General features: G+C 30.9%; 1 protein-coding gene and 1 long non-coding RNA gene across 2 annotated transcripts; both read left to right on the forward strand.

Annotated features, from left to right (window-relative positions):
* Positions 1–22,682: 22,682 nt before the first annotated feature.
* LOC139907232 (uncharacterized) lies at positions 22,683–53,280 on the forward strand. Its single transcript, XR_011783683.1, has 3 exons — positions 22,683–24,135; positions 30,309–30,363; positions 52,935–53,280. It is a non-coding gene; the product is annotated as an uncharacterized lncRNA (long non-coding RNA).
* LOC139907216 (zinc finger MYM-type protein 1-like) lies at positions 36,497–38,432 on the forward strand. Its single transcript, XM_071893476.1, has 2 exons — positions 36,497–37,902; positions 37,959–38,432. The coding sequence occupies exons 1-2, from the start codon at positions 36,691–36,693 to the stop codon at positions 38,283–38,285; spliced, it is 1,539 nt and encodes a 512-aa protein (XP_071749577.1). The 5' UTR covers positions 36,497–36,690; the 3' UTR covers positions 38,286–38,432.
* Positions 53,281–72,089: the final 18,809 nt, after the last annotated feature.

Genomic DNA, 72,089 nt, shown 5'->3' on the forward strand with positions numbered 1-72,089 from the left:
AAAATATACGAAATCCACAAAAATGACATAAATTATTTTTAACGACGTGGATAGTTGTGGTATCGTCGGTTTTCATTAATGACACAATGGAAAGTTCTACAAGATGCTTTCAGCGATCGTATTTATAGATTGGCCTTAATTCTTCTAAATTTTTATTTTTTTTATTTTCAAAGCAGGACTTTGAACGGTTTTTTTTGCCGCACCCGAGTCACAAAAATCAATATTTTTTAATATTGGTCTTCACTATTTTTTGTTTTAATTATATTTTAATACTTTTGTGGAAAAAATTAAGTATTTATATGCTTGAGAACATTATGATATAGTCTATTGCTTAGTTTTAACTAAACACAAAGAAAATCTATTTATAGGTTTAATTAAGTGATTTTTTTCACCCACATATTTGATTTCCTTATTTTGGTGATTGGTGGAACTAGCTCTTTTTAAATATCTACTAAAAATTCACAACAATAATATGCTCTATTTTTAGCGAGAATTAACTAAGTACCAACTTATTTTGGACCTTTTCTCCCACTTTCTTTTTGGGAAAAGGTTGAATGATACAATGAATGTAGGACGTGTTAAAGAAATTAAAATAGACCCCTTGTGACGTCATTGAGGATAACTTAGTAAAAGTATAATTTACTTATCTCATTTTCAGGACGTTATACTCAAATCGGCACTTACATGCGCCAGCCATTTTGTTATGATATAGCTGTCTGATTCAGTTTATTTTATTAACAGCAGAAAAGTTGTTGTATTAACATATGTAGATTGGTTTTGGTTTTGGGTAACACGGTGACAACTGCTCTAGATATTTAAAAAATGAATTTTTAGAGGAAGAACGGTGTCGTGCCGTGGCGATGATTTTTGTCCCTTCATGAATACTTCAAATCGGGAGGGAGCAAATTGAACTATTGTCCCTATTCAGACCCTGCAAAATATTAATAAGGCTTTTCTAAGGACTGATGTTTCAGTCAGGTCACTGAAGTGACTGAGTGAACACGGCTATGACTTCATTGGAAAGGAAATAGAGATCAAAGGTTTTTATAATCCATTGTGCAGATTTATAAGTATTAGTAACAATGAAAATTCGGTTTATTTTTTAGCCATCCCGTTTTTTTATTTTGAATTGGTAATCTATTATTTAATTCCTAAGTAGTGAACATTTTTTCCTAAATATATGCAATGATCTTCAAACCCGATTGAATATTCGTGTCTGCTCATAAAAGACGGAGCGTAACCCCGAAGATTTGTTGCGGAGATATAATTGTAAGTCCTTGTTGTACTTAGAGTAGAATTGGGAATTGTAATAGGAGTAATTCCGGCAAATGTCCTAGTTTATATCCTTTTCGCATTTCACAGTTGATAGTAGCTGATCTAATGAAACATCATGAGCATTATTCCTTCTCTCCTCCTAAACATTTTTAAAATTGTCAGGGTTACCATGTTTACTTTCTGGTCCTTTTTTTTAACATACCCAATGGCCATTCTACATTGTACTTTTATCATTGTCATATTAAATCAGTCAGAGTCAACATATATATTAAAGCAGCGCAATTCACTGGACTGCCATTGTTCTGAGAAATTATTCGCCTTAAATCTATGTATGCCCTTTAGTTTGATACCCAGTTGCTCCTACAAAAGGATATACCCATAATATATGTAAAATGACTTCAATTTACTAGGTCAAATGGATTATTTTTTATTCTAAAATATCGCTTTGTGTTGGTTCTTGTTTATTTGGTCCAGTCCAGTCTTAGAAACAATTCTTAGAACTGTCCGAAATATAACTAGTCAAAGAAATAAAGTTGAGTGACGGTATCAAGAACTGAACTTGAAAAGTTTTTAGGACTGATATGATAGAATAAACAGGACCGGACTGCAGTCGTCAGTCCTAAATATTGACCGACACAACATTAATAAAATGTCTTCTCATGCTAATTGGTGCAACTTCCTCTGACCAATAGGGAGGGGGATTACATAGTATATTCGTTTATTTAAAAAAAAAAAAGTTCTGCTTTGAACTATTTTTGAATTAGTTATTTAGAGATTCAAAACTTTACTAAACATAAATTAATTTCAAAGGAAAAACAATCAATACACTAATGAAAAATATTTATAAATTAAATAGGTTCGTGATAGATTTGTTACCCTTTTAGATAATCATCGACGACATAACGATGTGGATTGACATAATTTTACTTTATATTATCATTAAGTAAATCCATTAATTTTTGTCACGTGCATTTCCCATAGGGAATTATTATTTCTTATTATTTTATACTCAATTCGCGTGCATAAACACATGTAATACGTATATGTATACAATTTACTAGATTTAACCATTAGTATTTTAGTTCCAAATATATGTACAGTGTCTTATAGATAATTCCGGGCATGAGGGCATAATTCAACACTGATCTCACCTTTTTTCTGGGTTTTGAAATTATAGTAATTCGGGTCTACTATCGTTCAAAGACATTTTTTATCTTTAAAACCATCACCAAATTGAAGTACGACAAATTAAATTGCTATAAAAATGTCCTTTATGATTATAAAAGTGTTTTTGTTGATCCTGTATCCTCTTTTGAACTCGAAATATTTCCCTTTTTAGCCTGAAAAGTGTTGAAAAATTACACTTTTCTTGAGACAATTTTAACTTGTTCATTATTCATAGTGATAAGGAACATCATAGCTCATATTGTAGAAAAAAAGGCCCTTGTAAATAATATACATCTCCAAGGACTTTAATTAGATTTGGTATTTATTGAATGATCCTATTATTTAGAAGACCTGAAGAAGTGTACTTTTATGTTCTTCAATAATTAGGACCAAAGGAGGATACTTCTAACTTTAACATCCATTTCAAGAGATTCTCTTAATCTTATTCAGAACTCCGTATTCCACGAGGACGACAGGATTAAATTTAACATAGGAAAACTACCAACCTTCATAAGAGAGTAGTGTAAATTCCTTCATTAGGAAGGAGATTCCAGGATAGAAAAAAAATAAAGATTCATGATGATGAGAGTGTTTTAATATTTAAAATATACCTAATTAATAATTATTTTATTTGTATTTGTGAAAAGCGTGGTATTAAAATTATGACATTAATTATTAAGGGTTATGAAGTCATTATGGGAGCATTCAAAACGTTTATAATATTAAGATTATGTAGTCTATTTGCTAGCATATGGAACTAAAGTCCTTGGAGATGCATATTCTTGATTGATTTTTTTAAATCAAAGATGGAATATTTTTGATTTAATATTAACTTTGATATTCCTTATTACTATGAATGATGAATAAGTTATAATTGCCTCAAGAAAAGTGTCGTTTTTCAACATTTGCACCCTAAAAATGGAAATATGTCGAGTTCAGAAGACGATACAGAATCAATAAAAAACACTTTTATAATCATAAAGGACCTTTTTAAATCAATTGAATTCATTGTACTTCAATTTGGTGATGGTTTTAATGTCTTTCAGCTATTATTATATTCCTGAAATAGTATAATCTCAAATATTTCTTAAACATGACGACCCACAAAAAAACTAAAATCAGTATTAGATTATGCGCTCAAAGATAAATTATATTTTTGGCTTTATTCCAATGGTAAAAATTTTAGCCCTAAAACTGTCTTATTAAAAATATTTTTTGTATAATCATCTAACATTGAAAAAAATTATTCGTGATAGTGCTTCAAAATTTATATTGTTGTAATATTTGTTGGGATAAAGTTGGAATTCCTGTTTGTCCTTAACATCATGTCAATATACAACTAAAAAAGTTTCACTGTGAGTGCCAAAAGCAAAAAGCATTCAAATAGAATATGTAAGACTCATTAATAAGATAGAAATGCCTTTGAGTGTAAAATAAAAGATTGGCTCGACACTGCACATAAAAATGCATTCATTTTCATTTAAAATTACTCCTTTTATATTAACAATATTTAATTTTGTCATTTTTTTGCTTCATTTTTCGAGAAAGAAATATAAAATATATATTTTGAATTTTTTGAAGTAAATCGATTATTTACTATAAAAAAGAAACTAAAAAATAACGTGTAATAATGTATAACGAAATATTTAAGTCGCTCTGAAAATATTGTGTATTTTTTACGATCAAGATTTTGCAATATTGCTGTTTGATTAAAAAAAAAGTATATAGATATTCCGCACTCTGAGTAAAAGGTTAAACAATATCTTTCACTGTTATTTCGTTTCAAACCAAAGAAAATAATATAAGAACAAAGTAATATCCAAACTTTTTAAAGATTATTTACTTATAAAAAAATTTAATAATATATATTTAATCATTTCTGGTTGTGGATGGAAGATATCAAAAGAAGAAGAATTTTTTTTCGAAAAAAAAAAGAAAATTGGGCGACCTCTAAAACGTTTTTAAAAATGTATGTCATTGTTTTGTTACCCAAATTCATAATTTAAACCTATGTTAGCCCCCCCCAACCCCCCAAAAAAAACTGAATAAGTTTAATATCGGCCTTTCATATTATCTGAATATTTGGTAGCCATTGTCTGTAGCTTAACACTATAGCAATGGTCGCTTAGTACCTCTTTTGAAGAATGTTGTCATCAAAAATGAACCCATCTGTTATTAAGCAACGCGAATTAGTCAATTTACTAACAAAATCATTTTGAAATTTATAAGGTCTAATGAACATTTTAACTTATTTCAAGCTAATATATTTTAATTATCTTTATAAAAATTATAACATTTTGTAAAATTTGAATATGAACTCTTCATGTTTGCCTTATCCTTTGATTAGAAATATAAAAATAAGTAACTTGAAGTTTATAAAGATTATTTCGGAGGTACATATGAGTAGTTTGTAATGAAAAAAAAGACCATAAGGAGAATGCGAGATATATGGTACACCTGAATTAAGACTCTTGCTAATATCAGCTGCCTGTTATATGATTTTAGGGGTAGAATATGAATTACTGCTTTAAAGAGGAGAACCGTCTATATTTAAAATAGCTTTAGTGCAGGGAAAATACTGTAATGATATTTCAAGTCATGTATATTTACTTTATTATGTATTTTTTGAACAATTTACACTAAAGATAGGTAATAATGGATACATCAGAGAGAAAAGTTAACACCCGCACGACCTGTTTAATAAATAAAAAAAAATAAAAAAGAGCCCACTCAACATCCGATTTTTATTTTGTAAATTTTAAAGGTGTTTTTCTTATTCCAAACTACTCATCACTAATCATGACTCAGAGGAGGAGTAGATTATTTTTGTAACACGATATGCCCCAGTTTGACGATTGAGTAAATATTTTTATATGTCCATACATATAACATATTTCGGACACGTAAATAGTGAGTTGATAATTATAATTAATTGTTTAATAAACTTGCACTTTGAGTGAATGATAGCCATTTTTTAAAAGATAAATGTAGGAGTGTTCTTGGATTGTCTCAAAACTACAAAACAAACACCATCAAGGGTTATCAAATAATTCCTTAGCATAATATTCTTCAAGATGTGTAAGAAGAATATCCTAGACCTAGAACAATTGGTTGGCCAGAGGGGGCATAATTCTTAAAATAGATGGTTCATACTTTCATGATGGCTCAGTGCCTTAGAGGAAGAGTAAATTGAGATGGATACATCTCATTTGGAGACGTGGTCCTCCGAATAGAAAGTATCAAATAGACATTTAACATAGACCTGCATTGGATTTACGACATGGTACTCCATATGAATATTATAGAATCTATTGTCAAAAAAAGATTCTCTGTGTTTGGAGCATGTTAGCCTGGAGCTCTCTGTAGGCAATAATTATTATAACAACGTTGAATCAACAGTCTTCTTTCATCTGCATGATGCATTAAAAAAAAATTAATGTAGGAGTATTTGTTAATATTTCACTTTCCACAGAGATGACAAAGGAAACTGAACCAGCAAATTAAAAAACAATATGCGTAGGTTTATTACTCGGGCGTTCCTAAAGAAGGAAATATACTACATGTAAATCAAAGTGGTGGAAGGGGAAGGTACGTTGCTTAGATTATGCATTTTGATTTCCAAAAATGAGTGATGTCATAAATATATTAGTCACTTAGAAATTAAAACAATAATATAACAACGTGAATTGAGAATTTATAGACCCCTTTCCCTCGGCAAAATCAACAGCAAAATTTGGCCTGTTACATGGGAAAGTCATCAGTGTATTCATCATCATCCGAATGTGCAGTGTCTTTTGGTTCCACTTTTGTGATCTCCTTTACGTTCCACCACATTGTCTCCATTGAGGTCCTCATTTGCTCCTACAATTGACTTCTCGTGTGAAACTCCATGTTTGTCGAGCAGAAAATTGGCTATTTGCGTAGGTTAGTTAATACCAAAAAATAGTTTTAAAAATATTATTGATTGACTAGTTAGGTTTTTTTTCTGGAAATATCAAAGGGATTAAATGCATCAGAAATGTGATTTTCTTATTATCCTGCATCCTGTGGACTCGAAGAAAAAAAATTGCTAAATTCACATCGGTAGAGTTTCTGTCCATGAGTAATTGTGTTTTTATGTCCCAAAAGTCCAATACGAGACATATACCTTTTATTACCGTAGGAGCAACAATACTCCTTGGAATATTTTTCTATTGTAGTTCGCCCCATATCCAAAAATTAGAACTCCAAATTCAATCCAGAGTAAAAAATTATCAGTGCCAGTTCTACGACTTCACTCGAATTCGAAATGTATTAAATTTCAAAAATGGACAACATATTATTCTGAATTTAATCACTTTTGTATTTAAAGGGATTTATTTTCCAAGAATGAAAATCTTGGTTTTTGCTTCATGAGTTCGTGTTAAAATTCAGTAATTAAATTTTTACTAGGCTGAATTCTAAGATAATGATTCTAAGAATATCCTCCCTTAAAATTCGGACTATTTAGGGAACATTTTTAAAAGGAAGACTAATAGAAGAATACTTGTTTTGTTTTTTGAAACTGGTAAAATAAACAATAAAAGAGATATTACGATGATTGTTTGGATATAAGTTTACATTGGAGTTCCCTTTAAGACACTGTAAAAAAGTTTGTTTGTTTTTAGTTTTGTTTTTTTTTAAACTAAAAAAAAAAAATTCACTTAATCACAAAAGAAAACAAACAAATAATAAATATTGTAACAGGATTCAGATAAAGTTACTATAAAAAAACTATAAAAATTGTTTAAAAAATAGACTAATTAATTACCACCAATTATTAATTACATTAATTAACCCACTATAAAAGTATTAACTTACTGCTAAACATCAAAAAAATGATTTCCAGTGTATTTGAGATCATGTTTGAACATGTAAAAATTGATGGTTATAAAAAATACATAGGTATTATGAATTGTTTTAGAGATTATAAACAGTTTATGACTCTAAAACATTGTCTGGACGTAGTAGCGTTCACATACCTAATATAATAAAAACTTTACTGCAAGACTATAATTTGAATAACATATGATAATTTACGGCAAAGTCAAAACGGTAACAAAAATGATACGATCATCAATCTAGTGTTAAAGATAGATTTTGATGCAATTTGTTTGTCATAGTTGAATCGTGCAAAACATGCAGCTCTTCGTCTGTTCTTTACTTCCGACTTATAATGACTTCAAACCCCTCATCCATCGCTTCCCAGATCTGCCTCAATTCCTAGTAGTCTTTGAATTTATTGATACGCGCTTTTCTTTGATGGCATGCATCACAGTAGAGTTATAAAGATATGACCTTAGACGAGTGTGAGGCTTATTGTAGCTACAACCTAAACTAGTACTAGATACAGAGTAGATTTTGTTCCCTTTATTTCTTGCATAGTTCATGGCAGATTATATATAATAAAACATCATCACAGCTAAGCATTTTTTAAATTGTCAGGGTTACCACGTTACTTTTTAATTTATTTTTCTTTATTTAACATACCGGGAGGCTATATAACTCTAATCACGGATTTGCTTTCTATGAAGTAAAGTCCAACAGGGAATTTGAAATGATTGTATTAGGTAGGATGAAGAGTTCAAAGCGTCACACATAGAACGCACTACTAAAATTAAATTGTATATTGGTTTTATTGTTAATATCAACATTCAAATGATAAGTGTGCCAGTTTGTCGGCTGTCAAACAATTGATTCATGAGATATTGCATTGTAAGTGAAGAAACTTTTGTTTATGTCAAAAAAATGTAGAAAAAAAATTTGATGTGTGAAATAAGCATTGCCTTTTGGTAAAAAAATACTGTTGAGGTCAATACTTGGCTTGATAAACATTATTTGAGCTCTACAATATCCAAATCAACGGTTAAAAAGGGGATAATCAAGTTTAAATGAGGTAAAATGTGTGTCGAAGACAATGCTTGCAGTGGACGTCCGAAAAAGGCCCTTAACGACCAAAAAGTAAAAAAAGTACACTGAAATATTTTGAATAATCGTAAAATGATAGCAAAGACTTTAGAGATATCAATATATCAGTATTTTCATTTGAGCATGCTATACTCTGCATTAGGGTTTTTGAAAAATGCTATATTTATTATTAAACCTGTGCTGGTTTATTGTGTTGCTTACTTAAACCTAAAATTTATATGAATACATGTAAAACTAAGTCAACCCTCAGCCCATGAAGGACTAATACAGTCTGTTTTCTCACATTTTGTTGATAAAAAGTATATTTGGATGAATAAACCACACCATGGTCGATTGCTTCTCTAAAGTTTTTTTTTTTTTTTTTTTTTTTGTGTCAATATATATATATCTTTTTTTACTCTTATTATTTTATTTTTTTTACTTTCTGGTATATATTTATATTTCTTTTAATGTTTTTCTTCCTTTTTTCTTATTTGGTTTGTTTCAATAAATCCTTTTATATGTTTGACCTAAATAAGTATTGAAAAGACTATAATTGTTAGAAAAGTAAAGCCTTTCAACAAGAGCTCTTTACTTTTTGACGATGTTTTTCAACCAATTGAATTGTTGCATGAAGGTGGTTTTCATTGTGAACAGCAGGAGCTTAGACAGTTATTAATTTAGTTGATCTTTCGGCATTGTCATTAGTAATATGGAGATTTGAAATAAATTCTTTTATATGATTAAAATTTAAATTTTTCCACTGAATTTTCTTTTAGCAACTATACTCCATACCCGATATTTTAATATTTCCCTTGACAGTGGACCTATCCAATCGGATAATTCAACATTTTCCCTCAGTTCGGAAAAGTTGGGTTTACTATATTGAAACCTCTCTTCAATTACAAAAGAAAACAGTTTTGAAGTCATTGATTTCTTGGTAGCATTGTCTACTTCAATACTGAATAAATTTAATACAACCAGCTCTTCTGTAAGGTATCATTTGTGTCTTAGAAATGCATAAGCAGTAGCAAAAGCGTCTTCCTGATCCAATTTTTTATAGTTTAATAACTGTGTGTAAAACAGTAAGGGGAGCTTCAGTTGGTAAAGGTGTTTTAGACCTTTAAGGTCAATAAACAACACTAGTGAAACAGACAAATCTTTATTAAGCTTCTTTTTTTTGGGTGGGGCACAACTTCTAAATCCCTTTGAAATTTACTTCTTGGCTTCATCGTAGGATTCTTCATTTGAAAATTCATTATTGTGTACTTAATCAAGACGAAGTTTTCCTTTTTCGAAACGTTGTTTTTCTTCTTTTCTTCTGTTTATTTTTCTTTTAATTATCTTTTCGGAGGCCTTATCTTTTGCTCCCAAATGTACATTTCCTCCTCCTCAGAGCATTTTTTTTCAAACTCAATATCTTCTTGATCTTCGTCTATTCATAGCATTTTTCAAAAATTTCCCACCATTTTGTTGAGTAACTTCTGATTTACTTTCCTTGTGTTTATTTAAAGCTTGCCATTCTTTGTAGCACTTGATAAGTTGCCTCTTGGCACAACCTTTTCTAACTCTCGGTATGTTGCACCTTTTCCAAAACAATTCGACTTCATCAATAACAATTCCAGGTTGTTTCACATCTTCACTTCTCTTGCCTGGTATTTGATAATAGTGTATGGAAACATATTTATATAATGAAAATATTACAAAAACTTGAACAACTTTTGGTATGTTGATGATTCCCTTACAGAAATAGGTTGGCCTAAATAAAGAATTTACTTATAGTTTTTAGTAGCAGGATTAACTTTTGTTTTAATGTACTTTAAAGTTTATATAAATAACTCAAACTAGTATATGTATGCAGAAAAAGCATAAACTAAATAAAAAGGAAATATAAAATATAAAGGAAAAGTTATTTAAAAACATTACAAAGTAAAATATTAATTTCTAGTTTTATCATAATGAAAATATAGGTCAAACAAAATAATAGTATGCATTATTCACTTAAATATAAAGCTTTATGTAGTGAAACGATACAATTTATAGGTATTTTCTCCTTCAAAATCAAGTAAATCTTTCAACCTCCAGGGCTGGGTGAATTTTTTAAGATATCTGCATGATTTTTGTTATGTTAGGTATGCATTGAAAAATCTTATGATCAAACAGAACAGATTTCATGATACCAAACCATTTTGTTTTTTGGGACATCTTAATATGCATTGATTACTCGAAAAGGGTCAAACCATCAATAGCGTTTATTACATAGCATTGTTGGAGCGTTCGAAGGATGATCTTAGGAAAAAATTACCCATGTTGATGAAGAAAACTATTATAGATTATACCACAAATTGCTTCCCGAGTCACCTTATTATCCAAACATTGCCCATGGTAACTTTTTCTTATTTGCAGATCTCAAAAGAATATGTACCTGAAACAAATTCAGAAGTAATGAAGAGATAATCGACGAAACTGAGCTCTATTTTGAGAATAAAGGTCATTCCCACTATAAAAATGGTCTCGGAAAATAATATGATCACTATAATTTTTGTATCGCCCTCGAAGGTAATGAATAAATAAATCAAACTTTTCAAAATAAATGTGTTTTACTATGGTTGTCTAAGAACTTTTCAGCCAACCTGTTTTATAGTTACTTGTTGAAGAGGCTAAAAAACTGATGTCAATTATAATAATTTATGTATTTTAATTTATTATTAGGTATCATGTTAAAATACTATTTAGTGATCCACATAGGCTTCTTTTGAATGTAAGTGTCAGACTTTTATACCATTTTCTTTATTGATTATTTAGGACTCACTTTTTTATCAATACTAATCCAATCCCCTAAAACAGGAATGTGCAACATTTGTTAATATAATGCGCTACATTACTACTTGAAATATTTTAATCGGCCACAGAAACTATGAAATTATATTTCATGAAAAATTATAAATTTATAAAAAAAAACTATTAAATACTGGCCAATATGGCAACCATATCATGAGCGTCTGCAAGGGGGGGGGAGGTCTAGATTTAAAGGGTTTGAAAAAATTAAATCTGTGCTAAAAACTTCTCAATTTTCTCATTCATATTTGTTCATCGAGCGATGATTGTTCAAAAATTCCTTAATTTTGGAAATATTTTTTTAATGTTTGTATGTATTATGCGCGATTTGCACGTTTTATAATATTGTGATAATTTTGCTAAGAAAATACTACTTGAAGTGCAAATCAGAAGTGGTTCGGACTTTAACCTTAAACAGGCCTTAATGTAGCCCGTATACCAGAGTTGGGCCATCCCTACTTTATAAGAATAACGTATTTAAAAAGGTATCGTTCATTTAAATCGGCTTTATGGTGCATTGTCGAACAGATTCCAGTTTATACTTTTGTACCTCCTTGGCAATCCTTCTTTTTATAGCTTGTTTGTTTCTAAAGATTGTAATACCTTTTTTGCCTTGATTGAGATGTAAATCTACTATGCGTTTGTTTTGCAAAACTGAATTATGATTTTTTTTCCTAAGTGATCATGAATTTAATCTTAAAGATGTTTTCAAAGTTGTTATTATATTAAAAAGGTCACATTTTATACAACTCCTGTTATATTATGCTATGAACTAAATGATTTATGTGTATTCATAAAAAATTGAAAAATATGACAAAAGTACGTGGTATGGATAAGTACCCATACCATGAATGGTAATGAATCTGATGAAAGATAAAATCTTTAAATGAATGATTTTGTGTAAAGTATTAACAATGAAACAGTCTACTTAAACACTTATCCCACTTTTATGTCTATAAAATGAACAAACACTCCAAACTTAAAAATATCCTTGTAATTTATTGTTTGTGTATAATTTTTTTTTTCCTACACCTTCTTAGGTAGTTATTATTTCATCAAATACTTCCTGCATTCCATGTATACCTATATATTTTGGTATGGAACATCATTAGATAGTGTTTTGAGTTATCTAACACAGTGGTTCTAAAATAGGGGTACCGCTTGGGGTACATGTGGGCATTCCAAGGGGTACTTGATCTCAGATCTGACTCTATCACAATTTATCGGGGAAAAAGAGAATGAATAGAAGAAGAATAAGTAATGTTGAAAATTCTGTGTATTTTTTAGCCTTCCCCTTTTTTGGAATTGGCAATCTGAAAAATGAATTTTTGCCTATTACTCAGCTGTTGTCATTATTATTTAACTTTAAAATTTAAAGGAACTTTATTTCTGTTATTTTTAAAACCTGAATGAACATTCGTGTGTCCTCATAAAAGTCGGAGAGTAACCTCGAAGATTTGTTGTGGAGTTATAATGGTATGTCCTTGTTGGACAATTAAAGATCAACATCGGGGAAGTTTTTCCCAATATCGTTGTTTATTTGCTTATCACCCACCTCTCTTGTAAGAGCAAATTGTAGCTGATTTAATAAAACATCATGACGTCTATCCTGCTTTCCTCCAAACATTATTTAAATTGTCAGGGGTATTATATTGATTTTTGTATATATATATGACTAAAACATGTATTTCATTACTTGTTGTGAGTATCACTCATATTTACGTGTTCAAAGTTTAATCAAACAAACAGTGTTGACATAGTATTTTACGTCATTTTTTATTCAATCAGAAATACTTGGCTCTGATTGGGGGATACTTTGATGAAAAATTATTGTATATGTGATACATCAATGAAAAACGCTTGAGAATCCCTGATCTAATCTAACGATGAATAGGAATAAGGGAATAGGAGATCTCGCTGTCTTAGAATATCAATGATCACGTTTAGTATGTAGTGCAGTCCACACCACACACTTGTGGTGTAGAACATAGTACCACAAGTTTTTTCTAATGTAGACATTTTAGAAGTTTTTATATTACAATATTATTTGTAAAATAACATAATACTACCAAGTCCTCTGTATTCCCCATATCAAACACCATGTGAACGGCCGTGAAATGCAAATCTTATCTTATGCAAAGACACATTAATTAGTTTTTAGTTATTCTGCACTTTTAAAAAATTAATAAAAAATGCCAGTATATAATCTTTCACGGCCCAATAGTTGATACCCCTGATCTAGAATAATAATTATAAAAGCAAATGTTTTTGTTTTGTATCCCTAAATATTCCACTTTTAGTGGTCATTTTAAAATTGGGACCGGTAATTCCATTCATAGTAAGATGAGCTCGATATAGACTGAATTTTGTCCTTATAATCGATATATGTAGACTGAATTTTGTCCTTATAATCGATATATGTAGACTGAATTTTGTCCTTATAATTGATATAGACCAAATTAATTTGTTCCACTAAGAACAATAACTGTCTTATACCGTTGTTAGACTTTCAGACCGAAAACCGAGTTTAAACATAAATTTTAAGTATAATTACCAAATGATGATACAAAAAAAATGTAAAACTGTTTTTTAAGGGTATATATGATGATAAATAACACCTTATTTTTTTTTTTAATATCTTTAAAAGTGAAGGTCTTAATACTGAATAAGTAGAATGAATGTTAACTATTATTTCCAAAATAAATAAAAAATCTTGCCAAATGTTGAACGTGTTATATTATTGTTCTGATATTTCGTTGTTAATGTTTTTGAAATCAAGATATCGATGACTATGTTTTATTTTTGCTAGGAAGATTTTACTAAAACCAATATGCACTAATAACTCCTCACTCGACCTTGTTTGCGATATGTAACTACTACAGTTTTTCACTCTGGATCCTGTTTTTCTAGAATTTCTGGCGGTTTCTCTGAGTATTATAACGAGTTTTCATATCCAGCATTTAATTATGTCATGGCTTCCTTTAATTCTATGTGACTAATTAAACTTAGTGTTAAATACTATTTATTTTAAAATAACTTTTCTACGATTAACGCTTTGCTAAAGATGCAGTTTCAGTGAACGTCCACAGGATTCTATTTTTGGAGGGAAAGGGATTGATTTTTAAATTTTTGTAAAAAATTAAAAATTAGCTTAATATTTAATTTGAAGCAATTACCTTTTTCTTTTGAGAATGGAATCCTTAAAAAAAATGTATCCTCAATTTGTCATAAAAAACTTTAGTTCATGGCAATAATTTTTCAAATTCCTTAATTGGGAGGGGGCTCCAGGACCTGCGACCCCCCCTCCCCCAAACTCTGCCGACACCCGTGGGTATATGTAGGAACATATGTAGGGTATAACATATTTTCTTAAATATATGTTGCAAGTCGGAGCAGGTTAGATATTCAAAAATTGAAACTTGCTGGCCATAAACAAACATCTCGGCGCACAATTAGGGATAATGTCAAAAATGAAAATTTAGAATATTGTGTCATTTTCATTCTTAAAATATTGCATTTTTTTTGTGGACTATTGGTCGAAATTTTTGGTTCAAACTGACATTTCGCCAGAAAATCAAATCGTTGGTTTGGGCGAAAAATGATAACTAATGAAATTACTATTTTATTTGTTTATGTAAACTTTCCATTTTTCAGATATGACACTAATTCTTTTTTTTTTTCGTTCAATGCAAATTTCATCGAAAAAATTGATGTAGGATTAAATATCTGACCAAAACCTATTGTTAACATTACTTCTTAAGTCCCAAACTTCTTTTTCACCCAATATTTGTTTTGGGAAACAATTTCTTCTTACAAAATTAGTAACTTCAATTTGGTCCAAAATTTGCAATTTCGAGGAAGAATATCAACAATAATAAGCTTGCTTTCGGGCATTCAAAAAAAAAAAAAAAATATGATATTGAAGCTCGTTTTTGGGCACACAAATTAAAACAATAATAAAAATCGCTTTCAATGACATAAATAATAAAACCGTATTAGAGGAGTGCTTTAAATGTTATTTACAATTATAAATCCAAAACAATGAATAATGATGGAGCACACGAATTATAATAATTATAAAGCTCGCTTCCATGACCAAAATAATAAAATAGATTCAGAAGAGTACTTTAAAAGTGATTCCAATTAGAAATCCAAAAAAAATGAATAATGATGGAGGAGAAATGCAATATTGGAAAAATGCTTAAGGAGTAGTGTCATAAATTGGACTTCAGTAGAACTAAAGGGATGCTCAGCATCACACATCTTCATCCAAACGTTCGTGAGGAGTTGTTGTGGAGAGCTGGTTTGGTGAAGACTTGAGAAAACATCAACACAATCTGCAAACGTCACAAATATTTCTTTGGTAATAACTACGTGAAGAAACAGAAAAAATGTTGTGATGTATTGTCCAAGCCCAAACGAAAAGTTGCTGGTGACCTTTTGATCTCGCTGGAAATGGCGCTATTGTTGAAAAAAAAAAGGTTACAACGTCGTGCCAGGACAAAAATTATGTCATACATGCATCAAACATTTCAAAACGATCACACAGCGCACATAAATGTATGCTACAGCTTTAGAAACAGAAGAAGACTTAGATTTTGTCATTTGTGAAACACCAAGTAGGAAGGTCAATCAATCTATCTCTAGAGCCCGCTGGTGTATCTCCTATCCACTTACATGCCATCCCACAACATGTTCGACTATTGGAAGCAAAAGTGAAATTTTCCAAAGTAGTGGAACTAATATCTCTGCTGCGTACCAAATCGATGATCTGGATTTTCCTTCCACTTACAGTGACACAACAGTTGATCAAGACAGTATTCCGAAAGCTGTAGAACTTGATCGTTTGTTCAATGCAATAAAAGAAAAGTTGAGTACAGCTTCTTACTGCACTTTTCATCCTATTGTCATCTATGAACTTGCCGATGAAGGAAATCTGAAACATGATTCTTTGTGCTTTGTCTCCAACGATAATACACACATAACGGCATTTGTATACAAAGTACAGACGATGATGACACAGTACATTAAAAAGACACATACCCCAAATCAGCAATTTTCAGTACTTTACTGATGGTTGTGCAGGCAGTACAAAAATAACTAAACTTCATCAACCTTTGTCACCACAAGTAGAACTTTGCGATTGAAGCTCTCTGGACCTTCTTTGCTACCAATCTTGGTAAATCCCCTCTTGACAAAATTGGAGGATTTGTGAAGAGACAAGTAGCTAAGAGGAGTCTTCAGAGGCCACTCAAGAATGAGATTCTGGATTACAAGTCTGTTATGGAGTTTGTAGGGAAAACATATGTTTCTTTGACATCAGTGATGAGCGATCTGTAAAAGTCTCGTTGAACGTTTTAACCTTGGTAGATCTGTCTTAAAAACACGAAGCAATCATCATTTTGTGCCAACATTAACTTCCACCATCACTCACTATCTGATCAGTGAAGATACAAAGTTTCAACTGCACCCCCGAAGCAAGCGTCATCAAACCAACTGTTGCATCGTATATCGCATGTATATACGACACTCACTGGTGGGTTGGAATGGTAGAGTGTTAGTGAGGAACAGGGGGATTTTGAAGGGAAATTCCTCCCTCCACATGGTCTGAGAATATTGTTTCATTGGTCAACAAGTGTCGGCAAATGCTTTGTTCCATGTACCAATATTATATCCTCAATTTCCCCTCCTACCATATCTACTGTCACTGCCCGTTACTACAAGATGTCTGACAAAGATTATGAAAATACTGTTTGTACATTTGAAAGATTCCATCAATAAACAGTCCTTGGACCAAATAAGTCTTCCATGCATTTTCCTTTTTAATATAGCCATATGATACTTTCTTTTATCTTGCCACTTTTTTAATTTCCAAAATGAAATAACATAGCTTTTTACACTCAGCATTATTATGGTACATTTCATATTTCTGGTTTTGTATACCTTTTACATAGTATTTTGATGTCCAAACTGTTGAACTGTTCTCGTGGTATTGTTGTTCCGAGTCTTAATATACTAAGAGGTGGTTCCTCGGTTGGTTGGTGGTAGGTGGTCATAAGAGGGCTTAATAGATTCCTTCCAGTTTGGTACTTTTATTTTATATCTAAAGATTGGTAGTGAATTTACGACTTTTGGACCAAATTGAAGGTATTAATTTTGTAATAAGGAATTGTTTCCCAAAGCAAATATTAGGTGAAAATAAAGTTTTGGGACTTAAGAAGGGTTGTTAACAATAGGTTCTGACCAAATATTTATTCCAACATCACGTTTTTCGATGAAATGTGGATTGAATGAAAAAAAAAGAATTAGAGTTACACCTGAAAAATGGAAAGTTTTCAGCCAAATAAATAAAAATTTTGAATTTATCGTATCAATTAGCTTTTTTGGTCCAAATTTTAGGTCTATTGTACCTCTAGAACAGATTTTATGATCAAAAAGGTCATTTTAAATGTTGCAATTTTGAACATGATTCTCGATATAAGGTTGATTTACAATCTTCATTATTGTAGTACTACAACAACGAAGATTCGAACTACCATCGAACAATAAATACACTACTATGTTGTATTTATATAATGACTATTAGTGAATATAATTTAAAAAATATATTTTTTTGCAAAATAACACCAATTAATTTTTATTTTTGTGTAGTAGCAGTCTAAAGAGATCCTGGAAATATTTATGTGATAACTTATTTTATTTGATTAAGTTTTTTAACAAGATACTTTTTTTTTAAATATATGTGTTATATTTTTCAATTAATTTATTGAAAATCCTGCTATTTATGATAATTTTTGAACACTAATAATAAGTTATTTACCAATTTTGCTTAAGTCACTCTTAATTGACTATTTTTTTTTTAAATAAGGAGAGAAGAAAAATAAATCAAATTCAATGTAGGAGTAAACCTGGTATTTAAATAGTTAATTGATAACATCAAAAAAGAAATTAGATAGGGGTTTTAGAAAAAATTTGGGAAGGTGGGACATGTCTCATCTAAATACTACTACTAAAAATGGTTCTCCTTCGGAGCTGATTCAGCTAGGGTTCGAATAGAAACTTGTTCCTCTATCTCACAATATCCCGGCATAACGACAGAATGTTCATTTGAATTAATCAATAATTCATAAATACTACGAATAATTAGTAATGACTTATTACAAAATAAAGGAAGAAAGAAGATTTATTTGTTTAAATTGAGTAACCCAATTCAATTTTTTATCAAAAATTCAATATAATGATATCTTGAACATCTAATAGTATGGCTTTATATTAGTCAAATTCATACAAAAAAAAATCCCTTTCTTACCTAAATAAAAATATATTTGGGCTTGAGTTTAATTTTTATCCATGATTAAGTCAAATAAGTGGAAAAGAAAAAGGAAGTTTTTTTGTTTGTCTTTTTAAAATTATAGCATTTTTTTTATGTTGTCTCTACATATATACAAAATATCAATTTATCATTCTATTATTTAGAATTGAATTAAAATATGCAATGGTATATTTATTAGAGGCATACAGGGCAGCTTTTTGCACTTAAGAATACATGTAGAAATTATTTAGATCAGCATTTTGTTTTCTATTAAGGGAAACCACCCATGTTTTAGACCTGTTGCTTTAATTGGTATGATGGAGTAGCACCAATTAAGTACAAGTAAACATTATATTATTAGAATTACTCCATCTGATCTAGGAATTTTCTTAGAAGTATAAATATATATATATAGTGAACATTTTTTCTTCTAGGAGTGACCTTGAATTGAACCTAAACACATTGAGTTTAACCCTTCTGTGTTTTTTACTTTTTTACCACACCCCTTATCTTACGGGTCAAAAATATATATCATAAAACACCGTATTTATTTTAAGTTCAAGATAAATTATATTTTATAATATGAATTAACAATATAATCACTAATTTCAAATTATATATTAGTTAATTATATATGAACAGTTACTATAAAAATGCCAGATATAATTCTCAGTCACATAATATGTTTCCTATATTTCTTTCAATTATTAATAAACAGTAGGAAAACATAGAAAACAAATTTAAAGTGCTTGGAGTAGTTTCACAATATATATCAATTTATTTTTGGCTTTTGTACTAGAAGAACTTGTTTAACAAGTCTTTTTTGGAGTTGCAAAACTGCATGATCTTATTGAGTATGTCTGAAAGTATTTCAACAGAATTGTAGTTCTAAAAATTTATTACCATCTTAATGCGTCCCAAAGGCTAGAGGTAACCTCAAGCTCAATATAGATAGACATTGGCAAATGTTAATAACCCAATGAAGCTTGAAGGTCAGTGTTATTTAGAGTTTTCCAATTTTCGCTATATCATCTAAAAGATTCCAAATTTGTCAGTAATAGTTGGATTCAACTATTACTCGAACACGAATAATGCTAGACACAGCTTGTCCAAAATATCTTTTAAAAACTCGGCATATGTTGAACTTGAACCAAGGGAACTTCAAATAGTTATATTAGTCTTGAGCAATCAAATATCTAGTTTTATTTTTATTTTTGACATCATGAAATATGTAATTATTCCTACAAAATACAAATTTACAAATAACTATTTCAAATAAAGAGTACATATGGCGCCAAATTTACAAATATTTTTATGAAATTCTTCATAACCAAGGATAAGAATGACGCCATAACCTACTGATTATAACTTTTATACAAGTTATAAATAGCTCTAAGGCCTGCTATACTCTCACAGTTTATAACTGAGTCTTAATTACACAAGCCAAGAGCCACATAATATTGATATGTTATAAACGTTATGTTTTATTTAAGAATATAATAAATGTTGCGTGATTCCTCGGCCTTATAGTTATTTCTTTATATGAAACTCAACCCCGATTGTATAAACACGAATTAAAATATGAGTATATTCACCTTACTTGAACTCGACTCTACTTCAATCATAGAAATATCAAACTTTATCGAATCTATCTCAATAAAAATGTATATTATTGGATGACCTTTTTATGACATTTCATTTTTTTTATCTGTTATTAAATATTTGTAATTTTTCAACTGATATCCCATATTTCCGACTATCATTTATTTGAAGGTGGGATCCCCCTTCAGAATAGGCATGGACAAATATGCACAAATGCCAAAGCATTAGTTAGCGGTACTTTTGAAATTAAGAGTGAGAGCTATATCACGCTCAGGATTTAGTTGATCGAAAATTCATTTATTAAGAAAAGTAGCATTGGTTCTAAGAAACGATCGGGAGCTTACTAACAAGATAAAGGAAGTGAGCGGAGGAGATCATGTGATTTCTTTAACAACAGTAATACATTGGCGATTATGCATAGAGCAAAGTCCTTCAGCAATAATGATACCCCTATAATCTACAACAGTTTATGATTTAACTCAAATTAAAGCATATGATACAACTTTTTAGTATAAGGATATTTTATATTTATTTAATATTTTACTTAGAAAATTAGTAGCATTTATCCAAAATTCATTATTTTTATAAAATATCGAGAATAACTTCATTATAAAAAAAAAAATTTGCCCCCAAAAATCTTATTGTGTCAAAGAAGATATCTTACTTATTTTCTTTGTGCTAGTTTTTCTCTGTCTTTAATGGATTTAATTTAACAACATCCTGTACCATTATGATGCAGCTAATAATGGGCATTATCAGTCCTAATTATTTAACTTAATGTTACATCATTTTTAATCATTTCTACTATCAAAATTATGCAAATCATTTGTCTTCATTTATAAGGATATTTGAATAAGGAATTACGTGGCTAATAATTAACTTTAGTAAGAGCATATTATGAATATATAGCGTACATGAATGTTAAGCTATAAAAAGTAACACAAGTGAATTGGTTTGTATAGGTGGGGAAAACTACATTCAAGATACTTTAATCCAAACAATTGCGAATATATTTGAGGCTAAATAAAAGTTTCATATTGATAACAAAAGACTTCAAAAGTACTTTTTAATAAGATTTCAATATATTTAAAAATATATTACATTATTTTTATATTTAATATACATAAATAGAAACATCAAAAAGAATTTTAACCCTTTAAGAACCAAATTATTTCTGGCGAAACATACAAAAGTTATATATATTTTTAGCATTAATACGCATCATTCATTGTATAACAGGGGGATAATTAAAAAAAACATTCCCTTTTTATTGAAATGTGTACCACTTTATGAATAAATGCTATAGACATCCCTTTCAAATGGCACATATACATACAAATTAAAAGCTCAGGCTAAAAATGTTAAGTGTTATTACAAAATAACTTAGCTTAATTCAAAGTGAAATAAATACAAAAATTAGTGGTGTAAGATGAACTTGAGCTCTATTGCCCTTCCTTGAATAGTTAACAATGATGCAAGACAGTAGATAGGCCGGTGTTTTGAATTTATATGTTTTAAGGGGGGGGAATTGATTTATTTTTATGAAAAATAAAATTAAAATATTATTGAAAAAAAATGAAAAGTAAATTTCAAATATAAAACTTTTTGGAATTTGTTTTCCAAAATTCAGAGCTGTTCAAATAAATATTTCAAAACTCCATAGCTATTTACAGAAAATCATATTTTTTGTATAAAAATATAAAAATTTTAATAAATTTCAAATATTCAAAAACAAAATATTTTAGTACAAAGCAACAATTCTTTAATTTCGGGGGTACTACAGCCCCTCTATCCCACTCCCTATAGACACTCATTAATTAAGTGAGTAATGACTAATGGAATGGTAGGATACTAATGCAGAAATAAAACTTTCTTAGAACAAGTTATTTCTGCTTATATCCACAATTGTTTAAAATGGAGCATATATGTTCCAATGGTTATGTTAGGATTAATTCAAACTAAAATATGTTTGATCCAAACTTTTTATCTTTGTATGCACAAGCCCTTAATTATTACAACTTTACTTACTGTCGTTTCCGTCCTTCCAGTTCATTCCAGCATATCAGTTATAAAAACGTATAAAGTTCGGACCTCAATGACGTCACTCAACAGAATTAATTCTATTTTAAAACAGGTCTAGTACTGACAGTCCTAAGGAGCAATCCCAAAGACGGAGAGAACATATTTTAAGACTGTGTTGAACTGGACCAAATAAATTTAAACAACGCTCCAGTTCGATACAGTCTGAAAGTTTTCTCTTAGGGATGGAGTAAAATTCAAATTCAAGAGAAAATATAGGGTCTCAATGATTGTCTTGGGTGTTTTTAGATCTGATGGAAATGTGTGACTATAATATTTATCAAGAAAGGTAAAAAATTGAAAAGTTAAGTATAAATGAGGTTCCTAAGGATCATGTCATTTCATAAATTAAGAAGGAGTATCAAGGCATACCATATGTATCCTAACAAGGTGGTGTGCCCTGCTACACCAGCAAAAAAAAAACTCAAAAGTATTTGAAAGCCAACATGCATTTATTTTGGGCGAAGAACGTATGGTCTCTAGACTTGAACTCATTTGACTTTCACATCTAGTCACAAGTTGAGTGAGCTATTTATACAACAAACATCCCGCGTCAACAGCATCTTTTAAAGTCGTTATTCAATCCGCATGAGCAAAATTGGATAAGGACTACAACGACACGAATCGAGGGATTTCAGAAAAAAGTTGAAGGCCGTGGTTAAGGCCAAGGGTGGCCATTTTGAATCAATTTATCAGTATTTATTTTCTACGAAAATTATAAAGAAATATTTTTTTTCCTGAGTTCGTTATTGACGAAGTTTTAATGTTATCACAAAGTTAATTACGCAATATAGTACTTTTAATTGGATATGAATCAGTTCCAAGTCGTTTTGGTTATCAAACTGGTTTGGTAGCATTAAATGTAGATTTTATAAGAGAACAAAAAAGTTCAATATGCCTGGGCGTTCAAATACTGGGCCAACCTTTATTATTTACTCATCTCTAATATGCAAATTTTGATAAGTTAAGTGTCATTTGTTTACAATGTTCCGAAAAGTAATGCTGTCGAACACATAATAAGCTGTCGATTGCTCAGAAAATCAATGTCATAGTCGCCACCATGAGTATATAGTACGAGAAGAGGATTGAGATCATTGTGCTCCTCCGCACGTATTGTCCCAGAAGGCCATCTGGGAGCAGACTGAGGCCTCGAAGATGACGATTTACAATGTCTCAATGTGATTGAAGGATGGTGAAGACCTTAACCACTCTCCAGGAGCATGCAGGAAACCCCCGTATGCGTCAATTACCTGAAGTGGGCCTTCAAGAAAAAACAGAAATCCTTGTTTCCTGACATGGCTAGAAAGATGAACAAGGATTTATCAGCGAGTTTCCAGGACTCTTAAAAAGACGTAATGAAATTGTGATCTTTTCTTATGTGAATACCTTTACTGCAGACCCTATCTTCAACAGGCAGAATGATCGAGTAATGGCATTTGGGGATGTAACAGAGAAGCAATGATATGTCTACACCACCAAACACCCTTCTTCAATGATGATGTTAGGTCTGGTTTCATCCAACGGGAAGTCGAAGAATCCTGGGTGATTCCCTGTAGGAAACAGGATTAAAGTTGCTGAGTACGTCAAAATTCTGAACACCAAAGTTATCCCATGGATTAAATCTATCGTCGGGAATTCTTCTGGGGGTTCTAACAAGATAAAACACTTCCCACACTACAAAGAAACCCCAAAGTGGATGCTAGCCAAAATGCACTTCTGGGCAGAGGACTGCTGGCCTTCACAAAGTCAAAACTTCAACCCCTTAGACTATTCCATCTAGGTGCACGTGGAGTCCAAGGGTTGTAGGAGACCCAACAACAGCACCTGTGCCCTGAAGACCCCCCTCAACAAGATCTGGGCCTGCATAAGCGCAGAGTACATCCAGAGTGTCCGCCAGCAGCTTTTACCAAAACTTGAAGTACCCAATCCATTCTGAGGTAAGATGCATTGACTAAAACTTGTTCTTTGAGTTTCAATGAGTGATTATTAGGTAATAAATTTATTTATGTATCATAAATTTTAGAGTTGAAACATTTTATTTTGCCACTCCTGAACAATTTTGAAATGTCCAGATATTTATTTTTATTCCACAGCAGCACTCTATAATTAAAAAAATATGATTTTTTTAACCCTACTCCACCATATACTCAAAAATGCCCTTCAATTTTTATTTAAGAAATTACTTGAAACTATTTTTTTACTTCATCTTACAGATATAATATTTACCTTATTGGTCGAGCTTATTTTTTGACGGTGCACTTTTAATCTTAGAACTACGGGACTATACTTGATTAAAAAAATAACATTGCACCAACGAGTGTGTGTGCCATATTAAAATCGAAATACATATCTAAAGGGTGTACAAAAAGTAAATGTCAGCAATACCACCCTCAACAAGGGCCCTAAACTTAACACTCCAGTATTTCACTGAGGCCTTGAGCATGCTGTTCCACTTTCTATATACTCAGGATCTCGATAAAAGGCCTAAGTTATGCCTTACAATACGGCTTGCAGTATGTTTGTCAATGTTTTATTCCCTGGCAATATGACAGATGTTACTATCAGAAGCAAATTCAATTTTAGTCTTAACTACACTGATTTTGGCTTCTGTGTATGCTGAAGGTGGTCTCCCATTCTGAGAATGATCGAAAAAGGTGTTGGTGACATTGTAAATTTCTTGACTTTGTACACCAGGTATGTGGAGAGACACAAACGTTCTGGAATGTCCTTCATCTCTTCTCCAATGTTAATATGCGCAGCAATTTTCTTTCTTAGCTCCTCCATGATTTCACAGTTTGTTTTTTTATTTAGCTAAAAAGACTCTAAGGGTCATAAAGAAACTCTTCCATCCACCCAACTTGTTTTTGTTCATGAGAAATTAGTAATTTTGAACGTATATTACTTTATTGCTGCTTGAAATAATTGGAACGGAATTTTAGTAGAAACTTTATATTATTGGAGCAAAGTTTGTGGTTTTGGCTGCATGTCGACGCTTAATAACTCCGATCAATGCCTGGTACTCCGGTGTGTCTATAATGAGGTGTAAGCATTGTTATATAAAAATTGAGAAATATATCGATGTTGAAATGATATAATAATTTAATATATCTATTTTTTTTTTTGGGAAACATACATTCACTTTTGCCAATTTTAAACACTCATATCTCTGGATTTCATCAATTACATGATCTCAAATTTTCAATTGTAAAAATTACCTTTATTTAAGATATTTGGTTGTATTTTTAAAAGTTTTGAACCCTTTCAAATAAAATTACTTCTATTAAACTAAAACAGTGTAGATGTATCTTATATTTATTCAAGAAATAGAAACATATATATAACAACTCCCATAACATAAAGCCTTCGAATATATATACAGGGTGAGGAATACGTTGATGAAAATATGTTTTAGTTTATCAATTCAATATAACTTCAATTATTAGCATAAACTTTTGTGAAAATGATAAAATTATAATATAAACTAATCTAAAAAAATATTTTGTACAAAATATCTCTTCTTTGTTCGGATTACATGTCGAAGACTGAACATGGCAGAGATAGCACGGATAGTTTCTTCAGAGATATTGGCCCATTCCTGAATGAAGGCACGCTTCAAAATGTCATTGGTGAGGTGGTGATTGGTACCAAAACTGTCCAGAAGGTGGAATCACATAGAAAAGTACATGGGATTCAGGGCAGGTATATAAAGAGGGCACAGACTATTTTCGCAACAGCCCTTGCTTTTCACAAGTCCCTCATACTTTTTGAAGAATGAGAGGGTGCCCCGTTCTTACTTAACATTTAAGGGGCCTCGCCATATGTCTCCAGAAGCCACAGTAAGATATTGTCGACCGATATTGACATATGGATGTGTTAATTGATCTTCACACCCTCCTCAATGAAAATAAAGGGCATTTTTTTGCCTGTTTGTCATATTACCGGCCCAGACCATGACCATGAGCGGCTTGTGGTATCTAGTGATAATTTAGTGCTCCTAAAGGATACTATGAATAGTTTTACCTATAACACTGTCATTTCTTGCGTTTTGTATGGCCTCAACGATGAACAACCTTGTCCAAGTGTCTATTTGTCTCCGCCATGTAATCCTGGATAAGGATGGCTATTTCAAACAAAAACAAAAATATTGAATTTTATTACAATTTCATCCTTTTCACTAAAGTTCATGGTAATTAATAAATTTATATTGAATTTATAAAACTATTTATATTTTATATATTTATTATTCACCCTGTACATACCTCATATACATATATACTTAATTTTTCTCCTAAAATATGTAACTAGGTATACCCTCTAATACATAGGTACACATGTATCAGTAAGAGTGACCCGCCCTTAATCATGCACTACCATGATAAATATTTCCTGTTCTTTAGTATATCATTAAAATGTGGTACAGAGCGTTTTAAGTCACATCATCAATTGCATCTTAAGTGAAGGGTACGCCATATTCAGGACTCATAGTTGATATTTTTCTATATAAATGAAGAAATTTCCAGTAAAACTAGATCAAATGGCTTTAAGAATTTTAAAAAAAAGACTTAACATCTGCATTGAATGCTACTTAAAGGCAATTACTTCGCTAGGCCCTTTTTTAGAGGGAGGAAGGCTTAACCCCCCCTAAAAGTGTTCCTCATCCGTTATTAAATTTCATTATGATGAATTTTTACTCATAGTCTTAGTATTTTTTTTTCATTCTTGAAGACAGAACACGTCATTTGAATTGAGATAAGTACGGAATAGTTTCGTGAGCGTGTGCTCATGAAAAATGTTTCGAGAAGATGTATTATTTAAACAAACTTGATATTTAGCCAACGCCTTATTACTCCAGAAAAATGCCAGCAGGGTACTACTGCTAGCAAAGAATCAAACAAGGCATTAGAGGGATACAATTTGAGTGGAGCGTAGGGTTTTACAGCCTTTTATTTCTTAGTCGCATTTTGACATCCAAAAGCTCACTATTTTCATTAATATTAATGAAAAAAAGATGTTTATTTTAATAAATCTTGGTTACTTCGGCCCACAAAACGGCCGAGAAGAACAATGCCGACGTCACAAGGAAAGCCTTTACTCACCTGTCATCTTAATAATCTGGAATAATCTAGCAGAGTTTTTATGCCCAAATGAGGAAAATATATTAGGAGTGATTTATTGAACAAAACGAGATGAACCCCTGTTTTGTTTTGTTTTTTCCTCTCTTCTCGAGTGGAAGGAAAGAAAAACAAAAGATTTTTCCTCGTGTAGAGATTTCCCTGATTTCAGTTCAAAATGTTAATTGTTACACATCAAATAAATTAATTATAAACGGCTGATAATGATGAAATCATTACAAATTTCTACTCCATACAAATTAGTAACGTATACACTAGTATCGATTATGCTACGTTACTACAAGACCTTGAGCAAAGGTAAAAAAGCTTCTTTTGTATCAATTGCCAAGAGCACAGTAACGTAGATATTACACATGATGAGAATTTAAACATGTGTTTGATCAATAGAATTAATAGTGTAAGGAATGTGTTGCACAATATATACTATATATAGGGTGTGGGAGCCAAAGTTCACAAAATGTAATCATTTTAAAAACAGTGTACATTAACCCCCCCGTTATTGAATATCTTTTTTTTACGTAGTAAGCGAACTGGGGTAAAATGTTACCTGAAACATTAAATTTGTAATGTTGGCGAAACTATTTCATACATTTTGCATTTGTAAATATCAATTAAAATGCTTAAAAAATATAAGTTTTTTAAATTATATGATTACACTGTCTAACAAATCCCTTGATTCCAAATATGGCCTTTTTTTGTATCTCATAGCCTCGTGGCCTTCAGAAAAGGCCATACATTTTTTGGTTATTTTTAAGTTTCAAAGCTGTTTTAAGTCATCGGTGTTGAAGATTAGGATAGATAATATTAATATATTTTAAAGCTGAATGTTAAAAATTCTAACCCCTTTTTTAAAATTTATGCAGCATACTTATAACTCAAGTCATCTTCGTTTAAAGTGGAAAGTAGTGCTTTTTGTTCAGAGGTTCATAGCTTCAAGAGGAATAGATTCAAAAAGTTTAAATGTATTACATTGGATAGCTAAAATTATTAACTTTAATTTTAAAAAAGAACCTCTCCAAAAACGCTCTATATCTTTATCAATTTGAGATTAAGCCAAGACAATATTTCAAGGAAAAAACTCATTTTTGAATTGATCTCATAATAAAAGTGCATAGATATTCGTATGCCACAGCAAGAAGAGATAGAAACAAAGGCAGGGAAGAAGAAAAAGAGAGAAAAAGAAAATATAGGGATATTATACAATTTATTATAACATTAAGCCTCATATCTTTAACTGAACAAATAAACTATTATGAGTGAGTGATTCCCTAAAACGGACATTCAAGGGAGTCATCCTAACAAATCCTTTTTATTTTTCTCTCTCTTTGTTTCTATCTCTTTTCTCCTATACAAATACTTATTCCCTTTTATTATGAGATCAATTCAAGAATGAGTTTTTTCCTTGAAATACATATTGTCGTGCCCTTATCTCAAATTGACAACGAAATAGTGCGTTTTTTGGAAAGGCTCTTCTTTTTAAATTAAAGTTCATACTTTTAGCTATCAAATGCAATACTTTTAAACTTTTTGAATCTATTCGTCTTGAAGGTATGACCCTCTAAACAAAAAGCACCTATTTTCCCCTTTAAATAAAGATGACTTGAGTTATAAGTGTAATGCAGAAATTTTACAAATGGGGTATATAATTTTTTAACATTCATCTTTGAAATATATAAATATTATGTATCCCTATCTTCAACACCGAGGGCTTAAAACAGCTTTTAATCTTAACAATAGCCAAAAATAACAAAAAAATTATGGGCTTTTTTTTAAGGCCAGAAGACTATGGGAGAAAAAATATGGCCATTTTTGGATGTAGGGAACCAAATTGAACTAAGTTGAGGAAAGACAGTTTTTTATCATTTTTATTGCTGGACAGTGTTATTATACTTGAAACATTTCAATTTTATTTTTTATGAAAATTTCTATAAAATATTAAAAACTTTTAAAGAATTCTAGATACAAAAATGTATTCATTAACTTTCATGAAGTTGAGTGTCATAATAGCAACTTATTAAATAACTAGCAACTCGTATATCTTAAATTGAAATAAAGAAAATAGGAAATTCACCTAACCTATATTAACAATTCCAAAATTTACGATTTATTCGTCAAAAAATACATTTTTTCAACCACAAGGATTTGTATTTATTTTATAAGATGCTTAAGGAGCATATTTAAAAGTTTTTTCGATAAAATCTATTTTAAACAGATTCGCAGCAATTTATAAAATTTGAGGTTCAGAAAATCCAAGTTCACTAACAAAGGGTTAAATAAATAGGGTACCCTCCATACAAGCATAACCTTACAGAATCTCAAATTTCTCTTAAAATATTCAAATTAATTCGTGGGGTCATTTTCTTTAAGGTATAAACATTGCTTTGAGTTGGATTTTTCACATTTAATCAATGTTTTAACCCTATAAAGACAAAATAATTTTTTGGTAAATTTAAAAAAAAAAAACAGAGTTTTACACATATGGAGATGGAGCTGCAATCCAAGTCCATATATAGTTTATCTCAGAGTAATTAACCTTAAAATTCAGCAAGACAGTCCTTACAAAACCTTACTTTACCCTCCGTCCCAAATTTGTACTTTTGGTTGAAGAAATATAAGTCAATCTTCTTGTTATCAAACGCTACTTGTCCACATACATGACTTGAATAGATGGATATATTGATTTAAAGCCTATCATTATTTTAGCGGTTAAGACTTGGTCCAAAGTAAAGATCTTCTTTTCTGAGAAATTTTCAGCATCCACAAGATTAGAAAAGATTTGCTTGCTTTTCGATCATTTTCGTCTGATTTTTAAAAAAACGTAGACTAATTTGTGAAAGGGAGAGCTAATTTGTCCACCAATTGTATTTTGTTTTGTTCACCCTTAAGATACTTTTTAGAATCAAATAAAATTGTCTCCCGCACTCTGTATATATATATAATTATACAACATACATCGTTATTATTTCTTAATTTTTCAGAATCTGACACGTAAGATACAATACGAAAGGAATTACCTTGAAAAATGGAAGCCAGGTAAATGACTTTTCCTATCAGTTTATATTATTTATATCACCTTTGACACTACTTAAACACACACACAATTGCCTACCTTGATAAGTATCAATGACTGACAGATTATAATTAATCAGATGGAAAATCTCAACCAATTACCATTATTGTATTAATATCTCGAAAAGTTATTGAAGTGTAAAAATCATGGTCATATCAGTATTGTCATCTTTTTAAAAGGATACCAATATTATGTTAGTAAGATTAGGATACTTATTTACATAGGTATAGTTGAGCCAAAAAGTATTCGAACTCTTTCCATATTTGTCATATCTAAATTCATAATCTGCAATAATGTTTTTCTTTTTTGTAATACATGTGATAATAATTACTATTTATTTAATAAAAGTGTTAACTTCTCAAATAATTTTTTTTTATACATCGAAAATAATTTTTGCTTCCTTCAAAAGTATTCATACCCCTTCAAAAAGGTAAAAATAACCAACACATTTTCTGGTTTTTATATCAAGATTAAGAGACTTCTATAAAGTACTCGAGAGATCAAGAATTTCCTTGAACACTCTTCTTGGATATAAAAGTGTGAAGAGCTAATTTCTTGATCCAGTCTTATTCAACACTCAACATGGCCAAAAACAAGTAGTGCAGTGAGGACATCCGCCATCTTGTACTCACTTGTCATAATCAAGGTGACAGCTACAAAGACATTTTCATCAAGTTTTCCATCCCAAAATCCCCTGTCCAATACATCATCTCCAAATTGAAAAGAACTGGCCATATCATTAATCTTCCTCGACATTGTAGGAAGTCCAAACTGAGCTCAACAGAAGTGAGATATGCAGTTTGAGAGGTTCCAAAGAATCCAAAAACAACTCTCAAATCCATACAGCAGGGGTTGAAAGCAACAGGAGCCTTGGTTGAACGATCAACCTTGGCAATGGTTTTGCACAAGAAGGGGTTTTGGGGTTGTGTGCCAAGAAACACATCCCTCCTCAAGAGTAGGCACATAAAGGCGAGGCTGAAGTATGCCGATGACCACAAAGGGGATTAACTCTACTTCTAGCGTACTGTGCCGTGGTCAGATAAGACAAAGTTGGAGTTTTTGGCCACAAACAACATTGGCACATTTAACGACAGACAGGACAAACCTTCAACCCCAAAAACACAATATCAACACTGAAACACGGTGGTGGAAGCATCATGATTTTGACTAATTTTTTCTAAATGGAACTTATGAACTTCACAAAATTAATGGTAGCATGAAAAGGAAGACTACATTGAGATTCTTGAATTGCATCTGCATCAATCAGCAAAGATACTTAAGCTTGGAAGACATTGGTGGTTCCATCAAGACAATGAGCCAAAGCACAAACCCAAAAAAGTTCAAAAATGGTTCAACAAGCATAAGGTTAGGATCATAGACTGGCCAGCCCAAAATCCTGACCTTAACCCTATTGAGAATCTATGAACTTTATTAAAGAAGCAGTGTGGAAAAGACATCCGACAAATCTTGATGCCCTTTGGAGATTCTATCAAGAAGAGTGGCCTAAAATCGATCCCAGTGTTTGCCTCAATTTGGTAAAGACGTATTCCAACCGTACTCAATATTTGAAGAAGCCAGAGGCCATGTCACAATGTATAAAGTCATTTTTCTCTTTGGGTATGAATAGTTATGAAACGCCAAAAATGATATTTTGTTGATTTACCCTGAAACATGAATAAATTATTATAATTTTTTTTAGTTAAGAGTAGTCTTTGATTGGCTAGCGATATTCTAAATGAGTTTGTAGATACAACATGAGCATTTAATTAGGTTTTCTTGGCATTTTTATGAGAGTTTGAAATAATTAATATGTTATATCTTTAGTATAAAAGAGTTTATTTTTAATGGATCACTCGGTAGAGATCACAAAACCTTTTTTTATGAATACAACAAGACAGTTTAAATATGGGATTATTTGACCCAAGTTATATATGGGAGACAAAAAAATATTTTTAGATTGAAGAGTGTCTGTTTAATTATACTGGCCTGTAAAGGGAATTAATTCATTTAATCATTACCAAATTCCAGAGTTTAGTTTTTTGATTAAATAATGAATTTAAATATATAACATGTACGATTTGCTTTGTTATTTTGCATTCTATTTTTATAAAAAAAATATTTATTTATTCATCAATATTTATGTTCTCTCTCTTTCAATGTAATTCCCCTCAGATACAATACACTTGTGCCAATATTTTTTCCAATTCTAGAAGCACTACTCATAAGCACTTTTCACTATAGCCTTGAGCTCTTCCAGCGATGTAGTCTTAATCTCCTCAATCGTTGCAAACATAGGTTATTTCATAGGTCTCTTTGGTTTTGGAACCAAGAAAAAGTCACATGAGCACAAATCTGGTGAATATGGTTGCTGATGCATGATTGTGGTGTTGTTGTTCGTTTTTTTTTTTGGGGGGGCAAAAAATCTCTCACAAGCAAAGATGAGTGAGAGGACAATTATCGTGATGCACAAGACATTCTCGCAAGCGGCCATAACTTCAAGATAATACTTTTTATTGACCTTACGACCATATGTTAAGAACTTTTTCAACATTTTCATCTGTTGTTGGAGTGCTTGGGCGTCCAGAGCGAGGCAAGTCATTGGTATCTTCCTGGCCATATTTGAAGAGTGTGTACCTCTTGTAAACATTTTTTAACTCATAACAGTTTTACCGTATGCCATTGTCAACCTTCCAAGTGTTTTGAAGGACTTAATTTCCCTTTTTACACAAAATCTAATGCAAATTCTTTATTCCAGGTGTTTTCAAATGTAAAAAATTGCTAAATACGCAAAATACTTCTAACTGTTAGGCCTCTCAAACAAACTAAACATATTTTATAGAAAAAACAGTAAATACATGTTCTTGGTGAGTGTATTAACATAAAAAAAATTGAGCATAACAAATGTACATTGGCCGTGAAATTTGAAAAGTCACTTTACATTTTGAACACACCTCGTATACATATATATTTATGAAATGATTCTTGTTCATATCTATCGGATTATTTCGTAGGGGGAAACGAATTTCTCTTTCAGGTTCCCTTCGTTAAAAAAACTTATAAAATAGAATGAAGTTAACAGATGTGTGACATTCCAACAAAAAAGCAGACTGGGATAAAAAAAATTGAGAAAAAATAATTTTTATTTTCCTAATAATTTTATTTCATAAAAGCAATCTATAATTTTTATACAATGATTAATATTATATATTGGATGATAGTCAGATAAAAAAAAACGGATTTTCTATTCAACGAATACAAAAAAAAATTGTTAATATATTTTCAAGAACTGAACTAAATCGATTATTTTTAGCTCACTTATTTATTATCACGCAAACAAATCCAGAATGATTTTATCATGATACGTCACATATATAAACTGTATTATTAAAATTTATGATTTTTTTCAAATAACTGTGCTTGATGTCAAAGAAAAACTGTTATATATATATTTGTATTCAATTCTTTTAATAGGTGCTGAAAATCTTTATAAAATGGCTATATTTTTGCTATAATTTCATTTTGTATTGATTGAAGACTAGTATTATAATCTCGTATATCATTAGAAATACAAATTGTATCATAATTGAAGGCAACGTTATCCTAGGGCTTATAGTTGATATTTTTATATTGACAAATTTCCCATTAATCTTGATGAAATTTTGTCAAAAAGCTTTTATTTACAATTTTCAGTTTTAGGTATAAATTAGATATTCTTGAGGAGTACTGTCACTTTGAAAAATAATTTACACAAAAAGATATAGGATTTATGATTTTTTGACAGGTGAAACAATGTTTCTAAATAGGATTAGTTTGTCTTAATCTCCTTACTAATATTATGAGTGTAAAAACTACAATTATAATACTAACTAGGAAATAAATTGAGCCACCTTTGATATAAGAATATATATAATTTGGCATTCTGTCCATGACAAAAATATATGGTTTATTTTAATTTTTATACATACTTTTTTTGCTCTCTTGTAAAATTTGATTAAGTTCAGATACAATTATTCTCCAATCAGCTCCTTTCCCCCGATAAAAAAACTTTGATTACTGCACTGAAAAATAGTTTGCTTAAAAAATATGACTTGGCAGTATGTAAAAAACAAAAATTAAGGGGTAACTTTGACAATTTGAAAATGTTTGGTATTGAAGCAGCAAAGCTATTATGAAGTTTTATTAGATTATCTAAGAAAGCTATGAGGGATGAAAATAAACCCAAATCCCAGTCTGAATTTAGCACAGACATAAACAAGAATATTCCAATTTCGATGATACTCTCTGCATCATTCATGAGCAGGGCCGTACGTCAGTATTGCGCTTTGTCCGCTTCAGCGGACCAAAAAAAAAAAAAAAACCTTACTCAACTGTCCACCAATCATATAGGTATGTAAATATAGATGAATTAAGTCATAATTAATTATTAAAATCTATTATATATATGTAACTTATGACCAACTCATAATAGTACTGAGTCATTATAATAAAATTACATATTTGTAGCACGTCCACCCAAAAGGAAGCTAGATAATTTTTCTCAAAATTGAACATGGAATACATTTTCCAACAAATTATAGTTCATTTAAATGAAAAAATGATTCTGATTAATCCTTTGGAGGCACCACAAATTGTACTTAAAGTAGCCAAAATTCACCGGCACATTTATAGAATTAGTAAATTAATAAATTATATCTCTAAGACAATATTGGGGCCAAATTAAGTCAGATAGATAAAACGGAGGTTTTAAACTACAGTTAACACTCTCGGGTATCTCAATTCATCGCAGAAATTTGAATTCAAATCCTGTAATTTACCGTAATATCTCTTTCAAATATTGCCTGTCATTTTATAAATATAAATGATTGAACCTTTGAATATAAAACGCGTTTTCCGCTTCCCGTGATACATTTCTGATAAATAATAAATTACTGCAATTATTTCAAGAGTACTTTACAGCCAAAAATAAAAAACAAAGACTCACACAACATTTTTCGTATGGATTTAAAGTGGATATTTGAGTTAGATATTACGTTTAACGTTACTGGTTGCAAATGTGAAGTACTTTACAGCCAAAAAAAAAAAAAAAAAAAAAAAAGACGCACACAACATTGTTCGTATGGATTACTCTTGAAATATTTAAGAGCGTGAGAATTTGTTTCATTGAATACAAGATAAATTAAATTATTACTGCTTAAAAGGGACATAAATAATAGTTATTTACTTTTTAGAGTGGATTGTTGCAGTAATTTATTAATTATCAGAAATGTATCACGGGAAGTGGAAAACGCATTTTAACAGAGAATTGGTGATTTGTTCTATCTGTCAGAAGGAAATACAGAAGGACAACTTTAATGATCACAAAGTTAAACTCCATAAGAATGACTTAAGCTGCAAGTATCAAGTGAAAATTGATCATAAGAAGCAAAAACATTGAACTTTGCTGTTAAGAAAACTTCCTCTGCAGAGGACTCTGAGACTAGCGACAATGTCCAGGGAGGTGAGAAGAGCAAGACTGAGGAGATGGAGTTTGTGGACGGAGACCCAGAGTACCCTGTCGTCTTCACGAGCCAGCTGGGTGACCCGATACTTACCGGGCGGGAGCCAAAGCCGAAGGACATCCAGACCAGAACCAGAGTGGAGACTGAGCGGGAAACTGTGCCTAAAGTCGAGAGAGATCATCCTCTACAGCCCAAGTTACAAACATACAGTCCTCAGATAAATGACAAATACTCCAGAGACTTTCAATATGATTGGTTCCGTAAGTTCCCGTGGCTAGAATATGACGAGGTTGAAAAGTCAGCCAAGTGTTTCGCCTGTTCCAAATTTTCCATTTTTAACCTTGGGAAATTTGAGTTCAAAACATGGAAAAACAGTTCCTCGTTGAAAGTTAATTCTAACAACAAAAAACACAAACTGTCGATGGAAAAGTGGATCAATTTCCTCACATCAAAGAGAAAGAATACCTCGGTTCTCGGCCATGTTCAGTCTCAACATGCTGAGGAAGTCGTGAAGTGGCGAGCTTATTTGAGGTATCTTTTCCAAACTGTTGGGTTCCTCACAACAAGGATTGGCTTTTGGGCGATTCCTAAACAAGAGAAAAGTTGACGGAATCTAATGAAAACAATCGAGGAAACTTCTTGGAGCTTTTGTCCCTGCGTTCACACGACAATCATATTCTCAAAGATAAACTGGAGGCCGAAGTCAAAAAATTTGGTTCAGCTGGGGCAGGTTTTGCCAAATGGACTTCACCTGGCATCCAAAATGAGCTGATAGAGATTATAGCATCCAAAATGACGGAAATTATAATTGAAGATGTCAAGACTTGTGCCGGCGATGAGAACTACTGGTTCTCTGTGATTGTTGATGAGACATCAGATATGTCAAACACGGAGCAGTTCAGTCTGTCACTGGGATATCTGATGAGTGAAGGCATCAAGAAAGAGAGCTTCCTCAAGTTTGTAAAAGTTACCCAGACTGACGGCAAATATTTGTTTGAGAAGCTTCACGAGGCTGTCAAGGATCTCGGCCTTAACCCCGCCCGCACTGTCTCCCTGGCCGCGGACAGTGCCTCCAACATATCCGGCATCAAGAAGGGTCTTGCCGCCAGGTGGAAGGAAGCAGCCCCACTGTGTGTCTACATCCACTGCTACGCCCATGTCCTCAATCTTGTAGTCAAGGATCTTCTCTCAGATATAACCCTGTTGAGAAATACAATGGGGACAGTACAAATTTTATACAACTTCATTGAAGGGTCACCAAAGAGGTCAGCAATCTACAAGTCGGTGAAGATAACAAGTAAAGATGAGGAGCATGCCAAGGTGATGACCCTGAAGAACCAGTCTGCTACCCGCTGGAGTCTCCACTACGATGCTGTACACGCTGTATCTCTAGGGATGGTCAGAATCATGAAGACCCTCATAATAATGAGAAAAGATAAAGATACATTGTCGAGTTCAACAGCAACTTCTCTGCTCAACAGCATCTTTAGTCACGAATTTGTTTTCAGCATTGAACTGTTGAAGACACTCCTCAGACACACATCTAGCTTGTCAGATGAACTTCAAGGCAGAAAGGTTGACGTAACAAAGGCCCGGAAACACGTCAACCTAGTGATTAGGACTCTTGAAGATCTTAAGAATGAGAAAATCTTTGAATCAATCTGGAAACTTGCTGAGTTGAAGTCGTCTGAGATGAAATCAGTATTTGACCAGGAGGACTCAATTGATTTGGAATTCAAGGAGGCGAAGATTCCAAGGAGAATAAAGTGGAAAGGAACAACTGAATCCTACTTCCGTGAAACACATTTCGATGTTGCAATCAATAAGATTGTATTAGAGCTTGAGAGCAGATTTGCCACCGACGATACAAACATCACAATGGATCTCATTGCAATCGTCAATGACAGTGAAGTGGAGACCTGTGTCATTGAGCGTGTCGCCAAGCACTACAGACTTGAACTCGAGCAGCTCCAGTCAGACCATGCAATCTTCCAGCAATTCAAGGTTAATATTATAATGTTTCATTTTGCATTATATGTTTAAAATTTATGTTTCTCTAGGCAGATATTGACACAGAAGACATGGTTTCGTCACAAATTGCTGCGGAGTTAATAAGCTCGGGAGTGTTCCGCCTGATGCCGGAGCTATACAAGGTGATCGTTATCCTGGCCTCAATGCCCATCAGCAGCTGTGAGGCGGAGCGGTCATTCTCCTGTCTCAGAAGGCTCAAGAACCACATGAGGACCACCATGGACCAGGAGAGGCTCTCCTCCCTCACCCTCTTGAACATGGACAGGGTGATGGTGGACAAGGTGCTCCATGAAGACATGGACAGTTTGATTGACACCTTTGCGTCAAGGAAAGAGAGGAAAAACTTCTTCTTCTAATCATGATAAAGAACACATGCATTTTTTCTTCATTTTTTCAAACACATCACCACGTATACATGCGAGTTAAGAACATCAAGACTTGTGAACATAATTTATTTTCTGTCGATGTAACCGTTTCATGGTATATTATAATCTCGTTCATTATCTTCATCCGTTATTATTTTAAAAATATTTAAGGAGGTTTAAATTGTTTGACTTAATTGTATAGTTCAAAAATTTTCTCTCATTCTTGCACCGTGCATTTTATACTCCATTATACTCCTTCCTTTATGAATAGGTCGGCATTGACTTTCCGTCTAGAGTTTTTCCTTTTCATTTTATTTTTCCCAATGTTTGCCTGAAGAAATAATGGTCAGACAGTCCATTGGACGATATTCTTGCAAGATTTAATCTATGCTGTAGCATTTGCCCTGTTTAAATATCCCACGTTCACCACTGAAAATCAACCGTTCACCCTTGTAAAGCGGACCGAAACATCTTCCTGACATACGGCACTGTTCATGAGCACACGTACTTTATACTTCGATATTCTCTCTTCAATACTTCAAGAATAAAAATACCATTTTTAGAAAATAAAAATAAAAGTTTATGTTGCAACGTTGTACAAAAAGTATGGTGCTACTATGAGTTCATATTTTTACAACTCTAATAATGTTAGTTCTTAGCAATGATCCACGAACACTGTCGTTTGAATATCATGTTAATCCTAAGAATATTGTAAATGTTATGTTAAACAAAAATGTTCTCTACAAACTGTGTCTTTCTGAATGTAGTGAACTCTGAAAGTTAGTGTAATTGATCAATTAGAATCTCGTTGTTTATCCTCTCATAAGTATCTATTTTTCCATTATACTATAATTTAAAACATCTGATCCAATCATGTTTTTATTTTTTATGGGTCATCAACTACATAACCAATAGAGTGTCTAAAAAATCAAAATTTTAGGAATTAATATCGGGAAATTTGTAGACTATTAAAAATATTTTGGAGGTTCCCCATTTTAGTTGAAATTATATTTATAAATGTTTTGCAGATCTCATTAATATTTTTGTTTTATAAATAATTAAGGCAAGAAATTGGATTTCTGGAGAAACTTGACTCGTATTTTTTAACCTATAAATATCAAATGGATCAAGTTTCGTTCTAAAAATTAAATTTTGTGTTTCCTGTTTTTTAGCTTAATGCATTATGAGTAAACCAATAATATTTCAATCTTTTCTTTCATATTAACTATTTATCAACCTCAATACCAAACAAATAGTTACTCTTAATAAAAATAAGGATAGTGTTATTTTCTTTACAGCAGAGTATTTGGGTTAAGTCGTCCCCACAAAAAAAATCAATTATATATAAAAAAGGTCATTTTTAATTTGTATATGCTTTGAAGAGACTCTGAGACCGACTCCCTCGAGGTAATATTTTTCACAAATTGTTTTTTTGAGAATTTACACCAATCCCAAACCCTCAATTGTCAAAATTTGCAAACTTTATTTTGTTGTTCATTACCTGATTGTCGATAAGGAGTAGCTCCTTATACCTATAATTATCGACCAGGAACTTGTAAATTGCAGTAGTCTTTATATTAGGTTTTATCCCCGTTTTCTTTTATTATTACCAATGTATGTAACCAAACGACAGCTCAAACAAAAACGTACAAGTTTTGTTTTTATCCCATGCGTCTAAGTAAAAAAGTGATGCATAAAGAACAAATAATAAGGCTACAGAGACTGTTGGTATCTCCATCCAGACTTCTTTCAAAATCAAAAATTCTGTAAAGGCCTTTTACAGCCAAGAAGAATCAAAACTGCTACAGCAATCATATGGCTCACCTCTAGCTTACCTCCTTATAGCCCTCCTCCAGTCCTGACCTCAATTCCCGGGACTCTGCAAATTGGGGTGTCATGGGGGAAAAAAATCTGTTTCACCTCTCATTTAAATTTGGATTCGTTCCGTGCTACTGTCTTGACACCGTGGTACGCCATATATATAAGCTTCGTTGTCAAGAGCTGTCAATCTGTTTGTCGGATGTCGACGTTGTTATTGCTTCTGAAGGAGAACATATTAATGAAAATATATAAATATATTGTTTTGGAATTGTCTTTTTTGATTCCATTATTATCACGTTTTTTTGTAATTTGCTCAAGCTATCAAAGCTACAAGTTTTGGGTTCCCACTCTATAGTATTTGTTTTCCAATCAAATAAAGCTATATCTGTATTCTTAATTACCATTCTCGAGCTATACCGATTTAATAGTTGTTTTTTACGTAATATTTGTAATAAAATATCGTTATTTTCAGGTTATCTTTTTCTTCAAAGTTTTTTTTATAAATGGCCTTTTTTTCCTAATATAATATTACATCACATTCTAAAGGGAATTGTATGTTTTTATTAATATAAATAAACATTATAGTTTATAATTAGTTTCTAAAGCCCTACTTTTATTAACCTTAGTAACATGCCTAAGTAAATTTATAAATATTTCCACAAATCCTGCCTTTTATAGATATAAATCATACCAATACAAAGAAAACAGAGGTATATCGGTACAAAAATGTTGACGTTTGGTCCGTTGCCAAATTTTAAGGACGGCTTTGACTACAATTTTAATTAGACTAATTTTTAACATAATCAAGCATAAATTAAATGAATGACAAAATATTCTTGTGCTTTAAGGAAACTTAGAGTTTAGTTAACTTATTTTTAATAATAAACTTTAATAAAATAATAGTAGAAAATATATCTTGTAGAGGGTGCTTTAAAAGTTAGATTTATTAATTGGAACGTAAAGAACGTATGAAGCGGATGAGATAAATACCAAATATTATATTAATGACAGAAACAAAATCTCGATAGGATTAGTAAACTTTCGAATAGAATCCGTTGTATCCATATAAAATATTAGGTAGAACAAAAAATTGTCAAACTTGAAAAGACGACATGACTCCATTTCCGTTTGCTGAAAACTGTTTTTCTTTTTTTCTACTAGTCCATTTACTAGTTTGCCAGTTATGGATTATTCCAAAAAACAATTAGAGACTTCTATTACGTAGAAATGCGACAAAATGGTAAACGAACCAGATTGGAGATGCGACGTTGTACAATTCATCCTCTCTAACATAAAAATAGATAAAAAAACATAATTTATATAATAAATGGTGTTAGCAGTTTTTTTTAATTTAATAACGATTTGGCATCTCTGATAGCTTAAAAAGGCTGATTTTTTTTAACCGAATGAGCTCAAATCAATAAAAAAGTTGAGGTTAGAGCAAAGTTTCTTCTTTATTAATTATACCTATCGGTATTTAAATAAGTGCCTTATTATTAGGAGATTAAAGCCATTTCAGCAAATATATCATATAAATTCAAACTATCAAGTCGGACTGATTATGAATAGGACCATTACTATCAGAGGCCACAGAACGCAAAAATATTTATTTTAAAAGAAGACCTATAATTTTGGGGTTCCATCATATTTTTTAATACTATCTATATTAAAATTCAGCAAAGTTTATATGTATCTCTGACTGGGAGGACACATTTTGACGAATGGGTGTTGCTAAAGAAGAGGGAAGTACTTGGTGAGTGAATATAAAAACAATCTTGAACTAAAATCAAGAAAAGTAAAAATCCCAATATTTCATGGGCATACATATATGACTCAATTACAGTCTTTGTATTCAAATTTGTGAGATTAGTTAAATTTCCACGAATTTGAACTATAGTTCAGAGTCTGTATTTGATTTAAAGGACTTTTATTGGTCCCGATATGGTCTTCCAAATAAAATATATCAATTCATTATTAATTCATTATGACAATCAATATAAACTACTTTAAGTACAATTCGCAACACACCCAAAGAGTTAATAAGAATAATTTTTTGGCAGAAATGGACGATAATTTGTCAACGAACATAAATGTAATCCCCTCCCAATTTTTTGAGAAAATTCGCTTTAACTTCTTACTTCTGTTTTGAGGGACAACATATATAAAATAAAATAGATTATAAATTTGACTTTATGCGAGTACTGGCAATTAGCTCCTGTTGCTAAACCCCAGATTATCATATTCAAATAAAATAAAAGGGGGAGGGAATACATATCTACATTTTTAAAGCAAAGGTTATCGAGGCTTAATAACTCTGACCAATGCTGGGTACTCCCTCTAGTACAATTATATTGATAAGCTCTGTCTGTACTGGACTTGTTGTCATGTAGTGGGAACATTAGTTTTTATCGTTAATACAAAACTGGATTCTTCTTTGCTTTTTTTAGCAGTCCAAATCGAACACATGAAGGGGTAAAAAGTGAAGGATGAACGGAAAAAAAGTGAACGAAAGAATGACAAACGTAAACTGTTCCAAAAATGAACAAATGCACAGAAAAAGGGTAAAACGGTCCAAGCCTGCTGTACTGGTAAATTAATCAGAGATCGCTATATACAGGACATCCGGTTACGTCTTTTTATACATTAATGAATTATTTTTTACTCGCTAGATGGCTTTTAAGTTCAGAAAATATTACTTAATAAAGACTTTTTCACGACAATTAGGAAGTGGGTTTTTTTTTATTTATTTTGCAAACGAAATTGACTCATTTCTTTCGAATTGTATCAAGTCACATATTACTCCAATTTTATCTCATGGTCACATAATGAAATGTCCTAATTTTCTTAATGGAATATCCTTTTAGATTTAAGTATGCAAGGGTTGATGTTATTATAAATATACCGGAGTCAAATATTGTTTTATTAATTACGAGTTTTTTTTCTTTTATGTTTTTCTCGATTGTCAAGTGTTCTACTAAAACAGAATAAAAATTGGTCTCAGGAATGAGAAAAATAATCAGGACGGGACTAAAAGATCATCAGTCCTTATTATTTTTTATGTGAGCAGACAATTGTCCGAAACATTTTTGTCGAAGGACAATTTGCCATAGAACATTTCGCCGAAAAAGGACATTTAATTTATTCATATATACAATTCTATAAATTTAGTTCAATTAAAAAGTTGTTATGATAAATAGGTATTGTTTATATACTGCACGTGCAAAGGATTACACGGTGTTGCTCGAGCGTAATATATAATAATCAGTCACACTAAGGCTAATTGGGAGGGAGCTGGAAATATCAATAACAATGGTCAATGATATTTGTTCTGTATTAATATACATCAAAAAAGTTGTCTATATGTGAAGACTATCTTTTTTTTTTGCGAAAAATCGAAATTCATGAAGAAAATTACAATAAATTTACTGGCACTATTTTGGCAGAAAAAGTAGAAAATAGCATTTATTGGTATTGCAAACAGAAACGCAATACTACCAAGAAAAATCGTACTTCTGAGAACAAAAAAGTTATGGAGAATAATGTTATTGGAAAAAAAACACTTGATAACTGGTTCATTTTGCAAAAAATCAAAAATAAGGTTATAAAATTGTTCGGAAATCGAAAATACTATACTTTTAATATGTTAGAGTCTAATATTATATATACAAATTACATCGTTTTATGGCATTTCTTCTTAAAAATTGAAAATTGACCTTTGATGAAAAAAAGACAGAAAATGAAAAAAAAAAGTATTCAGAAAATGACAAATATTTGATTTAAACTTCAATTTATATACGTGTTCAACTTTCGTGAAAACGAATTTACTGACGAATCTCTATAAACTTTATTAATCTAAAAATCTCACATTTCATTGGAAATACATTTTTTGCACTGAAAAAAAAATTGAAATTGCAATTTTACCGATTTCTTATTTAGCCTATACCTTTTTTTTTAAATAAAATTTAGAAATTGTTATTATATTAATTGTTTCTTGAGACGCCCGTCACTTTTTGATCTATAGCTCAACCCACTATCTAGTCTTCTTGATCTTCAAAAAACCATTTTTGTGTTTCGGCTATAGCATAAGCCTCCCTCCCCCTCTTAATCTATCTCCCCAAATCGACATAATATCTTCCCCAGCGTCAGAAGTAGACCCACGCAACATTTAAGTCTCCTTCTTCCAACCGTGTGGGCAGCTATAAAGTACACTAACTCTATTTTATTTAAGTAAATTTTTTTAATTATGTATATCAATTATTATTATATAAACGCAAAATTATTAGTATGTGGCTCGAATTCAGTTCCAATCTTTATCATTGTAGTTCTTTAAATGAATTAAAAAAATTATTTGACACTTCATATAATCATCTAATTTGGTTAATTATGGTGCGTATGGTTGGGGCCAACACTATGGGAGGGTCACAACTCTTGACAAATATTATGTGTGTTTGTCAATCCAATATGAATAATATATCATGTCGAATAGTAATTAATTGATAACTGAGAAGTGATTATCACTTCTTCTATTCATTTTGCTGTCGTTTTTGTGTCTTATTTCATTTTTCTATAGTACTACAACGGCAATGATTGGAACCACAATACTGTGCTGTGTTTACATAAAGATCATTGACGAAAATAATTATTTTTATACATATTTTTCTGCATAAAAACACTAATTAATTACTATGTATGAAATATATAGTAATTAAACAATACCTAATTATCCTAGAATAATTTTAAATTGAATTGAAATATACAATCGTATATACCAAAATATTAAATCAAAAATTTCGCCCATATTTTCGTTCGGATTGTCCTTCGACAAATGTCCGTTGGGGTAATGGTCCTTCAGCAAAAATGTTATAGGCCAATTATCTTATAACCGTTTTTTAGACCTATCCAACATTACTTGTAAGTTCATTAGAAGACTAAAAGTCATTATATATATTAATCATTATAAACCCAATATATAACTCAAAACATATTTTCAATCCTCCGTTAAAAGTAGCAAACTTCTTCAAAATTTATTTTATTAAATAAAAAACATTCAATAAACATACAATATTCAAAAATTAAAGGGTGATATTAACAAAACCTCGTAAGATTATGTAACTCTTAAAAAAATACCTACTCAAAAACTGGCCTCGGAATTTATCAAACATTTAGGTGGGGTCTACAAGAGATGTTTTCCTCATTAAACAATAAAAAAAAACCATGGAATTTTTTTATGGAAATTAGGGATAATTAATACACCATGTGCTTATTTTACAAATAATTTTTACCCCATACCCTCCTTAAAGCCACGAGTTTATTTTATTTTGTGGCACACACTAAAAATACCGATTAATTTTTTTGCAATGGTCATTTTACTAATTTATCAAATGGTATTTTTTTTTATTTTACTTTTAAACTGACACTTGTATAGAAAAGACAAAATCTTCTTTTAGCCTTTTTAAATATATTTTTCGATATGTCGACGTGGTTTGTGAATGCCCCCCTTTTTAAAGGGGTAGTGAAATGCCTCTTTTGAAATCCCTGCCAAATCCATTAAAAGAAGTCGATATGAATCTGAAAATTGTCCAAATCCTCGGGATTATACATCTAAAAAAAGTATATGTTGTAATCTGCACGAGTATTAGTGATCTTACACTATGTTGAAAATGTAGACGTATTAACGAGTAAGGAATACTATATTTTATTTAATTATCTTTTTCAGTAGATATGTCGTCTATCGAAGCTACCACAAATACTTTTTTAATTTACACTCAAGAGGATTTAGACCATTTTTTCATTTCTAGAAATCAATCTCCCATCTTTTTCAGTTCAAATTTCACTCAAACTTATTTTATATAAGCTGAAACGAGTCTTCTCTCAATCCTGCATCAAAACAATCTGTATTTTTTAAATGGTCCAATTTCTAATTAGTTTATTAAAAAATTGATAGTCGATCTCTTAATATCTATGGTAAATGATCTAGACATAATGTCAGAAGTGGTAAAAACAGTATTAATTTGCTAGCACAAAAAAAAACACGATGTATCTTGTTGTCAGCATTCAATTCCCTTGTCTTACTTGATACACCATGGCTATTTCATAATTTATTATTTATGGTGATTATTTATTAATATACTTATGCTACGTTTCCAAACGGACAAGAATACAACTTTTGTTGATCCGTCGTAGTCATTGTTTATTTTATTTGTCATTTTACTATTTCTATGAATAAATTTTGGCTATCATATAAAAAAATATATATATAAATATAATTGAATATCAATAAGCAATATTATTTATAATACAGTATGGAATAAGATAATATGAAGTATTTTGAAATTATGAATATGTCATTTCATATTTAATATTAATATTTTAAAAATTGTAAGACAACAATAATAGTCTGGGTGTACTTCAAAAATTAATAACACTTGGTGTGATTGAATTATTTGGCTAATTACCAGATGATTTCGGGTTTTTTTAACTGTTTCTTTGTGGAAGAAAGGTTGTATGATACAATAAAGATAACGATATTGATTGTAATCTGTACGTATCAAGGTAACATTGGTATTTGTTCTAAAAATATACCTAAGCAACGTAGTTATGATAAAATTAATATCCCATAAATAGATTAAATTCCTTCTGTATGTAGTAAAATAATTGCATCTCATGTTTAATATATTTTTATCAACATACATTGAAAAGTAGAATTTTTCTTTACTTAAAATTAACTGCTCACACCCTCAAATTTTAACTTTATTTTAAGAATCAGCACAACCAACTTCATCCTTAATTTTGAGAAGTTGGTTAACGATTGTTACTAAATGCACAAATTTCATTAATTCTCTTACTTCTGATACAGATGAATTACTTATTTATCATGTATAATTATAGTGCTTCTCTAAGACAGCTTATACATCTTAATCACACACTTGAGCTAAAAAAAAATTACCACCCCTGCTTTAGAGGCTCCCTTGATGATTTTGATAAGAAAATCTAAACAAAAGAAAAATATTTCTTAAATTACAAGTTGCGTGATTATATTTAAAGAAGTTCCGTGTTTTCTGTATATAATTTTATTTTTCTACAGACATATATTCTTTTTTTTTTTTTTAAATTGCATTCTTTATTTAAATAATTGTCTTTATGTATAGTATTGGATATTAAATTTTCTATGTCTTACTGAATTATTTCCTGACTTAGTTTATTTTAACTTGAATTACAAATCATTAATAAAGAATATTTACAAGATTTATAATAATTGATCATAAACAAAGCAAAAAAACTGTGCAGCCACATGACCAGATCGGCTTTTGATTAATGAATTTCTGCTTTATTTACTAAAGTCATGGAGTGAATTCCTTGTATCTTAGTTATTTTTTCATTTTTGTCCATTGGGATTTTTTCTTCGAGTTTTATATCGTATTTTTTAAGGGATTTGCTCCAGATACAATGATGCAAATTTACTACAATTGATATTAATGTATATGTTTTTCAATCTCAGAGGTTATTTTTCGAAAAAGTTATAATGAGGTATTTTTGCATAGTATTATGTCATTTTAATAGCTTAAATCTCCATATTCAATGATCTTTTTTGGTAGACAATATACATATGAAATACCAGATTCTAAAATTTCTATATGTGAAAAAATTTTTATTCATTGCTCAATTTGCAATTTTTTTTATATTATATAATCTGTAATGTAATATTATACAACTTAAACACATAATTGTATTTCAAATTTGCGAAAATAAAATTTGTATTTAAAATTATATGCTAGAAAATAAAACCAAGTGATGATGTCAAAAGAGTCAATTATTTATAATAGTACTTAGAAACTTATAAATAAAAAGAGTTTTAAAATACTAATATAGCATTTCTTTAATAGAGGCCTGATATTGATGATTAATTTAAAAAAAAATTCCAGTCATCTTGAAGTTATGCAAGTACCTTAAAATAATAATTTAGAAACTAATTTGATTAGAAAATTGTTACTAAACCTCTTCATAAAGGGAAAATACCTTTATACATTCCCACTGTATTTTTGGATCGATAAAATTTTGCAAGCTTTTCCATAAAAAAAAGGCAATGTTAAAGACCTATATAGTATATACATTTCTTTCATAAAAAATATACATACAAGTACAAAGCTATTGAAAAATTCATACTTTCTTGATGCAACGATCTAATAAAAAAAACATTTTATTAAGAAACTTACGGTATTCAAAGTAGAAAAATGTTCTACTTGTTCATCAATACACATACACCCATCAATAATAGTATATTGTAAAAAAATGTCCACAAAATAATTAATTTTATTTAGCATAATCGAACAATCCCAAGATAATTATCACCTTAGGGTTTGAAGAAAAGTAATAAAGGATTCATCTCAAGAAAATGAGTTTAGACTTGATTATGTAAACTTATTAGACATTTCAACTCATTTTTTACTGCTTCTAAATTGTAATGCAACCAATCGATACCGCCATGTAACAACATTTTTGCACGCAGGCTGAACCCCACATTAATTATTGTTATTAATGCCGTAGAACACTAAAATGAATAGTAAAATTTTTGACCTCTACAGGTTTGGCCTTTAAAGCATTTTTTTTATCAAGTTTTAGGCTATAACTACGATTCAGTGCCATTTTTTGGCATGAAAGACATTTCTAGATAAAATCAAAGGAAATAATAAATAGATGCAAACATTCACAATTTGAAAAATGAATTATTAATTAATTTATCTTGATTAAAATTATTCAAAAATGTATATAACCACTAAAAAAACGAGTAAAATGAAGGACCTTGCTTAAAAACGAATATCTTTTCATTTTTTTTCAAGTACTTTATATCTTAGCTGAAGTTATAGAATAGACCTTACATTTTCATTTTTTTAAATTATGTTTAAAAACAGGATTGATTTTTGGTAAATATAGTTTCTAATATATATTAAGAAATTTAATGCAAGTAGCTATTTAGGTTGCGAGACACTATATTACAATATTATTCCGGGCGGAAAAATTGAATCGGTAATATATCTATCAATTAATCCATTCTTTTGAATTTTTAAAATTTGTTTTAATGTCCTTACATCTAAATATTTAATTTTAGTATATATTATTGGTGAAAAGAGTTTATTTTTTTGTACAAAATATTTAGGTTAATCGATATTCAACGCAACATAAACAGCTTATTTTATGAAAATTCCGTGATAAATATAAAAAACAAAATTGACCAAAATCAATCAAAATCGACCTTTTTTTAAATGCAGTTTTTTAAGAATTAAAATATCCGTCTTTTATGAAACACAAAAGTTAAATTAGGTCTTTGAATATAATTATATCTAGTAGGAAATATAGTAAACCAATCAGAAAATAAATAATAATGACAACTCCTAAGGAAAAAAAAGTTTATACTTCAGATTACCAATTCTTAAAAAAAAGGACTACCTAAAAAAATACATACAAATTACATCACTATTTATTACAATAATAACAAATAATGTACAAAAAAGAAAAAAGAGCTCACGCAACCACTCAACCCACTGGTTGTGCAGCACGCATTAAAAGAATATCGGCCTTGTATACATTCCAAATTTTTTTTTTGGATTGATATTGAAACATATCTATTTTATAGAAATTGTGATTTATGACTTTCCCATGCCTGATAAATACTTTTTTAATAGTATGACAAATGGTTTATAGGTTACAATGGCTGAACTTATAATATGTCCTTATTTTAACTTATCAGTTCCTCCAACCCCGTTTATAGTCGGTGTACTTAGCCCTACACTTATTTACAGGTTTCTTTGGTTATATGCTCACGTTTACCATATTTATTTTCCATTTGTTTTTCGCATACAAATATTATACAACTCCACCACTGCTCCTACTATTGATCTATTCAGTAAAAGTACATCTAATATTGAATCAAAATGGAGATAAAAGAAACAGATTTTAAAATTTTCATCTCAAATAAACTATTTAATTTCATTCAATTGATATTAGGAATAATCAAAAAACATTCGTTTCTTTTTAGTATGAATCACTGAGCTTCAGATACACACGCTCGGTGCTACATTGTCACTTCTTAGATGATTAAGGGTGCACTAAAAAATAAGACAAACTTTACTTTATTTATATAGATACCATATGTTTAATGTATGACCTGGACCATACGTAAAACAATAGGAAATGGTGTTATTCTTTTGAAATCAATGTGCGTTGGTTCGCTCCTCGGTCGTTCCTAGGGAAGGAAATATATTGAACGTATATGGACATCAAAGAACATTCCTATTGAAAGTGGAGTAAACGTGATTCTATAATGATTGCCAATAATTAATCAGTACAACTCCTTCTGACCAATTAATAGAACATTCAAAAAAGTCAAAATTCCTTGAACATGGACAGGGTGATGGTGGACAAGGTGTTCCATGAAGGTATGGGCAGTTTGATTGACACCTTTGCGTCAAGGAAAGAGAGGAAAAACTTCTTCTTCTAATTATACATGCATTTTTTTCTTCATTTTTTTCATTTTGCGATTATCAAGATCTTTTTATTTTTTAATGCTTCATTTATAATATCGGAGCAAATATCGAAATTTCTACAATTTATCTCCAATACCCATAGGATCAGTATGATATATCAGTTTTCCAATTTTGATCCAACAAATCATGAGACATCTTATCAGGACCTTATTGATTCTGTCCAGTCCAGTCTCTGGACCTGTTTTATCGGTACTTATCAGTTGGTGCTTGGATCCCCCCAAAAAAAAAAAAAAACTTTTGATGATTTTGTATGGCAAATAAGATATATTAGATAATTTTTAGGCTATAGAATTATAGAAAACCCCTTTATGTTTTCGTTATAATGTATTATAGTAAATAACATAATATTATAAAATAACTTTATAATTAAAAAAAGGAATTAAAAAAAAACACCTCTATGACGACGTCCCGAGGGATCAATTTTACCTTCTTAAAGTACAAACAAATTAGAATAGATGAGACTGGACGGGATCGAGTTCTTCTACCCTAAATAAGCGCCGAGACAAAACTAGCTAAGAGAGAAGGAGGAATAAAATAGTACAAATCCCATTCTGTACATAAGAAGAACATAGTCTGGAATTACTTGGATGTTTATCCTCAAATCTACCCAAGTCCAACAAGGACTTCCACATTGAAATATCTAACAAATCTGTAAGTGTACTTTCATGATCACACGTAATCAATTTATACTTAAATATCAACTCCTCAAGAATGGAAGAATAATGATAAGACATTTGAATATTTAAAAAAAACTACTCAAATTACCAACTTCAAAAAATCTCACACGCGCCTTAGTTCTTATTTTATACAACACTATGCATTATTCATTGCATATGATTATGCAGTTAACTAGATAGGTAATTTGATTTTCTCCTTTAATTATGTATGCACTTATGTTCTACTGTTACAAATGATTACTTGGCTACCATTTGGAAATAATTATATGTATATTATACCTATCAATTATGCTTACTAGAAGAAATTTGATAAAGACGAATGCCTAATATAAATTTATTTACTCTGTACCGCCCCTCCCCGCATTGATCAGGATGCTCAACCAATTAGGTATAATCAAGCATTGTACCGGCTTACCCGTTAGTCTCGGTAATAGTACTCTAATATTGGTCGAATTACAAGTCTGCAGCAACACCTCTCTTTTTGTACTTATGATGCTCTAACGAGTTATTGTTTTAGGTAAGTAAAAATATAAAATAGTCTGGAGATCGTAAGCAGTATTGTAGAACCTGAATCCGGATTTTTTTTTTTTTTTTTTTTTAAATCTTTGCATCACCTTTTAAGACATAAAAAGGCAATTGAGCAAAGAAATCACGGATTTGAAGCTTTTTTCAATTAATTAGACTGAAAAAGGGCTTAAAAAACTATATTTTTATCTTGTAAGAGCAGAAAAAAAATTGAATTTGAGATAGAAATTAGATAAATTAAAGTAAATAATATTTTTTATAAGTAATTTTAAGATTTTCAATGTGTTATGGCAGAGTGAGATATAATATAATTTATAATGGTATATCCCTGATCAGTATTATGGATATTCTTTAGCAAAACAAAAAGTTTGCTTTAAAGCATAAATATTAAAAATAACACAGAAGAATAAACAGAACGAGGAAAAGTTTGCAAACTTTTTTTATATGTTCTTTTCGTAGTAAGCGTTACTAATTTATCCTCAATGAAAGATTTTATAATTTTGATAAATTCATGGATTGAATTCTCATTTACTGGGAACTTGTCTTTGAAAGTAATCACAGAAACCAATTTGTAATATTGGGATCTTAAGAAATATCTGGATGCCTGCAGTAAATAATAAATAATGTGGATTTAAGTATTTATATTTTAAGCTAGTCCTACCCATATATTATCAACTCTCATATTCTATATTCTCAACGTTATCACCAATTGTGTGTAGGTTGATTTGTAAAGCCTGTGTGTCCATTTTTTTGGAACTGGGTAACTCAATCCAACCTTCTTCCAGTGGAGAAAGTAAATATTCAATCCCTTGTCAATTTTGTAAGGTTACCCACTGCCAAAGAAAAGAACTGTCCCTGTAGTCAGGGGCAGTTAAGTTTGAGTTTGAAATTTTAAAAATTAAACTAAATAATATGAATTGAATTTTAAATATTGTGACGCCCAGTACAAAGGGGGCAGTTGCAACAAGTGCGGCAAATTTCATCGCATTGCTTATTATTTTTATTTATAATATGTCCATAGTTGTTTTTTTCAAGCCTTTTTCCATTTTCTTTTCTATTTTCTACTATTTTTATAGATTTCGACCAACTTTTTGATAACTTGTTTTGTCCATCCTCTGGGACAACCTTGTCCCTCAAGATAAGGCACTGAAAATGGATCGTGTAATTAGTCTTCCAGGAAAACAATAACCCAAAACATACGACCAGGGCAACAAAGGGAGTAGCTCAAGAAGAAACACATGAAGGTCATAGAGTGGCCTGGCCCGTTTCCGCAACCTCAAACCCATAGAAAATCTGAATCATTGAAGAAACCTACAAAACCAGCAAAGGATCTAATACCTTATTGAATAAAGTTAGTGAATGCTCATGTACCTCATCTTAAAATATTACTTTCTTATGTAATATATCTTAAAATGTGACCAAAAAAATAATAAAATAATTATTATTCAGTTGTTATTGTTCTACATTGAAGAAGAATACGGAATTTTCAATATTTGAAAATATTTTGAGATACCAAAGGAATTTTAATCTCAGATTTTAGACAAGACGCCCACACTTACTAAAGTGTACGAAATTTATACAGAATCACACATATACGGGTCAACTGTAAATATAAAAAAACGCCGCCTTATCAGAGGAGAGGTCTTTACGGAAGAATATATTGCTATAATCTTTTTTTTGTTGTTGTTGTTGTTGATAGAATGTTTTTACTGAAAATTTCGTCCTACATTTTTGCTTGACCTCCACCACCTTGATTACAGCATATAAGTTCGTATTCAGGCCAGGACCTGTGCTAAAGGTGTATCAAATTTGTGTGTCCTCAAGAAACAAAAAACGAAAAATTGATAAACCTTGAGTCATACTATTGTAAGGTCTGTTCATTTCTTTGAGCCGGTTTGTTTCATATTACTAATGCCAAAGGTTTTCATATTGAATACAATATGATTTTTATGCTCCTTGTACTACGATATGTCAAAATATCTAGAATCTTGGAAAAAATTATTTGAGAGAAAATTACTCTTTGATCAAAATTATATTATAATTAAATGTATACCAGGTTTAGTTCACCTTTTCATTTAGTTCAAACCTATCATTAAAATTATTGAATGTCGATAGGGAAGCTTACAAAATCGGCAAGGGTTCAAATACTTACTTCCTCGACTGTATGTATAAAATAAAACTCAAGAAAAATAATTAAAATTAACTTCTAAAGAAGATACAAAGTATATGTGGGAGAAGTGATGATCATGTTTTAAATGTTGTACTCATTGTAAGTTTTTATTAATTTTAAAATTAAATGGATGCCCAAAAAAAGCTTTCCTACTTTTTCAATCGACTAAATGATGAAAAAGGATTAATTTAATAGTTTTATAACAAAATTAAATGGCTGGCTATGTATCTGTACCTAGTAAGAAAAATTGCTAATCGATAGGTGGGAAATACTAATTTATCATGTTTCTTTTGAGTATTATGTAGTGTGGAACCTAATTTTATTAATAAAAGGTACTCCTTTAATAACCATTTGATCTGCAATCAAGGGACATATTATCAATCAATATAGCCGCCGTTAGCATTTAAAAACAGTTACAGTTTTGTGCAGAACTTTCCACATCAGTTCTGTGCAAAGCTCAGCTCTAGGTTGGCCATAGCAGTGATGATGGGGGCCTTAAGTTGGTCTTTTGTTGTAGATCGGACTCCTGAAATATTCCCCTTGAGGTGCCCGAATATATCAAAGTACTGTTTGGAAGAGTCGGAGCTATTGGGAGGCAAAGAGTCTTGTTTTTCAAGTTTGTTTAGGTGGATTTTGAACGGGGTCACACAATTTATTCGATTCAATGGCTTCAAAGCCTGACGATGAGTTCTTTTGTGGACATTAAGTTAGTCTTGCTTGACAAAGCAAAACATGGTGGGATGGTTGCTGTAAAACTCACGAGCAGGGCCATTAACAGTTACTTTGACTCTTCTACCTTCAAAGGTGCCTTTAACTGCCTCCATCAATTCTTTTGGCCTTTATCTGGAGCTTTTGAAAGCTTTTGGTGCGCCACTCGTAGTCACAGGGTACATAGTAGAGGATTTATGTGCCAAAAGCTCAGTTATCTCTGATGATGATCTTCCACACGCAGATAGATCCAAAATTTCTCAGTTAACTTGGCTAATTTTTTATTTTCAGTTTCTTTAGAGAATTGCTTAAAATAAGTTGTCGAAATATAAAAAATAGTACAGAGGCACAAAGTGTTACATTTCAGATGAAAGGTCCTGTATGATGCTGTATATTTTGAAATCAATAATTTTTGTCAACTTTATTGTGAGATATTGAATTTTACCATTCACCATAAATCTGATTTTTAGAAGAGCATTTTTCGGTAATAATGCAGTTAGTATACAATGTTTTTTCAGTAACTATTATCATTTGAATCATTTACCGAGCTTTTCAAAAGTCTTTGTACTTGGAGACGTAATATAAATTTCTCATAGAGGCCTTTATGTGAGTAACCTACATGTATTTTGTATTAAATAATATAATTATTCTGGGAGTTGTATTATTTTGCCGCGAAACGGCGTACTCTTTATCCTTTTTGTTTACAAACTAATATAAGTAAACAACGCTCATGCCCTAATTATGAAAAAATTAGTGACGGATATAACCTTTAAATAGATTTAAACAATAACATAGATATGTAGATATGTTCTTTTAAAATTTGGTAAGTCTATCAAGCCAATAACTATTTGCCCAAAAATAAAAAAATAAAACTTGCACGGTCTCGCCTACTTGTTATTAAGGTTTATATTTTCTTAATAGACCTAATAATTTCGTATTAATTAAGGAACATTGCTTCATTTACTGTAAACATGTATATAATGAATTGATCATACTATGGAATTGCTTATTTGAATTAAATTCAGATGCTTTGAGAGGTCAAATTTGCACCTTCATTATTTTCATTTTATTGACACATTATATTTTAAGCTTTGTTTTATAGCTTATTACATCATTTATAGGAGTAAATACAGAAAATTGATAGCAGATAGCTGAAAAAATAAATAAATGACGAATTTGTTGATCGTTTTTATTTCTTAGTAAATTCATTCCCTGGCTTTTCATTCCTTGTAATTTTTTTGCATGTAAATTTATTCACTGCAAATTAATCCCCAGACATTTCATTCCAATTTTAAAGTGGGGTATTTAGTGACTTAATACTGTTTATCTTTGTAGTTAAGCTATTTGGTGGTTTTAGTGGGGTTTAAAAATGACTTCATCATAAATATTTAATAGTGAGTAGGAATAGAATTTGTAGGTACACCTATTTATTAGTATCTTGAGAAAGTAAACCATGGCATTGCTTTTTCTTTGGTATCGACTTTCGTTCATCACTTATTCTACTTCTCCAAGCAATCAATCAACAATCACAATATCTCTTTCTTTTCTCTACTGTAATTTCAAATCTACGGAAGCAATAAGCAAGTTCCTCCGGCTCTCCTTGTAAAAACGAATAACTCGTTTAGAAACATTTACCACTCTATGACATCACCATTATCCTTCTTCAAAATGTAAATGAAATATCTAGTTAAGAATTTTGCAAGGAAGAATTAATTGAATGCGAAATATATAACCAGGAATGAAAATACATGAAACGAATTTACCAAAAATTTATTTACTAGTCATGCTCACTGTATCAGAATATTCTCGCATTGAGAAAAGTGCTCTAGAGAATGTACATAGCCCGTAATAATCCTGCGTCCGCAGGATTGCATTAGGGGGGTATTCTCTGTTGTATTATAATTTGAAACGTTAAATTATATAGAAAATAAATTCTGAAAAAAAAATCACAACTGTTTTCTAATTCTTTTTTTTTCTTTAAAGAGATAATTTTTCCTAGTCCAAAACCAAAATTCCTCCAGATGCCTGCAGACGCCCCTACGGACACTCCTGCAACATCAAGAATTTCCAAGTCTCGCCGAGGGTTAACTTATTTATCACCGTGGTATAGTGAATTTTTTTTTAATAATATAAATATTTTTGGGATGACCTTTATTTTATAACAGAGATGTTTTGTATTTCATTGAAAATAATAATTATCATCCATGAAATTAATATTATAATGAAACAAAGCCTGGCTTTTTGTAGTTGCTACTTGAATATAAAGCTTTTATTTAATAAGCTATTGTTAATATTTTTAAATCAGTATTTTTTTTTTTCTTTTTCAAATTAGCTTTTAAACATTCTATTTGATTTTTTTTGCCGTATTTTTAATATTTTTATAGATTTGAACTAACTTTTGATTAAAAAAAGAAAAAAAAGCCGACATTAGATAAAACTTATGCATAATGGGTGAAATTTGTTTAATTTCAAATATGTGCTCATATTTCATGCGATATAATATAAAATGCAGAAAATGCATTGTAAAAATCAAAAACAACTTTACTGTCTTATTTTTTTCATCTTTAAAAAAATTACATGACTGAAACGTAAACCAGGATTTTATAGAAAAATAGATCACTTTTTTAATTTTTTGGGGTTTTTTACTACCTACAAAAGGATTGTAGATAGAATTTGTGTTTAAAAAATTATTTCTTCTACAGATTTTTCTCATTTGACCTCTATACCATTGTAGCGAAGAAGTTAATTGTTCACCCTAAAGAAATCTGGCATCTATAGCCAAATAATTTAAAACTTGTGATGAAATTTAATAGTAGCTTCAAGAGCAGCGTGCCCCAGCGAATCGTTAATGAAACTTTGGAAAGGTTTAGTAACTCTCTAAATAATTTCCCCTTATTTCCAATAACTTCAACTCGTAGAACGAAGGAAATCAAACAATTTTCCTAAAACAAATTTATTCATCAAACAAAGGACAACTGAGATGGAGGCAAAAGAAATCGTGTGTCACTACTGCTTGACACGGGAATGAAATCTCCTACATCGTCTTCTGTCCCAAAATTATCATTACAAAGATTAAAAAGACGAAAAACGATAACAAAAGCCTTGAAAGGAAACGCCAGATGGCCAAAAAAGCACAAAAGTGAAGTTACAACACCTAGCAAATTCTGGCCCTTGTCAATGTGACCTCTGTCCTCACCTGTAATCCCCTTAACTACGGGATCTTGGACACCATCGAAATGAAGGCCTGTCACCTCCCATGTGAAAGCCTATGCCCTAAGGTGAAGGAGTGGTTTGACATGTCGGAGGAATATGTGAAGAAGAACTGCAAGGCTTTTCGGCCTTGGATCGATATCATAGTGAAGGCCAGGGGTAGCCACTTTGAGATATTATTATTTATATGAAGTAAAATAAATATATTGAGTTTCATTACCTTACTAATTGTACTTTTTGAGAATATTGATAAAGTTGATCTTCGTAAAAATCAATCACAATTCACTGGTACACACTGTAGGTTTCTAATCATGATGGTTGCTTACTTAACTTAAGGAAATGATCTTTGGCTGTATTAAATAATTTTCTTAAATATTAAATGTATATAAATGATATGGCCTCCACCTTCATTATTTTCAATCACGTCTCCGTTTTTAATTGTACCAAAAGAAATTCATTTGAAGTTCACATAAAGGTAAATCCTCTTTTTTTATGGACTTTTTTATAAATTTTGTGCATATTTTATTGACTGACGTTTTTATTAGAGAAACATTTTTTTTTTGTATTCTTAAAATAACCTTTGTGTATGTAATTATAACTGTACCCCCTAGTTTTGGGTCCCAATCAAGAGCAAAGATCCTTAACAATGGGGCAACTCAATCTAGTTTATATGTAACAAGAATGTCCAAATTTTCAAGTAAAATTTAGTATTGATATGTTCGTAAAAAAAATGAATTGAAAAGTGAAATTGATATTATAATTAAATCTGCCTCTGTAAAAAAAAAACAATTGGTGAATGAATATTATTTTAATACATTAAAAAAAAATTTTTTAAGTAATTTTTTTATATATTATATGTAGAAATAATGCATGTGCCTATAAAATATTTTATCAAAGGGATTTAACACTATGCATATATGTGCATACGGCATTTAAAAGTCAATTATCCTTATGTACATATTTCCACTTAATGAAACATTCTTGCATATTATTTTCATTCATATCAAATTATATTTTTATATTTAGATCATTCTTTGGCAACTCATTTAGAATCTACTAAATTATTTACCACTTAAGGTAGAGCTGGATGATATCATTTGTAATGAAAATTGTGTGTTTTTTAGATCAATTGTTTATTTTAGTTGGGAAACTGATGAGTAGATATGGGATTTTTATAAATGCTGAAAGAGTAGGCAGAATCAATATTTATGGTATGACTTAATTAAGACCCATTTGAATATCAGCTGCATGTTATATGATATTTGAGGGAGAAAATTAATTACTTAAATAAAGATGGAATCACTTTACATTTAAAATGGCATTATTGCAGGAAAAGTATTATAATTATATTTCAATACATATATATTTATTTTATTATGCATTTTAAAACAATTTACACTAAAAATAGGCGAGAATGCTTACTTCATAAGTAGAAGTTAACACCACTACGACCTATTAAATAAAAAAAAGGAGCATACAAAACAACTTTTTTTCTTTATTTTCCCCTTATTTACTGAAAAGTCAATTTTCTTGTCTTAAGTTGTTTTTATTATTATATAATTCCAGAAGATTAAACTTCGTTTCCAAATTACATTTAATTATATTCCAAACCTGATTGAACATTCATGTTTTAATCCATAGAGCATACTCAAGTGTTAACGCGAAGAAAAAGATGTTAGACAAATACCTTGTATACTTTTTGAAGCTAGACCCCCGTTTGAGATCCTTCAGGCAGTTGTTCTTCGTAATTCGTGAATCCAGACAAAATTAGGGCCTACATTTTTGATGATACGCAAATTAGGAAACTCTTCAAATATGTTCTCTAAGAGATAAGACCGAAGCCAAATAGAGAAAATCGAAGAAAAATACTTATAACATGATCATCCATATCAAGAGAGCAGATTCGACTCCTTTCTTGCAAAGGAGATTGCAACATTGAAGAGATCTATTCACGATGAGTAAAGAATTTCAATATTTCAAATATAATGAATATTTACTTTATTTGAATTTGGACGAAGCACAGTATTATATAGTGATATTAATTATTATTATTTAACTGGAAAGTGCAACGTGTGTATTGTAACATTGAAATAGTGAACATTATTAAGATAACTTATTTAAGTATTATAACGTTTGTTTATAATAGTATGTATGTATGTTAAATAAGTATGTGTAAATTAAAACAAAAGAATACAACTAAAAAAAAAAAAAAAAAATCTGTATTTATAATAAATTCTGATAAAAGTTATAAGCAGAGAATCAGACAAATTTAAAATGATATGACATAGAAGTCATTACTAAAAAATCAAACAAATAGTTTCAACAAATTATTATTGCCATTGTATACTAATTATTAATAGAAATAAAATCCTTCTTCCTCATAACATACCTATATAAATTGAAATGAGACATTTTTATACTTAAATAAATATACTTATTAACAGAATATAATATGGTTGGGCAATGTATACAAAACTATCGAGAAAAGAGAGCCACATTATCATTAAGAGTCTGTAGTAATCTTCCATTCGTTATCCAATAACAAAAAAGACACACAAGTTATAAAGAAATGAAGGGTCCAGGTTATATAATTAGCATATAGATTATATATCACAAACATCACATTATGAATGGGATTGTGATTGAGATAATTTATATCTGCCTAATATACATCAAGGAAACTGAAGTACCCTTATCAATGAAATATGTTTCTTAGAGTAAGAGATGAAGCAGAGTTGACTTAAGAAAAAAAGGACTTCAAAATTTCAATGAAGGAGAAGTGAATGGAGGATGAGAACTCTTTCTGTTCCTCAATATGGCTATCAGTCGATTATTCTGTCTTTTTATGGAACTCTTTAGTTCTTATAACTGTATACGATTATTCCGTAGAAGATTTGGAGGAATTTATGTATTTTTGAGGATAGAGGCAATGATTCACGAGGTCAGGAGTCACTATCGTAGACTTTGAAAGGGAATGGGCATCTGCTCAAGGAAAAATCCTTCCATTAAAAAAGATCCATCGAGTGAGGCACACAGAGACGAGATCCCTTCAACAGAACATCAAGAGAGGATCAGAAGGCGGTTTGCTAGAATATCCAAATGGAAAAATATGAACTCCAAGGGAAAATGTATAAATTAAATACAATCTGGGAGGAGGGGGAACTTCTTTAAGCCATTTGAATAACCAAATTAATTATATTCAATATTTATTGTACTACGGTAAGCGGCAAACTAAAGTTTTTATTCACATCGTTATCTTTATTGTATCCAGCAAACTTGCCTATTAAAAAAGAAACAGAAACCAAAATCATATGATAGTTAGCCAAATAAGTCAGTCGTACCAACCGCTATTTTTATTATATATATTCAAAGATTATCAATGTCGTATTATTACTTCGCCATTTTTAAAATAAATTACATATTATTATTAAAATCTACATAGTACAATATTCGATACTGTATTATGATATTGCTTAGTAATATTTGATTAAAAGAGTAGTTATGATTAGTTGTTATATTATTTCTATGAAGAAATAGCCAAAATTTATTTATAGGAATAATAAAAGGATCAATATATATATTATATAAGGGACAAGGTATCAACAAGAAATTGTATTCCTGTTCTTTTGGATACGGAACATAAGTATATAATAAATTATTACTTCGTGTACTAATGAAAATGAATAAATTATGAAATAGTCATGACCTATGAAGGAAGAAGAAGGAATTGACAGTTGACAAAAAATACGTTGGGTATTTTTGAGTTAGCATAAGAGGGAGATGTTCTACAAGAATTATTAATAAATAATGAATTAAAAAAGAAGAAAGAGAAAAACAAAACAAAACAACTGTTTTTCTTTTCTAATCTAATTGTCAATTTTACTCCTAGAGTCCAACAAACACTTGCAAGTTGATAACTCCCGAGAAAAAAGTATCATTCTTACTCTCCGTCCTTCATTAGCTTATGCACCAGTTATTACATTGTACTTTCTTCAAGAATTAATAATAATGATAATAGTTATGGAGAAAAACAAACAAACATCAGATTGCCAAATTGAAAAAACCACTTACGCTGTCTAAGACATATTTTATACACTTCTATTGATTTGCCTATAACTTCCATTGGATATGCAGTATCTACCTCTCATCATTCTTATGTATTCCTTCAGTTATTAACAACTAGAGGTAGTATCCAGCATTTCTCAGAGTTATTCAGAGTCGACGAACATACAAACTTTGCTCTATTAATATAAAAGATAACTTCCCTACAAATTTTGAGTATTCCTCCCCGTTTTTCATGAGTACACACCCACACACAATTAGATACTTAGATGTTATATCCCCAAGAATGAAAGAATAAGAATAACAGCTTTGGAAAATAAAAGTAAACATTGTTCAGTTAGCCAACAACGACAAAATTTGCACGTTAAAAATGTTCAGGATTCCCAACCCAAAATACATTTACTAACCTTTACTTTTCAATTTTAATATTATGTGCCTAGCGAGGAATTAGATTTAAGCACCAAATAGAGTCATTTGGGGATCATCGCGTTAAAATAACTTCTAAATATAAATTAAAGCAACATATCTTCCCGTTCATACCTTTACGAAGCTTCTGACGCTATTTTAGCTTCTTAAAGTTAATATATTTATTAAACAAATTTCTAAAAAAAAAATATCAAAAAACTTCATCAAATGGCTTTAAAAATATACTAAAACTGTATTGAATACTTAATGTAGTTGATACCATAGAAAAACAATGATATTTGAATTATATCAAAATAATAGATGCTGTAAGTCTCTATGAAATGGCAAGATTCTTACATACATTTTTTTTAAATCGATTAGGGAATATAAATGTTGATTAATTAAATAAAAATGTATTATTCTTACAAATATAATAGCTAATTTATTAGCTGTATTATGTAATAACACACGTTAATTGCATGTTAGTTTCTAATACAATAATGAAACTTGACGTAACAAAGATATATTTTTGATAGACATTATATATCCCAGTGAAGTGAAGTTTTTATTTCTATGATATGGTTGAAGATTTGACTCCGGTTTCACTGCCAAAAGTGTAAAAAAAAATATTTTGTGTAGAAAATAAACATTGAGAATTGTTTAATGAGTATTTTCTAGGGTAAAAATGTACGTAGATTGTGATTTTTAAAGTTTCAATCCTTCATTTTGTGTTATTTAGCCAAAAAAAATTGAGTTTTTGACCCCTTTTTCCCAAAGAAGACAGTTTTGCATAACAAAAATTTTGTAATCACAGTTTTGTAGACCTATAGAATCTACAATCCACATAAAAATAAACCATTGTATATATTCAAATGATAGGTAGTGGCAAGGAATTAAAAATAAAACTATTGGTTCAATTGGACTTTTTAATACCGTTTAAAAATATGTCTTGATTCAAAAATTCACAGTTTTAGATAGATTTCCGATTTTGGTAGACATATCCACTTATAACAAAGAAGTACAGGCTTGATTTACATATCAATTTATTGGAAATTTAAATAAGCTTTAAATTGATACCTAATTTATACTATTTCTTGTACAGGATCATCAAAAATAAATAAAAATATTAAACCTACTCCCAAATTTTATTGACGTGTGAAAAAAATACTGTCGATCATTAAAATGGATGATGATACATAAAAAAGTTCGGAGCTAGATACTAGAAAATTTGATCGTTTGTACCTAAAATAGTATATTTTAGGCTGTTTATCTTTCTCCTACCACCTGTTATATTTTCATTTTTTTAGTAGTATTTACGTATTTAGAATTTTGTGCAAAATTTAGCATTACAAGAGGCCTCAACCAAATACTGAGAGGGCAATATTCGTGAAAAGTTAATCGATTATACCCAGGATATCTTCTTTAAGAAAATGATACCCAGGATAATCTTCTTTAAGAAAATGATACCCAATTTGAGTCAAACTACTTCATACTTCTTGAATTATTATTTTTTTTACGGAGCAACAGAAACTCGATTTTTGAGTAAAATATCCATATTTCGGAACAATATGACCAGCAGCTACTTGATATTGACTAAATCAAGGTCCAATTTGTCACAAAACAACTACAGGTTCTCAAACCCATAGGTATTTGACTAATTGATTCATTTGCAGAACTTGAAAATGCTGAAGAGATTTTTATATTTCTGTCAGATTATACATACATTTACAAAAAGAAATATATCGAAAAAACCATTTTATATTCTGTATTTTTGACTTCAGATTTGAAGTCTACATAAAATTTGAGTTTGGAAAACATGTATTACTTATGTATAAGAATTCAAAACTTAATATTTTTCCCATTTTGGTAGTGAAACTGGGGTCGAATCTCAAACCATGTCCAATACAAATTGTTTGTTTAGACCATAGAGCTATTACCATAATACAGTGTATTTTGGCGCTGTTGTTGCAGTATATTGAGGTGAATATTGTCCGTAGCTGTGTATTTTTAACAAAAAAAAGCTTTTAGTAAATTACTAATTTATAAAGGAGATTCGCTAATTAAGAATCCATTGAATATCAATTGAGAAGAAGGTAAAGTTGTTGTAGCCCAATTTTTATTAATAAATTAATTAAGAGAAAACTATCAGAGCTGAATTAGAACATAACACGGGATGGGTTGCTGAACAAGAGGCAAAGTTCAAAATGTTTTGATCTAACTAATTTATGCACAAAATACAATCTAAACCGTCAATCTCATTGCTTTGATTAATTTATCTTATACATTTGTTTTTAAGTGTTTCAATTAAAATCAACTTTTTTAGTATTCTACCTATTTTGAATATACAGTATGTCCAAAAGTTGATAGTGGTTTTAAAAAAATCATGAAATAACCTAAACAAGTGAATTTTTTTGGCGAAAAACTTTATTTACTTCCCAATAAAACAACCTTTAAGCTTATTACATTTTTTATGCGTTTTGGCATTCCTTCATACAGACTATTCAAAATATCTGAAGAAATTTATTCCTAAGCTTTTGTCAGTTTTTTTGGGTTTTTTTAATTCATCCTCTGAAGTTGTTGGCGCATTTTCATTGAGTTCCCTCTGGACCAAGGCTAACAATTTTACAATAGGAGACAAATCAGGACTATTGGGAGGAACCCAAGTTGTCTGAACACCACTTTTGCGCCTTTTTGGAGTGGTGAGCAGAGGCACCATCCTCCTGGAAATTGGCTCTTGATGTGTCTGACAACATTTTCCTCTTCAAAGGAGGTCCAGTTTCTTCACTACGAGACAAAGCTGAGATCAGAGGCTTGCTTAGGATATCTGTTACGTAGTAATCGGCTGTCACAGTTTGGTTTCGTGGAATCAATTGAAGATCTGACACTGCCTGGTGGCAGATAACGACCTAAACCTGAATTTTCAGAGGAAATTTCGCAGTTGGTGTGGGTTCCCTATCTCCCTTATTTCTTCCCCAAACCCAATCTGTTTGGGGATTTGGGGCATGAAATAGTTCAAATGCACTTTCATCAATGAAGAGGATACATTTCCAGCTATCTGCAGTCCAGTGTTTCCGCTCACAACAGAATTGAAGCCGGGCCTTCCTTTGGTTTTCTGAAAATTTGTGGTGCAGACGAGGTTTTTATGGCAAAGCACTCAAAGAGTACCTTTAGTAGTTGTGGACAGATGACTTGGATAGTAGATAGATTAGTTTAAAGTCAATATTGCTGCAAATTTCCTTATGGCTTGCCTCTTTTTGGTCAAAGATTTTGAAATCACCAGTTTGGGAACTTTGCTGATTTTTTTCTTCCTTCCTCGACCCTTCTGAACTGCAAGGGTTTGTCTATCCTTCCTTTTCTTTCACCAATTCTCAATGGTCCTGAGAGGAATTTGTAAGCTTTGAGCAATGTCTCGCTGGCTTGAGCCACCCTCTATCATGCCATAAGCCTTGGCCCTAGTCTCCAAAGATTCCCTCTCACCATTTTGGATATTCAATTTCAACTATCATCCTGTGGTGTTTTCTAAGCCCTTTCATACTGATGTATGGTGCAATCATCGAAAATTATTGCATCAGAAAAATTCAATTTTGCCTAATGATTATATTAGCCAAATTTCATTTTATTCTGACCAAGAAAGGATTTTTTTAAACTATAAAATGGATATTTTTAATACCACTATCAATTTTTGGACATACTGTATGTTTTACAATTTCAGCCTATAATTTTGTCAGAGAATAAGACACATATTTTGATAATCAACATTAGAAAATATTATTTAATAAATTTAAATGGATAATTTTACCATATTTTAAGTAAAAAAAAAAAAAAATAATAATACATTGCTGATTATTGTATATTTTGAAGAATATTCATAAACGGTGACTATTGTTCCGGGATAGTTTTGAAATGCTTTCAAACTCTTTCAGAGAGCTCTTGAGACGTACATTTAAATATTTTTTATGACAAGATGAGTAAGACTTCAACAATGATTATCTGCTCCTTTTGTATATTATAATATATGTGAATGCATCTTTATACACATCATTTCCATTATTTAAAAATGGTGATGGTAAAAAGAAAGTTCAACGATAAAATTCATACGCACGAGGTGAATAGAAATGATGAGTTAGTGCAAAATCCTTGAGTATGGTGGTATAATTTTGAGAGTTTCCTTGATTTTCCACCAACTCCTTTACTTCTGAAGTCTAACACCCTCAAATGTGTCAAAGCTACTACTCCTTCTGAAGATAATAAATTATTTTTCTGCAAATCTATAATATTATCTCTCAATTCCCAATTCCCTTTCTTTGCACTACTCAACGATTGGGAATGTTTGCTTCAATCTGGTTTATGGTCATACAAATAGTTCATAAGCGATTGCATTCAATGAGTAGAGATTTTTGCGTTGTTTCGTGTGGAAAGGAATAGGAAGGATCTTCATTCACAGTTAGGTGTAAGTTATGTTTATGTGAATCCTAGAAAAAAAAATATATAATATGTATGCATTATCTCTTCAAGTTTTGAATACGTATGCAATGTATATTTAGATATATAAACACAGACCCCAACCGTTAAACAACTATGAGATTACGTTCGATTAAAGTTTTGGGAAAGTTATTTTTATCCATTAGTGTTAATGCAGCGCTTAGATAACTTTCCAATACAACTATGACCTAACCATGGAGCAACCAAAATTAACGTTTACACGACGTTGAGACAACTTAAGGCTTACGTTAATACAACGTTAAAGTGTTACTTGGAGGATGTCATCAAAGAGTATTAAAACAGGAAATTGTATTATGAATCATGAGTAGTGTTGAATTGGTAAAAAAAAAACTAAAAAGAGCGCAGTCCTAAGAGTCCGGTCCTGATAATTTCTGTGAGTCCTTTCACGGGTCCTTATCGCGTATCGGTCATTTAGTATAATACTGTCATTTTAGCGTTTGAACTTTTAACATAACTTCTTTCAATGAGATAAGATGCCAGATTTTTTAAAAGTAGGAAGTGTGTGACTACAACTTATAATACTCAAGTTGCTATCATTCATTATTGTATTAGTTTTTGACGGTGTTACAAATCTCATATAAGAATACAGATTGTATTTTAGTCTCAGTTGTCGATGTTTCTGTTTCTTTTCTATGAAGGAATGTTCTAAAAATTTATAAGTTAAATTAAAATGAGCGTTTTTTAAGCTGTGAATAATTCTCAAGAGTTATTTAATAATTATTCTATTCTTGGGAAGAATTGACTATCTACCTACTGAGTCAATAATAGTCCCACAAGTATCACTCCCACCTTGCCTTTTTCAGCTACAAAAGTTAAATTCCATCTAAGACCTCTCTGCTGACGGCTACATTTTTCGAAGAGAAGGGTGAAGCATTATGGAATAGTATCTTAAGGATAACTTCATTATAATTAACAAAGTAGTTACGTTATTCATGCTTATTATTGATTGCCATATAAACCATTTTATGAGTCGGACTAGATTACATCTCATCGACACCAACTTACTACTCAAAAACTTCCAAAATATTTATATTTTGACTTATAACTCTTTGTGCGCAACTGATTGGGAAAATTGTTAAATAGATTTAACCAATAACAAACCCATATATGTATGTTGTATTATATTTTGACGTGTTTAAGGCAAGAACGGCTGTTAGTAATTGAGGTATTAAGTAAAGTTGCTCAAACTTTCTTCGGTCTCCCCTACATATGACGTAAGGAGTAAATGTAATATAATATTCTGATAGCTTTCACTCAAAAACATTGTTTTCTCACTCCTGCACACAAACGTTTGTTTTTGTAATTCTTGTCTTTGTCTTTGATATTGGAATTAAATGTTAAAAAACGTTTGGTTTCTTTTCTTCTCCCCATTATTAATTAAGAAAACGTTTACTTCAACTGTACTGTACTGTGCATGCGTTATACATAATTAAATTATCATTTGAATTGAAAATTAGCTATTAAGGGGAATGTATTTTAGCGTCCCGTCCCGTTGTGTTAAGTCTTAATATAAAGCTTAAAATAATAATGTTATATGATAATGAAGTGTCCAAATCGGACGCCAAAACTATTTTATAGATCTGTCTGTGCAAAATAATGTCATTCTATATAGCAGCTAGTGACGTAATCTTACATTCATGTTCATTCATTTTTATGATAATAATAGGTACGTCAATTATGCTTAGATTAATCCTCCATTAGTTAACATACATTTTATAATGCGCTTAGTGGAGTGGATACAAAAGACGCTCCAAAAATAAACTTATTTAATTACATGATAAACATTTGAAAGATTATAAAAACTACGTCATTTAAACTTTTTATCTTTTTTTTACCTATGTCATCCATTTTGCACACGTAAATATCAATTAAAATGTTAAAAATACGCGTAGAAATATAGGACATCCAGAAAAAATAAATCCGTATTTTCAAATAATCTTTTAACAAGATATAATTTGTTTTTATTATATTAAAAAAAATTAAAGTTATGTTTAAAGAAACAAACAAACTAAATAACAAACAAACATACAAACAGGGTCAAAAAGATAACCTCCATTTAAGTTTATTCTTGGATGTAATTAATCATCCATATTTATATAGGATAGTTTATCTGTATGTATGTATGATTCTTTTAACGAAATATCTATTTAGATATTACAGTCGTTTACCATGACGCATCTAGCGTGTATACAGTGTACAATGTAAATAGTACTCCCTGATGTATATCATATACCAGTAGAGTATGAAAAAGGGAGTATAATATAAAAAGAGCAATGTATCAATTGTTAAATCTCGCAGGCATTCAATTCAATATTACAAAGTCTGACAAAAATCAAAAAATGTATTTGAAAATGGCATCTTACGTTGTGTATGGAGTGTCTCTTAACATAAATACCTCAATCATTTAAATACATAGGGTATCCAATGAGAAATCCGGAGATTCGTGGTCTAAAATTAAATCCATCTTCTCATTGAATGCGACGTACTAAGAACTGATTATTTAAGACTGGTGTATTAAATACGACGCACGGAGTTTATTTAGTGAACTTGTACTTAAATGATGTGCGCCTAGATGTAATTGTAAAGAGAGTTGAGATTTAGGCTCTACTGTGGCCGGAAGTCCTTTGTCCAGAAGTGCAAGTTGGTATGGAGTCATTCTTATTTTTTTTTTTTTTTTTTTTTTTTTGCGTTGAGGGCAAGTGATTGTGTTGTTGGAACACTCAGGGAGAATTGTCAACGATGGATTTGATCCCTGGGGGAACTTTAGTATCCAGAATTTTGACGTACTCATCAGCCTGTATCCTAAACAGAGCCAAATGCGATATATAGCCTTCCAGTTGGATGTAACTAGACCTAACATTTTACTGAAGGAGTGGGTTTGGTGTTGACATGCCCAAATTTCACAAGTCGATCATTCTGCATGTTGAAGACAGGGCCAACAGTAAAAGTTTATTTTCTGCTGTTCTGTCAATAGAGGCCGCAGAATATACCTCCAGAGACTTTCCTCCAGCCTTTTTTTTAGACCTGGACACGGCTGATCTTTTTCATTTTCCTGACCATATCAGCAATTGGGAATTCGACTTCTTCTTGAAGTCCGACTTCAGGGGGTTGACGGACACGGAGGGTTTCCTACCTTGTCCTGGAAAGTTTTCAAGGTCTTCCCCGGCCTTCAATCCCATGCAGATTTTGTCAATCGTCTTCTTCAAGGCCCCAGTCTATCCGAGATGCCCTACTAGGACAATCCCGTACAGAGGCGCGCCGCAATCTCAATCCTCATCTTGTTCTGTGTGCTTATGGTAGTGACTAGGAAAATGTTTTTCCTAACAATCGACATCTATCTATGCGTTCTACAACATTGCTCATTGGAACATAGTAAAAGAATGACTCTTAACCTCTCAAAATTTGCATCATATAGATAAGTTAATAAAAACTGCTTAATCGGTATATCATGGTAGCAACTACAAAAAGGTGGCCTGTCTTTGGTTATAATATTATTTTAATCTACGCATATCAACCTATAATGCCCATGTTATCAATAGGAACTCATTAGAAAACTACGTATTTATCACATACGCAAGGGATACACTCTTTTAACAAAAATATTTCCTTTATGGGACACAATTCATGTCTTCAGTCTCTTTACAAAGCCGAGACTGAAGAGATGAATTGTGTCCAATGGACATTATTCCATAATAATGTTTTATATTTATTTTTATATATATCATCCAAAAACTTGCTGTGTGTGCACATCTCCTTCGATATATATCTCAGATTTATGACTTCTTATCAAAAATTAATTTTAATCATCTCTCAGTGAACTTATTTGAATAAATCGTTTACGTAAGAAGAGGAGATCTCAGTTATTCCCCTTATTTTAATTCTTCTTGGACGCACGTATAGTTAAAAGCTTCAACATGAAATAATTGGAGCAAACATTAACTCGCTTTTTTTTTCTTTATTTTTTAGCTATATATTTAGATATTAATTAATATTTTTGAATAGTAATTATTCAAAAAAAACATGTAAAATAAACAAATTGTAGTAATTCGTATAGTTATACAAATAAATTGTTAAGACAAGGGATAAATATCGTAAAGGGTAGGTGAAGAAGTATAATCACTTACGATTATGAGACCTATCTACGAGTCTGATAAATTTAGGACTCAAAAATTAGAATCCTTTTTGAGGCTGTTCAGCCTCAGTTCTAAATTTTTGACAATTCTGTACTTGCTGCCATTCAAAAGAGCTAAAACAAAAAGCTACAATTTGATGGGTATTTTTTTGGTGAGATCAAAGGTGTCTCAGCAACAAGCAAAACGGCAAAAAGTGTGCAATCTCCTCCACGCACAAGTCGACAAGTGGACGCTATTCTGAAGAGGAGAAATGATTGGCTGAATCAAGAGCTCAGGTGGAGGAAACTTTCAAGACCAAACATCCAGCTCAGATCATGGTCCTCGTTGTCGTGACGTCAGACGGCAGGAAGATGCCTCCATACTTCTTCAATGTCAACGAAAGAGCCAACACGGACGTCTGCTACAAGGTTCTAAGGTACCATGTCTTGCCATGGTTGAAGAGCACATTCCCCAGGGACAACTATGTGTTTACCTAATATGGCGCCACGGTACAAACGTCCAAGAAGGTGCAGCATTTATGTAGGAAGAACATGGCTGCCTTCTGACCGGCAGACTTCTAACCTTTGTCCTCACCCGACATGAAGACCATGAACTTTGCTGTTTGATGCATCTTCGAGTCAAGGCAGTAACACTTATCACCCCAATATCGATGCCCTGAAGGCCACAATCACGGAGTAGTGAATAACTTGTCCTCAGACTTCATGAAGGCCAGCTGTACTTCTGTTTGTCCATATATTGAAGCCATCATTCAGAATGGAGGGGGACATTGTTGAATAAAAAGTGTTGAAAATTGTTGAATTATCGACTATTGCTTCAAAAGTTTTGCCATAAAAATGGCACAAAATAAAAATATGTAGAAGTGTAAACGGATTTTAACATTTTCTAATTTTTGAATCGTCACCATACATGTCTAAAGGTAACTGTTTGTTCATAGTAGTATTTTTTCAGTTTTGTAGGTGCAGTAAAAGGGATCAGCTATCTATTAGAGCGACATGTGTTACTTTCCTTTTCTGTAATTTTAATATTCCATGGTACTCCCC

The sequence above is a fragment of the Lepeophtheirus salmonis genome, chromosome 14 (assembly GCF_016086655.4).
Source record: "Lepeophtheirus salmonis chromosome 14, UVic_Lsal_1.4, whole genome shotgun sequence".
Lineage (NCBI taxonomy): Eukaryota > Metazoa > Arthropoda > Copepoda > Siphonostomatoida > Caligidae > Lepeophtheirus > Lepeophtheirus salmonis.

What these genes read in the sequence shown, in the direction of transcription:
- LOC139907216 (XM_071893476.1), top strand. Translation starts at nt 36,691, where the DNA reads ATGACGGAAATTATAATTGAAGATGTCAAGACTTGTGCCGGCGATGAG. An exon ending in CAATCTTCCAGCAATTCAAG is followed by an intron (nt 37,903 to 37,958) that starts GTTAATATTATA and finishes ATGTTTCTCTAG; the next exon opens with GCAGATATTGACACAGAAGA.